At 38.0% G+C, this 59706-nt stretch overlaps 3 protein-coding genes across 3 annotated transcripts; 2 read left to right on the top strand and 1 right to left on the bottom strand.

Annotated features, from left to right (window-relative positions):
• Positions 1–36451: 36451 nt before the first annotated feature.
• LOC122004098 lies at positions 36452–38381 on the bottom strand. The gene is made up of 2 exons (XM_042559030.1): positions 36702–38381; positions 36452–36626 (listed from the first exon to the last, which is right to left on the bottom strand). The coding sequence occupies exon 1, from the start codon at positions 38343–38345 to the stop codon at positions 37716–37718; it is 630 nt and encodes a 209-aa protein (XP_042414964.1). The 5' UTR covers positions 38346–38381; the 3' UTR covers positions 36452–36626; positions 36702–37715.
• Positions 38382–39158: 777 nt separating this feature from the next.
• LOC122004698 (receptor-like protein EIX1) lies at positions 39159–40933 on the top strand. The gene is made up of 2 exons (XM_042559545.1): positions 39159–40672; positions 40867–40933. The coding sequence occupies exons 1-2, from the start codon at positions 39159–39161 to the stop codon at positions 40931–40933; spliced, it is 1581 nt and encodes a 526-aa protein (XP_042415479.1).
• Positions 40934–41069: 136 nt separating this feature from the next.
• On the top strand, positions 41070–42137 carry LOC122004697 (receptor-like protein EIX2). The gene has a single exon (XM_042559544.1). It carries the CDS (start codon positions 41070–41072, stop codon positions 42135–42137), a length of 1068 nt encoding a protein of 355 aa, XP_042415478.1.
• The last annotated feature ends 17569 nt before the right edge of the window (positions 42138–59706 follow it).

The following is a 59706-nucleotide window of genomic DNA, read 5'->3' as shown; positions in this document are numbered from 1 at the left end:
AATAACTTGACCATTATTTTAGGAAATGCAAATAAATAGATTTTGTTATGGCAAAATTAAAATTTAAAATTTAAAATTTAAAAATGAAAATTTTCAAGAAAAAAATTGAAAACTTAAAATTTCTATGATAAAGTAAAATTAGAAAGGAGATTAAGTGAGAGATCAGAAAAATTATAGATAAAAGTAATATTTTTGTCATCAAATTAAAAATTGAAAGTAAGATTTTCAAAAGCATGTCATATAGGATCTATGCATTGTGTAGAAGGTTTTAATGGACAGGACACCCCCGATATTGGGCAAAGATTTGCATATATATCAAAGAAGAAAGGAGGCTATGAACTTCAGAACCTAAAGGATTAATGGAACTAAGCTCTACTATCCAAGATCTTATGGCATATCTCTGACATGTTAGTTATTATCTATAATTTTGGTGGATTTAATTATAAATTGTGCATATAAATACAAACTAAATCCATTAATGTGATCTAACTTAGATTTTTTAGATTTCGATTATTGAATGCAAACATTGTATGTGTAGAACCTATATTCATATCTATTATCATCTATGGATTAATAATAAATATCCACTATATATAGAGACCTATAGCCCCTCATCTATTATTTTCTATGAGCTAATAATGGATGTCCACTGTATATAGGATTGATCTCCAAGATTTATGGAATCATCTTGACCTAGTTTCTTGTTCTCTATTGATAAAAAATTTTATGTCACCGTCATCCCCTAAACCCCTTGGAAGATTTTCTCCGTTTGTTTCCGCTTCTTCTTCCTCAGGATCTTCTAGACAACGCTAAAGGTCAAAGATAGAACTCTTCAATCATGTTCTTTGTCATTATGTTTATATATTTACTTATGTCATGTTTAATTGATGCAATTAGATATTCTTATTCTTGTATTTTCTATATGTGAATTCTTTATGCTTTAAAATTCATGCGACTTAGATTTTTTTACCAGATCTAACATGTGGTATCAGAGTCAAGGTCCTGTTTCATTATTTTCATGGTAGCAAAGGTTGAGTTTTACGTCGATCTTTATTTTTATATGCTACATCAAGTTTTTCTAGTGTAACACAATTTTTTTTTGTTTGATCGTCAAATTTTTTTTTATAGAAAACCTAGGAAAGGTTTGATCCTCCATGTAATTCGTGTATTACATGAAAAACAGTGGTGAACCGCCATCGTTTTGGGAAGAATTATTGCATTTAACCTAATTTTAGGTCAAATAATGATGGTTTAATCGATTGATTTGATGAGAAAATTATATTTTTAGTCCTATAATTTACATTTTTTTCAATTTTAGTCCTGTTACGAGTCAATTTATATTTTTAGTCCTGTAACTTGTAATATTTTCCAATTTCAGTCCTTTTCCCTCTAAAATTGAAATTTTTCAACGGAAAATGATGAGTTGTAAATTGAATTTGGGGATTTTAATTTTTTATGACCCATGTGTTTTTTATATTTCAACAACAAACCAAATATTTTCCCTTGAAAAATTTCAATTTTAGAGGAGACAGGACTGAAATTTAAAAATATTTCAAGTTACAGGACTAAGAACATAAATTAACTCATAACAGGACTAAAATTAAAAAAAATATAAGTTACAGGATTAAAAATGTAATTTTCTCTGATTTAATTGATCAATTGATTATCAAATCTAAAATATCGAACAAAATCAATATGATTTGATTAAAAAAATTTCTTAAATGATTACAAAACTAAACTGGCGACGGGATCATTCATAATCGATTAAGTTTTTCATTTTAATCGATTAAGTTTTTTTTAATCGATTAGTGTAATCTCTTCTTCGTGAAATAGTTTCTATTTCATGAAATAAATTCTGCTTCAAGGTGATAGAGTATTTCATTAAAAAGAAAATTTGTTTCAACGAAACAGTATGTTATTAAATAAAAAAAAACCATTTCAACGAAACAATATTTTATTAAATTTAATAAAATAAATGCATTGCATGCATGCAATGAAAGGCTAAAGAACGTAATGCATGCATTAGAATCAATTAAATGATGAGTTTATAGAGCTTATTTGAAACTTTAGTGTGTCACGTGAGGGTTATATATATATATATATATATATATATATATATATATATATATATATATATATATATATATATATATATATATATATATATATATATATATAATTAATAATTAAGCTTAATTTTATATTATTAAGGCTGATTAAATAATTTTTGTTCGAATTAAGTTTCTATAATTTTATTCTTGGATCTATCTATATAACATGCTACTAAGTTGAACTAATATATCGGCCGAAAGGAAGACACCTTAGGTAAATTTAGTGCATTTTGTGTTGGTAGACGTATATCCATACTAAAACTAATCAGCCCAAAAGAATGTTACTTTTATATCAGATATATGCACGAGTAGCTTACAACTATGGAACAAAATTATTATTTTGTTCAGATCATGTACAAAATATGTCGGTTCAAAGGAAGACATATTATGTGGTTGATTAAGGTGTTGTGAGATATGAACTAAAATATAGCTCATATAAAGTATTATATTATGCGCACAATAAGTCGGCCAAAAGGAAGACACATTGTGTGGTCAATTAAAGTTTGAGTTATATCAAAAAGTGTTACTAACAAATAATATGTCGGTCTAAAAGAAGGCACATTATGTTGTACTTGATATCTCATAAAGAGTCCATTTATGTGCATTTAAAATTTTCTTTTATTTGCATAATCTTATACCTATTCTTGACTTTAATTAAATTGTGAGCTTAAATAAATTTGTTTATTTAATTTCAGTTCAATCTATAACTACTAGTATTAATAACATTTCAACATTAACTAGTTTGAATTTTGCTAAATGGAAAGAATACGTGATCATAGTTTTAGGCTACATGGACTTAGACTATAAATTAAAGAATGATCGCCCAGCATCTCTGACTAGTGCTAACACTATAGAGCAGAGGGTCGGATTTCAACTGTGGAAGAAATCAAATCGCATGTGTCTAAGTATCATGATACTTTTCATATCAGCACCAATAAAGGGTTCAATAACAGAGGGAGGAAATGCTAGGAGTTTCTTTGACCAATTGGTAGACCGATTCACCTCAAATAAAAAGGTCGAAACTACCACATTTCTTACGAAGTTGATAACCATACGGTACAGTGGTAAAGGAAACATAAGGGAGTATATTATAGAGATGCCTAATATAGCGACAAGACTAAAAGTACTAAAACTTGATATGTCTGAGGGTATGTTAGTGCATTTCGTCTTGATGTCTCTGCTTGCATGGTTCACTTCTTTTAAGATATCATATAATACTCAAGAGGAAAAGTAAAAATTGAATGAGCTCATTGCTCAATGCTTGCAAGAGAAGAAGAGACTAATGATTGAGATATCTTAGAGTGCTCACTTAGTATCTGATTTTCAAAGTGCGAGCAAAAAGTAAAAGTGGATCAATAACAAAAGAAACGGAAAACAAATTACAGATTATGGAGGCAATGGGCATAAGGATCATAAGAAGAAGGATAAGGAATCCACTTATTTTTTTTACAAAAAGAAAGGTCATATGAATAAAGAACGTCTTAAGTACACCAACTGGGTGTAAAGAAGGGTAAACTTCTCAAATTTGTTAGTTCGGAAGTCAATTTAACTATTGTACCCACTAGCACTTGGTGGATATATATTGGTGCTACTACTCACATAAGTGCCACTATGCAGGATTATCTCAGGAGTCGACTTCTGTTTGATGGTGAAAGATATATCTATACAGGAAATGAAAAGAAGGCTAAAGTCAAGCATAATAAATCCAGGGATGCTTCGAGAACACAGGATTCAATACATGTAGACCATTTGATTAGAGATGATCCTTCAAATGTGAAAGCATATGATTTTGAGTCCCATCTTCCTATTGAAGAACTTTTCAAGAGAGTTTTTTTTCATTGGAAAATTTTTGTTGAAAGTTTGCAAGGATGCACAGAGAAGTATGATACAATTCTTTGGTATGTTTCTTTAACAAACTAAGCCTAGTGTGATACATCTTTATCTTTCAGGTTTGACTTATGCCTTGTCTTTCTTCTATTTGATGATATTAGCTTGATGAATAAGGATATCACTCTACAGTGCATCTTTATACTGATGTCATGCACATAGTACTATTTAGATTTGTTATTTGCATAACTTGCTAACGTGGAGTATGTTATGATAAGATCATAAAGTGTGAAAGGTTGTTACTTTGGAGTTTGGCTGGTAGAGATGATAGCTGATTCTAACATAGGTTCAAAATCGACCTTCATCTTTCCATCATCCCCTCGTGGTTTCTTTCCAGTACTTAGGTGCAATAAATAGCTTGAGTGGCATGGTTCCTGATGACATCTGCAGTTTGGGTGGAAACAACAGTATCATTGGCCAGTTCAATTCTCTTGGTCCAGGCCTGATCAATCATATGGATGTAATGACTTCCATTTAGTACTCTATAGAATTTGTTCTTCATGAACCAATGCCAAGGTTTGAACATGTGTCAGGCTCGCCTGCATTTGAACAATCCACCTTCATTTCCTTTTCAAAGGGGGTGAATCCACAGTTATACTGATATATCTCAGGTATGGCTTGGAAAAACTGTTTCATCTTCTTAGAAGGTTTTATGGTGTTTATCATCTTAGAAGGGTTCATGAGAGATTCCCTCTTCTATATGGTTATCTGCAAAGTCATTACTGGCACTTATCCCTAAACTATTTCATGTATGTGTATCAACATTGGCCTCAAGAGTTTGTCCGAGGATTATTTTTTTTTCTTCTTTGAAATGGTTTGCATCATTACTTACATTTTTTGACTCTTGTTTTGGTAACTAAATCTTTTGCTTTTTGTTGATACTAGGGGAGTAGGTTTCCTCAGATATTTTCAAGTAAAACATTGCCTGGTTTTTTTCTTGCATCTCTAACTCTATCTCTGGCTATTGGCTCAGTTATTCTTTACTCAAATTTACTATATGAAGCTTTTCAGCCATTACATATGTACAAGAAAAATGATTTTACTCTTGTGTCAAAGTCAGTTGAAGCAAATAAAAGTTCAGATGCTCCCCATGCTTCAGCAAATGATATGTCTTATAATAATGGTCAAGGTATTAATTCTCAATTTTGTTAGCCCTTGTAATCCCAGTTATGTGAGACATGCGAGTGGTTTAACTCTTTTAAATAATTATTGTACATGAAATTAAAGGGATTTCATGTAGTTTGTAAATACTAGAACGTTTGTTTATCATCTAACATGTTTGTGATTATACACTCTCTTTATGTTTGAACATCCATTGTCCATTTACCCCTCCATGTAAACAGAAGTTTAAATCTACCAAAGTGATAATTGACTTATCTTCTGATACATAAAGATAATTGATTATTTGATCATCCTTTTTCTTTTGTTGCATTTTTCATCCATATATTTTATGATAGTTAATGAATGTTGGAGAACAAATTCAACTACTATTTGTTGGAACTCCAAGGTTGATATGATTAACTCTTAGTCAAATTGACCAAGCTTAGATATATTATCAAACATCGAAATCTTAGAGGTCGATTACACCAATATATTCCCTCAAAACTTCTTTATTAAACAGTTACAACGACATACTCCCGTGGGTTCTTCATGAAAAAACTCAACTTACAAGTATCAAAGAGGGTACATCTGGGGTAGAAAAAAGATTCCTCAGATAATTATTACACGACGTCCAGATTGTACTTTTTCCATCTTCTAACAAACTTTAACACACCGAGAACCACATTATGACTACGGAGGTTAAGTGAGGTGATATAAAAAAGGATCCTCTCTGTTGATAAGGTATGCAAACGCAACTCTTTGCATCTAAACCCTATTTTTGCTAATGTTCTTTCTTTACCTTCAAAAGAGATAACTAACTTGACCGTCGGAAGGTCAAGTCAGGGATCTCCACCCCGGATTTTTTGTTGCTAATGCTTTATTGAATCGTCTGAATGTGTATAGAATCGCCGTGAACTTCCCCTATCCATTGAAGGTCTTTCTAGCAAATTTACAAACCGTTTGTCGAAGCCAGCACATCATCTCACGGCTTTCAGATAAGATCAACTACAATCAACCAGGCATCTCACTTCTCGTCTCAGAGCTGATTCTGTGACTCGACACTGAGCATTGGCGACTTGGCTAGTTCTGTGATTCAATTGACTCGTCAACTGAAGCACTCGGTTGACTCTATGACTCGGCACTCAACTGATTCAACAGTTTAGACATTCAGTCAGCTCGACACTCTACAAGTCGACAGTTCAATTATACAAAATAGCTCGGCCATGTAAGACATCATAATCTTTCAAACTGCTTAGTCATCCCTAAGGAGTTCATGTCATCCTTAAGGAGTTCATCTTCCTCTGCTTGACAACTTAGTATTATCCATTTAAATTTTCTCTACTTGACAATTTTAGATTATCCGTTTAAATTATCATGATAAATCTATTCACGTGGGTTAAAAAGAATTAATTTAGATAATAATTATTCAATTATACCAATACTTTATTATCAAAACAAATGAGTTCTGTCGAGATAATATTTGTTTAAACTTGATAAAATAATAAAAAAATTCATCGTTTTCTTATGGACAGAAAAAAAAAAAGAAAGGGAAAAAAAATACTTTTGGTAAAATAGACTCTTTACCAGGCAAGATAATGTTGACTTGGTCTTCTCGTCAATGTTGTTGACTTGGTCCATGCTGTTGGCGTGTCATGAACTAGCGACAGGATAAAGCATCGCAATTTTCATCATCATCCTAATTTCCACACGGCAAGACGATTGATTTCCACCCATCCAAATAGCGTGACAACTGAATTATTACGTCTCCTCGGAGCGATGTGATAGTTAAGACATAGGGTATTATCATATGAAGTTTTGGGGTCGAAACTTGACGTGACCGAGCATAACCTCCCTCATGTCTTGGCCATTTGCACTAATGACTAGTAGTCATCCGTGATTTACCTCCTCCGTGTTGGCTTAGGGACGGGTTGACGGGGGCGAGCGAATCACCTTTTATCACGTGACAACTAAATTATTACGATAATGGGCAATCAAGAGACGATCAATCACCTACTAACTAATGTGGATGAATACTAATTTTCACAGATCTAACTAGTGCGCAACTGAATTATTGCAACGTAACAATGAAATAGACGACTTTTACCGGACAAAGTATTGCAATAATGAATCACACTCTCCCACTTTCCATGTGATAGACGAATACGCTTATTTTCAATGTCCCCATCGATCCATCCCAAGATTAACACGCACTTTCCATGGGATAGAGAATCATATGACAAGACTTGATTGATTAATGATAATTTTTTCCTTTTGCTTAACTTTTCTTTCTTCTGCCTAGACTTTCTTTAACAACGAGTTCTAAATTTTTTTACTTTTAATTATTTTTTCCTCCGTCTCTTATTATTAGTAGTATGGATATTTTTAATTTTTTATAATAGTTCTTTTCCTTGGAGAATACTTTATTAAAATATTCATGATAATTTTTTTATCATTATATCTAAAATTTAAGATAAATAATTTATTTTTTAAAATTTAGATAATTATTTTTCACTATGTATTACATCAACTATCCTAAAATTTTCATCATTCTTAATTTTTTATTATTTTATTCACTTTCTTTTTTTTTGTTATTATTATATTTAAAGAATGAGTGGAAATAGAGAGATTAAAGAGAAATATTATTTTATTTTTAGGATAGAGATTTTATTTCTTAAATTTAGAAAATCATTATTTATCAAATATAAATTTAGACAATGGATAGGATAGCGGATATAAAAGTTTTTTATCTATCATATCTAAAATTTAGAATAAAATTTTTAGATAAATAGTTGATGTGGATGTTTTTTCATGATATGATTTTTTAAAATGTTGATAATATCCAAATTCATATACTCTTCTTTTACATGTGTCATCCACCACATCACAATTTAAGATTGAATCAATGATAAGCAAAATGATTATCAATATTTTATTTCTATATTATTCATATTCATATTATAACTTATATTAGTCTAATAAATATAAAAATAAATAAGTGAAATATTAATATGATATAATAAAAAATTAATAAACAATTAATTATTTTAATTTACGTAACTTGAGGTAATTTATTGTTCACGAACTCTTTAATACCTTGGTTCCTTTTATTTATTCACACACGTGTAATTCATTTAAAATATTATCAAATTTAGACGTTACATCATGTTATGCATCACCATTAAAGTAAATTTATGTAATTCAATGGTTTATTCAAATTATATATCATGCATATATAAATACTGTAGATTGTTGTTTAGGGTGATACGATGATTAAAATATAAAGTGTTATTATATAAAGTTTGGAGTCGAAATTTGATGTATCCGAGCATGTCTTATCTCATCCTTTACCATTTGTACTAATGACTAATAAACATCTATGATTTATCTCCTCCGTATTGATCTAGAAATAGATCGAAAGAGATACCGAGAATGAATAAATCATCTTTTACCATTATTATTTCCTACCCCTAGATCTTCTTTTAGTAAAATCAATATTCTTCTGTCTACTTGACTTCCTACATCAATATCTTCCTACATCAATATTAAATGTCTTATAGGCGTATAAATCAAAAACGTACCGGCTAAATACTTAATCATGTGCAGGACTTAAGGTAGACTCTCTAGCTAGCTTTGGGTTTAGAAATGTTGAGGCTCTCGGTCCAATTTATTCCGCGCATTAGAAATGTCCATTTAGCCTTATAATTTCTAAAGGACTCCTTCCTTCAAATGTAATATTTACAATTACATCTTCCTCTTAATATGTGGATTATGCTATATATAATTGGCCAATTAGGCACCCATTAAGCTAGTTGGACATATCATAAAGCATTTTAAGTTCTTATGGCTGAACCGCGCGCGAGAGCATTAAGTCAGTATTACCTATCTTAAGTACCTAAATTTTAAATTTTTAAAAACACATAGCATTTTCCCGTTATACCTCTCTCTTCTTTCCGTGTTTAAATTTTTTCTTTCTCTGCTCAATTTTTTTTTAACCTGTTGAAAAATAAAATTCACTGTTGTTAATTTATACTATTAAATTCAGATTTAAGAGCATAGATATATTAAGGAGATATATAGAAATATATTGATTTTGATTTGAAATTATTTATAATTCTCTAGATTCATTGGTCAGTTTCAAAAAAAATAGACTAACATCCATTCAAAAATTCAAAAGTTTAACATTTTTTGAATCATATTAGCCCTACAAACTCATTAGTAGTGTTGGTTGGTCATTATCATTGTCCTACACCTTGTAGTGAACTTATGATAAATTTTATCAAGTCTTAGCTAAGTTTAAAAATTTATTGTTCTCAATTTAGGCTATGGAAATCATATGTAGGGGCATGGATACATTAAGGAAGTTACTAGGAATATATTGGTTTTGATTTGAAATAATTTAGAGTTCTCTAGATCCATCAGCCCAGGGTCAGCTCAAGGTATAGGCTATTAAGGCATATGCCTAGGGCCCTATTATATTGGGGCGTCCAAATTATATATGTGTGTGTGTTGCACAAAGAGGAAGTAACACCTCTCAACCTCAAATATGGAAGAAGAGGAAGAGAGAAAGAGATCGCACGAGCAATGAGACAAATATGCATAAGAAAAAGCAAACAAGAGGAAGAAGAAGAAAGAGAATAGTTATTGTGGTTCGACGGCGTGCCTACTCCATAAAACTGTCAAAGATTTATTAGAATTCTCTCTACACAAAAGAGTGCTCATCATAATAATGATGATACCAATAGGATTACAATGATCCCTATAAATGGTATCCAAATTTCAACATGCCAAAAAAAACCCAAAAAATCATAATAGAATTCTGTTACTAAAAATCATAAAAGAAATCTGTTATTAAAAATCGTAACAATTTTTTTCATCCGTGACATCCCTCGCATTGGCCTTCACTCAGATATAAGTCACTCATCAATAATCTCCACCTTGATAAATATTCACCCCTTTTAAGAATACAAATATCTGAGCAAAACTCCACCTGTAACTCTGGGTTTGAGCTTCATTCCTCTAGCATCTAGAGACATGGATCAAGTTCAAGCAATGCATGAATTTCTTGTTGGATCGAAAGTGCTAGAGGGAGGGGGGGGGTGAATAGCGCTCGTGGCTTTCACTCGTTTCGGTTTCGTAAAGACGACAAGTAACGCAGCGGAAATAATAAAGCAAAACAGCACGCGAACACAAGTGATTTACTTGGTTCGGAGCCTTGAGCGACTCCTACTCCAAGACCCGCGATCGTTGATCGCTTTCTGTGGGCAACAACTATATCTCGCAAAATTATTACAATCTAAGTACAATCAAAAGTAGTAAAGATTATACCGACAACAAGAAATGCTAAATCTGAATCTCCGGGTTGTCGGGATGTTGCTACAGCAGTTCTGGAACATTTCTTGAGCAGCACACGGAAGAAGGATCGCTTGTTAGTTGATTATTCAAGAAGCTGCTCGAACTCCTCTTTTATACAGTGCTGGAGGCGCCTCCAACACCATCTAAGGCGCCTCCAAGCCCTCCGAGTCAGCCGCGTAGATCAGCATCGAACTGGTCGCCCCTCATCCTCTTGAAGGCGCCTTCAAGCCACTCCAAGGCGCCTTCAAGCTGTGGTCCAAGGCGCCTTCAGTTCCCATGAAGGTGCCTCCAGCTCCTTTGGACAGCTGGCTTCGGCTTGCACCCGAGGCGCCACCAAGTTCCACGGAGGCGCCTCGGACACTGTTTATCTGAGGCTTAACTTGTTCCTTTTGTACCTGCAAGATATGTTAGTCCCAAAACAACATCGTACCCTGCAAGACAAAGTTAGAACAGATATAAACATGATAAATTAAATGTTTGACAGTCATCAGACTGTCTGGGTCTGACTTCGAATTTTCGTCCGGAAACCCTAGGTCGACCCAATGCCTAATGTTCCCTCTACGGGGAACGCGTCCTCACCTACTCCCCTCAGGAGAGATTACCTGGTGTCAGTCCGGTACTTCAGACCGACTGGACTTTCTGCCTAGGGTTACCACCCCCTAGGACCTAGGGTTACCGCCGCCTAGGATTTTTCTCCACCTAGGGTTACCACCCCCTAGGACCTAAGGTTACCGCCCCTTAGGATTTTCCTTCACCTAGGGTTACCACCCCCTAAAACCTAAGGTTACCGCCCCTTAGGTTTTTCTACCTGCCTAACCACAGTTAGGACTTTCCTGAAATCTCATTTAAGCACATTAGATCACAAGGAATCTTAACTTTGAATCCCTTTGCCATTATCAAAACTTAGGTTCGATCGTCTGATGCTTCCCACACCAATAATCTCCTCCTTTTTGATTATGGTAACAAAAATTCAAAGTTAAGTAAAACAAGGTGCACAAAATAAAGATAAGCACGCTATAAATAGTGCAGGCATGATTTAAACTAAAATATAGTGTGTAAGGCTCCCCCTTAATGAGAGCTCTGTGTTTCTTATCACTTGAATTAGTATTTTGAATTTGTCCTACTTAAATTTGTCCTACTCTCCCCCTTTGCCATATATCAAAAACCCTTGTAGGAAAAAAAGAGACAAGATGAAAAGTCTAAGTTTGTAAAGCCAATAAATTATGTTTTCAACCAAAAAGTCGTACTTTAAAACAACATTTCTTGTAGGTTTTACTTTAAAATTACTTTAGTGTTGAAGAACTCTTTTTACTTAGCCAGAATTTGTGAAAGGCAAGTTTTGAAAATAGTAGGCTATGTTTTGCAAAAGAGAGACTTTGAAAGGCTTTGTTGAAAAAATATTTCGTTAAATTCTTAAAGCCTTTTAATTAGTTTAAAAGCTTCTAAAAGGTTGGGTTGACTTGAGACCTTAATTTTTGAAATAAAATTCAAAAAGTCTTTTGATATGACTTAGTTAATTTTTGATCAAGGCTATAGAAGTCAAAAAGAAATTTTTGAGAACTTTGAAAATCCTTAAAGGCAACGAAGGAGCAATAAGCTTAATATCCTAATGTCCAAGCATGAGTTGAGTTAAGTAGATTATAAATTAATCAATTTCCTTTAGCAAGGTATCAGAGCCCTAAAGAGCAAGCTGAGTCAATTTGAAATTTTAATGCCCTTAACCAACTGTCTAACCTTTAACTACTGGCTGAATACCTAGAGGGCAACAGTTTTCACTTGGTTAGTCAAGTTAAGTTAGTAATTAATCTAGTTAGATTTGACTAGGGTTAGATCATTTAACTTGATTAATGTAAAGTTAGGTTTTAACGCCCGGACTCACTATGATGCACAAAGATAAGCATTCTGGAGTCCAGGCTGTACCCTATGCATCTCACGCCGTTCTAAGTTTGTTTCAAACACAAACAAGTTATGTCTAGTTTGTTTGTGAGATGCTCTGGCTGAAGCTAGGGGAACATGATATCTAAGGGGAAGATTCAAGGCTAAGTCCAAATTTTGAAAGACTAATAAGATTGGGATTTTGAAAACATTATTTTTCCTAGAATTTTAAAAGATAATTTTAAAATTAAGCAATTTTGAAGAGGAAAAAGATTTAAAATTAGATGTAGGAAATTTATTTGAAAATCAAGATATATTCTAGCCAACACATTCCTATTTGTCTTCTAAGTGTACTGAACTCGAGTTCAGGTAAGGGTTTTGTGAAAATGTCAGCTAGGTTTGATTTGGACTCAACATGATTAAGTACAATTTCACCTCTAGCTACATGATCCCTTACAAAGTGGTGTTTTACCTCTATGTGTTTAGTTCTAGAGTGGTGAATTGGATTTTTGGTTAGATTAATTGAACTTATATTATCAATAAAATTTTTTGTATTTTTATAGTCTAGTTGATAGTCTTTTAGTATATGCATCATCCACAAAAGTTGAGAGGCACATTCTCCTAGGGCTGTGTATTCAGTTTCAATAGTGGATAGAGCAACGCAGTGTTACTTTCTACTTGACCAACTTACTAGGCACTAACCTAAAATTTGGCAGCTACCACTTGTGCTTTTTCTATCTAGTTTACACCTGGCATAGTCTGAATCACAATAACCAAAAAGGTCAAAGGTGCAAGTTCTAGGGTACCAGAGTCCTACATTTAGGATGCCCTTAATGTACCTAAGTATTCTTTTAGCACATGTTAGATGTGACTTTTTTGCACAGGATTGGTATCTTGCGCACATACCTACTGCAAATAGTATGTCGGGTCGACTTGCAGTTAGGTAGAGTAAGTGCCTATTACGCTTCTATAGTGTTTTGGATCTACTGGATTTCCTTCTGGGTCAGCATCAATGTTTATATTAGTTGTCATTGGTGTATTTATAATTTTTGAATTTTCCATACCAAATTTTTTAATTAATTCCTTGGCATATTTGGTTTGGTATATGTAAATTCCATCCTTTGTTTGCTTAATTTGTAGACTTAAGAAAAAGTTAAGTTCCCCTACTAAACTCATTTCAAACTCACTTTCCATTAAGTTTGTAAATTTTTTTAAAAATTTTGAGTTTGTTGATCCAAATATTATATCATCTACATAAATTTGGGGTATGAAAATGTCTTTTTCTAAGGTTTTCATAAAGAAAAATCCAGGGGACCTTGATGGACCCTTTTTCTAAAAGATAATTAGACAGTCATTCATACCAAGCCCTAGGTGCTTGTTTTAGTCCATATAGGGCCTTTTTTAGTCTAAGGACATGGTTTGGATGCTCTAAATCTTCAAATCCAGGGGGTTGGCTAACATACACTTCTTCTTTAATAAGTCCGTTTAGGAAGGCAGATTTTACATTCATTTGATAGAGCTTGAATCCTTTGTGTGCTGCATAGGCCAGCAGCATCCTGATAGATTCAAGTCTAGCTACAGGAGCGTAGGTCTCATCATAGTCTAACCCTTCTACTTGATTAAACCCTTTAGCTACTAATCTTGCTTTGTTTCTAACTATTTCACCTTGATCATTTAGTTTGTTTCTAAAAACCCATTTAGTATCAATTATAGTTTTATCAGTGGGTTTCGGTACTAAATTCCAGACCTGGTTTCTTTCAAATTGGGCTAATTCTTCCTGCATTGCTAGTGTCCAGTCTAGATCGGGTAGAGCTTCGTCTACAGTTTTGGGTTTAATTTCAAATATCAAGGCTATTTGGCTACTGTTTCTGTAGGATGACCTAGTTCTAACTCCTAGAGATGGATCACCCAAAATTTGGTCAGATGGGTGATTTGTGTTTGTTCTTGTTGGTCTTAAGTTTGGGTTAGTGATTGGTTCTTCAGATTCATTGGGTTCAGGTTGAATTTCTTCATCTTCTGTATTTAGTGGGTTAATATTTTCTATATTATTTTCATTTGTTATAGTGGTTGTTTTATTATCTTCATCAAATATTATATTTATTGTTTCTTCAACTTTTAGGGTATCTTTGTTATACACTCTATATGCCCTATTAGTTATTGAATACCATAAAAATATTCATGTGGTTGTTTTTGATGAAAATTTTCCTAAATAGTCTTTAGTGTTTAAGATATATACTTTACATCTAAAAACTTTTAGATATTTTAAATTAGGGATTTTATTATAATATATTTCATAGGGTGTTTTGTCATGAGATTTGTTAATTAAAATTCTATTTTGTATATAACATGTTGTATTTATTGCTTTAACCCAGAATTGGTTGGATAGCTTGTATTCGTTTAACATAGTCCTAGCTGCTTTTTGTAGGGTTCGATTTTTACGTTCTACTAGGCCATTTTGTTGGGGGGTCCTAGGGCAAGAGTATTCATGTTTATACCCATTAATTTCATAAAATTCAGTAAAGTTGTGATTTTCAAATCCGGTCACTTCTAATTTTTTTTTATTTGAGTGTCTTTTTCATTTTCTATTAGTTTACAGAAGATTTTAAATACTTCAAAGGTTTCATCTTTAGTTTTTATAAATTTTACCCAAGTAAATCTTGAGTAATCATCGATTATTTCTAAGCAATATTGATTTTTTACTTAGTGACTTGGCTCCATGCGAATCAAACAAGTCTAGGTGAAGGAGCTCAAGTATTGAGGTAGTTCTATCTAGGTTGGTTAATTTATGGTTTGACTTGATTTGTTTACCTTGTTGACAAACATTACAGGTTGAGTTTTCAATAATTTTTAATTTGGGCAAACCTCTAACTAGACCATTTTGACTCATTTTTGAAATGAGTCTAGTGTGACCCAGTCTCCTGCGCCATAACTCAGTTTCCTCTTGTTGTGTTAGAAAACACTTTATTGATGATGTTGGTAAGTTAATGGTGTAGACGTTATCTTTCCCAGTGTCCTTAAGTATGATTTCAGGATTATGAGTACTTTTAACTATACATTCAGATTTGGTAAAGTTAACTGAATAACCACTGTCACATAATTGACTTATACTGAGTAGATTAAAGTTAAAATTTTCAACTAATAATACTTTTCGAATAATAAATCCGAAATTGAGTTCGATGTTACCTCTTCCGATTACTTTAAGTTTGTCGTCATTGCCGAATGCAACAGATCCTAGATTCTTTAATTTGAGCTTTGTGAACTTCAATTTATCTCCAGTCATATGTCTGGAGCATCCACTATCCAACATCCATTGATCCAATTCTTTATGTTCCTACACATAAAGTGATTGAATTGGAATTTATTTGATGAAAAGATAGTGAAGTTATTAATTTAGCTAATCTAGTTATTAGTAGGATGATTAGGTATTAAGTTAATTAAATTTTAAAAAATATTTAAGTTAATTTCATTTTGAAAAGATATTTAGTTAATTATATTTTGAAAAGATATTTAGTTAACTATATTTTGAAAAAATCTTTAAGTTAATTTCATTTTGAAAAAAATGTTTAGTTAATTATATTTTGAAAAGTTAATTAAATTTTCAAAAAAATATTAAGTTAATTAAATTTTCAAAAAAATATTAAGTTAATTAAATTTAAAAAAGTATTAAGTTAATTAAATTTTAAAAATATTTAAGTTAATTTTAAGTAAATTAACCGATTTTCAATTGAATTAATTTAATTTCAATTTAATTTAATTTAATCGAATTTCTATTTAATTTCAATTCTAATTCTTAATCATCTCACCCGACCTAAGTTTTTTAATCAGGGGATCCTATAATTTTGTGAGATGAATTAGGTTCAATTGTAGGGTTTGTTTTAACTTTATGTTAGATTCAGGTTTAGTTTTGGGCTCAACAAATAGAAATTCTTTGGATAAACTTCTGAGCTATGGTGAGTCACTTGGATATCATTAAAGTAACCATGCCTTAGAGGTTTTTCAAATAGTCCTATCCACTGAACTTAGTACAAAATCTTGGTCTAACTAGTTAGAATCCATAAAGGGTAACTTCGGTCAGTTCTACTTAGCCAAATGCACCAGGTCGAAGCCATATCTTCCTAGACATGCATAGACTAAGCTTCCCTAACGTACTATCATCCAATACTTCACCAGTACCGTGGGTCAAGTTAAACTTAGCCCTTTTTTATTCTAAGCCTAATTACCCTGCCGGGTAGGTTGCGTTTGGTTACCCTTTCGGGTAGATTCCTTTTGGAGGTGCCAGTTATTCCGGATCCTCCATTATTGATTTTTCCTTTTAACTTGTTTTTAAAGTTTTAATTATATTCCTTTTAATTTTATTTGTTAAGATAATTTTTATTTATTAATTTGTTAAGATAATTTAGATCAAGATAATTTTTCTTTATTTATTAATTATTTATTAGTTAAGATAATTTATCTTTTTGCTCCCCTTGGATCATATCCTCGATAAGGTCTATCAAGGTAATGTACTTGATCCTTGGGAACCCAATACTTACCAAGTCCAACTTGATTGACCAAGTTGGACTTGGGTACCCATGCTTGGACTAGTTTTCTATTTTGTCTGTTGACTAAGGATAGATAGGATCGATATTTGTTCTTGGTTTTGTAACCTATTCCTGTTCTATTGTAAATGGCTCTTTGAGTCCCAAGAATTAGGTCAAGGTTCTTGGACCCCATAGAAAACCGTTCTAGGGTCTTTTCCAAATCCTTGACCTGAGTTTTCAGACTAGAATTTTCTTCCTCAAGCCTTTGGACTTGAGTTGAATTTCTAGTCTGAACTGGGCCAGGCAAGGTTATGAAGTTAGTCACTTCTTTAAGGAGTGTTACCTCCTTTAGAAGCGACTTGATTCGAACTTTGGACTTAGTTACTTTATGCATTAAATAATTGATTAAACTGTATAAACGACATTTACTTACAGAGGGGTTTGGCCCTTCGGAAACGGATGTGGATCTGTGGCTTCTCTCGGACTCGGCTTCCGATTCGTCCTCGCTTCTAGTGTAGTCCCGGGCTGTCAATGCGAGGAAGCTTGCCTGCTCGACTTCTTCGTCGTCGGATTCCTCGGAAGAAGATTCGTCCCAAGTTGCCTTCAGAGCCTTCTTCCTTCTTGGTTTCTTTAAATCCTTTTGGTTCGGGAAGTTCGCCTTGATGTGCCCTTTTTGATTGCACCCGTAGCAAGTCACCTCGAATTTCACCTTTGAGCTTGATTGGGCTTCTTTGGTCTGGATGGCCTTTTTGACATCCTTTTTGTTGAAGCCCTTCTTTTTGTAGAGTTTCTTCATCAGGTTGATGATTTCGGTTGTGAGCTCGTCGTCGTCTTCCAAATCTTGTTCCTCTTCTGATTCTTGTTCGGTTCTACGTTTTGATTTTGACTCGCGTGCTCTTCCTGTACCTGCAATCTAAGCAAACCCTTTCTCGGTTGAACGTGAGTTAGTCTGTTCATGAAGCTCAAACTCAGAAAACAACTCATCTAATTTAATAGTCGAGAGGTCCTTAGAAACCTTGTAGGCATCTACCATGGATGCCCACAAGGTGTTCCTTGGAATGGCATTTAAGGAATACCTGATGATGTCCCGGTTATCTACCTTTTGTCCGATTGCATGGAGTCCGTTAAGTAGTTCTTGAATTTGGGTGTGGAGCTGGCTAGCCGTTTCACCTTCCTGTATTTTTAAGTTATACAATTTATTGAATAACAAATCTCGCTTACCTACTTTGGTATCGGAGGTCCCTTCATGAAGCTCGATCAGCTTCTCCCATAGCTCCTTGGAACTCGAGAATGGTCCAACTCTGTTGAGCTCCTCCTTGGTAAGGCCACACTGGAGGGTGCAGGTCGCTTTGACATTGACTTCCACCTTCTTGATTAGAGTTGGTTCCCAGTTCTCGCAGGATGTAGGCTTGCCATCTTCGTTGGTTGGTAGTTGTAATCCATTCTTGATGATCATCCACGTCTCGAACTGGATTTTTAAAAAGTTCTCCATTCATCCTTTCCAGTATCCGAAATCTTCTCCGATGAAGAGCGGGGGACGAACGGTGTTGTAACCCTCTTGTTGGGCCATTGATACCTTGCACGACAAAAACAATAAAATCTATTCCAAGACTTGGTCTTGGATTAGTAGTGCGAGAATATGTAAAAAAAAATGAACTCGAGTGGTGTTGCACCAGCTTCGAGCAAAATCGATTCAAATGAGAAATAGATCCGAATATAGTAATTATACTAATTCCGGTCGACTCCGAAATACTGAAAATAGCATAAAAAAATTGCTTGATTTGGTGGTTGCACCAGATCGAAGCGACCCCGCTCTGATACCAATTGTTGGACCGAAAGCGCTAGAGGGGGGGTGAGTAGCGCTCGTGGCTTTCACTCGTTTCGGTTTCATAAAGACGACAAGTAACGCAGCGAAAATAATAAAGCAAAACAACACGCGAACACAAGTGATTTACTTGGTTCGGAGCCTTGAGTGACTCCTACTCCAAGCCCGCGATCGTTGATCGCTTTCTGTGGGCAACAACTATATCTCGCAAAATTATTACAATCTAAGTACAATCAAAAGCAGTAAAGATTATACCGACAACAAGAAATGCTAAATCTGAAGCTCCGGGTTGTCGGGATGTTGCTACAGCAATTCTGGAACATTTCTTGAGCAACACACGGAAGAAGGATCACTTGTTAGTTGATTATTCAAAGAGCTGCTCGAACTCCTCTTTTATACAGTGCTGGAGGTACCTCCAACACCATCCAAGGCGCCTCTAAGCCCTCCGAATCAGCCGCATGGATCAGCATAGAACTGGTCGCACCTCATCTTCTTGAAGGCGCCTTCAAGCCACTCCAAGGCGCCTTCAAGCCGTGATCCAAGGCGCCTTCAGTTCCCATGAAGGCGCCTCCAGCTCCTCTGGACAACTGGCTTCGGCTTGCACCCGAGGCGCCTCCAAGCTCCATGGAGGCGCCTCGGACACTGTTTATCCGAGGCTTAACTTGTTTCTGTTGTACCTGCAAGATATGTTAGTCCCAAAATAACATCGTACCCTGTAAGACAATGTTAGAACAGATATAAACATGATAAATTAAATGCTTGACAGTCATCGGACTGTCCGGGTCTGACTTCGGATTTCCGTCCGAAAACCTTAGGTCGACCCGACGCCTACTGTTCCCTCTACGGGGAACCCGTCCTCACCTACTCCCCTCAGGAGAGATAAAATGGTGCCACTCTGGTCCTCCAGACTGACTGGACTTTCTGCCTAGGGTTACCACCCCCTAGGACCTAGGGTTACCGCTCCGTAGGATTTTTCTCCACCTAGGTTACCACCCCCTAGGATCTAAGGTTACCGCCCCTTAGGATTTTCCTTCACCTAGGGTTACCACCCCCTAGGACCTAAGGTTACTGCCCCTTAGGATTTTTCCTTCACCTAGGATTACCACCCCCTAGGACCTAAGGTTACCGCCCCTTAGGTTTTTCCACCTGCCTAACCACAGTTAGGACTTTCCTGAAATCTCATTTAAGCACATTAGATCACAAGGAATCTTAACTTTGAATCCCTTTTCCATTATCAAAACTTAGGTTCGATCGTCGGATGCTTCCCGCACCAACATTTCTCTGCGGTCATTGCTTTGTCAACATATCTACAACATTGTCTATAGTGTGAACCTTCTCAAGTTGAATTTCCTTGAAAATAATTAATTCTTTGATCTTGTGAAACCTCACATCAATGTGCTTGGTCCTCACATGATACACCCGATCTTCATCAAATAGATATTACTTTACCTATCACACAACAGCTTGACTCTACCTTCCTAAACACTTAGTTCTCTGACCAACTCTATAAGCCATAAAACTTTCTTCACTACTTCATTCTTCTTGAATATCCACTTGCACCCTATAGCAAGTTTTCCTTCAGAAAGTTTCACTAGATCCCACGTTTGGTTCTTATGCAACGACTCCATCTCCTTCGCCATACCACTTGTCCTTCTTAAAGTTGTGTATCACCTCCTGGAAAGATGTAGGGTCTCCGCCACTAGTGATAAACGTATAAGATATCAAGTCTTCAAAATCATATATGGTGGGTGGCTTTATAACCCGTCTTGTCCTGCATCTAGCTATAGTGTGATGTTTTATGTGCCCTGGGTTATCATTATCAGAGTCATGAGTCTCTATCTCCACCTACACAACGTCCTTCTATTTGTTGCTCTGTGATATTTCATTTTCATCTTCTTGAGTACTCTGTAATATGATCTTCTTGTTAAACACCACATCTCTGTTGATCACCACCTTGTTTGTCTTAGAATCTCAAAGCTTGAAGCCTTTAACTATCTAGCTTTAATCTTTCCTCACTATATTTGTGTATATAGGCTGGACTTATAAAAACTCGAAGATGATAGTAATCTACTGAATTTCCTATCCATACTTCCTCTGATACTTTATCTTCTAGTGTTGCTTTTTATGATCTATTAATGAGATAACATATCATGTTAACCGCTTCCGCCCAGAAATTCTTTGCTAGCTTTGCATTCCACCTGAGACATCTTACATTCTCAATGATTGTCTTGTTCAACCTTTTCGTCATCCCGTTCTTCTGAGGTACCCTACGAACAGAGAAATACCTCATTATCCCATGACGCTCATAAAATTTTTGAAACTTTGAATCTGTGTACTCAGTCACATTTTCCAACCGAAGACATTTGATCTTCCTTCTGATCTGGTTCTCCGCTTCAGTTTTTCATAGTTTAAACTTTGTAAAAGTTTCTAACTTGTGACATATAAAGTATACCTAGATCTTTCGTGAGTAATCATCAGTAAAACTCACAAAATACAAGTGTTCTCCTCGTGATGCTACATTGGTTAGTCTAGAGGTCTGTATGTATATAGTCCAAAATCTCCTATGTCTTATGTGTTGTCATCTTGAATTACACTTTGCTTTGTTTTTCAAGAATATAGAATTTGCATAATTCAAGTTTACACATCTTGACATTTTTCAACAAATCTATCTTGTGTGTTAGGGTACATAGAAAGCTAGAGGGGGCGAATAACTTTGTTCTCTTATTCGATGATGATTTACAGCGGAAACTTGAAGCGAAGACTGTACAATGCTAACACCTTTGTTTTACTTAGTATCCACCTCCTTAAGATGACTAATCCAAGGATCTACTCCTCACTCTATAGATGCACTATAAAAAACTCCATCCAGGAGGCAGAGAAGTCTCATACAAGCTTAAACATAAGAAATATAAACAAGAAACGTAAACTAGGTTTAAAAAAATTGAAAATGTCTTTACAATATGAACCTTATTTTGCTTGCTCTTTTTTTACTTTGGCTAGCCTCTTGATGCTTGGAAAGTGCAGCAACACTTGTCACTCAAAACTTAAGAACTGGAATGAACCGTTGTTCCTTCAAATCTTTGCAAAGGATTATCTCTACGCCTCTAATCGATTAGGTTTACCCCTAATCGATTGTCACGTCAGACGATTGTTCAAATGCCTATAGAATGGCTCTTTTTCGCAAATCTAATAGATTGGTAAGCTATAACAATTGGGTCAGCAGCTTTTAATCGATTGCCTCAATAGATTCAGAAGTTTTCTGTTTGAGAGATAAAGTAATATAATTGATTACTCAATTGATTCCCAAGCTCTCTGTTCTCTCGTGAAAATGACCTTAAACGATAATTGATTGCCCCAATCAATTACAACCTCTTTTATTCTACACGAAATATAGCCCACCATAATCAATTAACAAGCTTTCTCTTCTCATGACAAAACATCTTCCAATCAATTGAACTGAGCTTAATCGATTCCGAGCCCAACTGTGCTCTTGTGACACTCCCAATCAATTAGGCAATCAAGCTATCTAATCAATTGGACTTAGGCAATTCAATTGAATTTATTGATTGCACAATCTTAAGCTCTGATATTGAGTTTAGGGTTTCTTTGCCAACTTTATAGTTATCCGTGACTTGTGGGGACTTCCCATTGCCTAGTATCTGGGCACCCTTGATCTACTAGGGCTTCTTCACCAAATGTCCGATCAACCCTTGACATAATTAGACTTTCCATGTCGTGACAATTTCTTGCTGGACTTTCAATCACCAAGTGTCAGGTCAACTTTTGACCCACTTGGACTTTTCCTTGCCTAGCCCCATTAGGACTTCCACTACCTAGTTTCCAACCAAGTCTTCACTGCTTAGCCCTTCTAGGAATTCCACTACTTATTTCTCAACTAAGTTTTCACTGTCTAGCCCCGCTAGGACTTCCACTACCTAGTTCCCAACTAGGTCTTTACTGCCTAGCTCGGCTAGGACTTCCACTGCCTAGTTCTCAACTAGGTCTTCACTGCCTAGCCCCTGGTAGGACTTCCACTGCCTAGTTTCCAACTAGGTCTTCATTGTCACCTAACCTCCAGTTAGAACTTTCGGTTATCTAACCTCCAGTTACTTCCCGTTACTTTAACCTCTAGTTAGGACTTCTTAGACAAGTATCCGGTCACTCCTTGACTTACTTGACTTCTCTTTCACATATTGTCAAACATCAAAACTCAAGACCGAGTCAACTCGAGCTTAGTCAAACTAGTCAACATTGACTCAAATATGATTTCACCAACAATCTTCCTCTTTTGATATTTGACAATATGTTTAAGTTATGCTAACTCATATTAGCCCAACTCCCTTTTTTATCTCATGCCAAAGAATAAATGAGGATTTTCTAATTGAACCCTATGTTTTCTCCCCCGACACATATCAAAAACTCTTTCCAAGAGTCAATTCTTTCAAACCAACCCAATAAAAGTCTTATATATTTCATTGTATCTCATGCTCAACCTTGAGCATACATCCATTACAATGAAGATTCCCTAATCTTCCATTGTCTTCAATGCTCAACCTAGAACATTCATCATAATGAAGGTTCCCAACCTTTCATTGTCTCCTCATCTTTTTTATTTTAAAAAAATCTCAAATCATGCCTTTAAGGAAGACCTTCCCCTCAAAATATACTCTAACTTTTATCATTTCACCAATAATGATTTTGAGTCTTAAACCTTTAGGAAACTCAAAACAAGTCATGAGGTTAAAGATTCAATCTTAAATCTAAACTTCCCCCTTAACTCCATATTTTTTCCATTTAACCATTCATTTCTTGTTTTCATCAAGAAAATTACCCTTAAATACTTATCAAAGCATTTCATAGGGTTAGGAATAGTTAAATGACCTAAGTGCAGCTTAATCAGCTAAAGTAAAACTCATTTCAGCCAAAATCAAATATGTTAATCGATTGGTTTCATATACCAATCGATTTTGGCATGGCTTAATCTATTAGTCTAATATGAAATCAATTCCTATGCGTTTGTCTAGTTCTTCTGATTATATCCATGTCCTCAAACATTAATTTGACTAGATATATTGAGAGCAATAATTTTTTGAACCTGAAAATATGTTTGAAAAACTAATTTGTGTTCAAAAAATCATTACTCTTAGTATATTAGGTCAAATTGATATTTGAGGGCATGGATATAATCAAGAGAACTAGACGAACACAATGAACCTGGTTTCACTTTATTCTGAATTCTCTAGGTCCATCAATCAATTTTGACTGAATGAACCTAAAATTAATTGATGGATATAGAGAGCCCGAAATGAAGTGAAACCATGTCCTATAAGTTTTTCTAATTCTTATAATTATATCCATGCTCTTAAACATTAATTTGACCTAATATATTGAGAGTAGTGATTTTTTTAAACATGAATTAGTTTTTCAAACATATTAGTGATCAAAAAATCATTGCTCTCAATATATCGGATCAAATTAATGTTTGAAAGTATTTTTACAATCAGGAGAACTAGACGAATACAATGGAATTGAATTCATGTCATTCCAATGTCTTTATGTCCATCAGTCCGTCCATCAGCCGATTTTGTCCAAAATCGACTAATGGATATGTTTTTCAAAAATCGATTCAACTGAAAATATTCAATTGAATCGATTTCCAAACTGTCTGAAAAATTCATCGGAAATCGATTCAACTAAGTTTTTTTCCAATCGAATTGATTTTCGAAAAATCCATCCATCAGCCAATTTTGGTCAAAACAGGCTGATGGACTCGTTGATGGACCTAGAGACCTTGGAGTGACATGAAATCAATTTTTATGTGTTCATCTAGTTTTCTTGATTATATTCATGCCCTCAAAATCAATTTGACCAAATATATTAAGAGCAATGATTTTTTGAACCTGAATTAGTTTTTTGAACACATGTTTAGATTCAAAAAATTATTGCTCTCAATATATATGGTCAAATTGATGTTTGAGGATATGAATACACTACAACAAAAATGTTAAAAGACAACACCCCTACGACAATGATTTTAGAAGGAAGTGTTGTTAATTTGGTTAAAGACAACAGTTTTTGACAAAACCGTTGTCTTTGAGCTTTCAAAAAAAAACAAAAGACAACAGTTTGTAAAAACTGTTGTCGTTGAGCGACTTTTTGTAAAATCAACAACACATTTTACAACGGTTTTCTAAAACTGTTGTCTTTAAGCACTTTCTTAGGGGGTCAAAGACAACGGTTTATTAAAACCGTTGTCTTTGAATTTTTTCTTTCGCCGTTTTTTCCCTTCACAGTTTTTGTTGTGGAAGTGTTTTGCATTCCCTCCGAAAATTTTTTGGCACCCTATTTTCCCCCTTAACCTTCCCGAACCCTAAACCCCTCTCCTCATACGATCTCTCTCCCCCCCCCCGACCTTCCTACTGAAACCTTCAGAAGGGGTGAGAGGAGGGATTTTAGGGGCTCCCTCCTCCTCTTTCCCCCTCTGCTCATCGCCATCGCCAGATTCCCGTTCGCACTGCCGTTTCGGTGCCCCCGACTTCACCCTCAGCCCCGGCACGCTGTACGACGTGCTCGCCGTTGCCGCTGCCACATCGGGGCTCGAGATCATGGTGGCTTACTAGAGGCTCGCCGGCGCATGCCACCCGAACGCGGTGGTCGCGGCGGACCGACTGACGAGTTCATGTGGATCCACGCGGCCTACGAGACGCTCTCCGACCCGGATAAGCGCACCGAGTATGATCGAGGGGTCCTCATCGCCGATCAGAGATGGAGGTCGTTCCATTCTTCCTGATCATCGTATTCCTTCTACGTCGGCCGACGCTAGCCGCGGATGTGGGAGATGGACCAGTGCTGGTAACTAACAAGATGCATCAAAGGTGTTTGATTATATGCCGATCTCAAATTTTCTACCCCAAATTGCTTTATTGCTGTTCTTTGTACATGTTCACAGATCGAATAATCTTTGATCTCGCCAAACAACCTCTTCCTATTTCAATTTTGTTTTCACTTTTCCTTAGGCAATCGTATTAATCTAAGATTGCAATCAAAACTAAAGAAAACCTTTGACTTCATGTTCTGTTTGCTTTAAAAACAAGAAGTTCTGAGATTTCTTGGATCTCTATTTGATCTATGAATTGATTAGCAACTCTTTGGTTTTTTCAAGAAAGGTTTTTACTCAAGTTGCTACAATTAATTCATAGATGCAAACGGAGGAAGCATTTGATTGTGATGGTTTCGCTTCACCTTCCTTTAGAGGAACAGCTGAACAACTTTGTAACAAATGAATAAGCCTTCTTGTCTCATCTAACCTTAAAAAGTGTACCAGCTTCCTACTTCCTTGAGTTAGGACATGGAGGCAGTGAGGATGGCAGCAATTATGAGTAAGAACATGGAGGCAGTGAGGATGAGCGAAAGGTATGTCTCACCTAGGTTTTATTTGGAAAAGTGATTTTTTTAAAAAAAAATAATTTTATTAAACATATTTAAAATCATTGGGGTAAGTGACAAGGCTTGCAAAGATGAAATGTGAGTTTTTCCAGGTTGTGTTGTTTCATTATTTGTCAGCATTTTGCAATCAATTGGTTTATAAGAATCTTTGAATTTTTGAAGCATATGTAATGAAGCATTATTTTAAGAACTAGGAGAAGCTGCTTTTATATAAATGTGAGTTTGTACAACTTCTGTGTTTCTTCCTTTGGCGATAAGAATTTATTACTTGGAACTGCAGAATTCTCCTTTTTCTCTGCTTATGTTTGGAACTAATCTTGCTTTCTGAAAACCATTAGTGTTTGTATAATGGTGTTGTATCTGCCTCAAGGTTAGAATTGGTCTTGCTTCCTTCCTTTGAGAAATGGAAATGAAAATTCATATACAATTGAAGTAATTGTTTATGATTATTTTCTGTGACAACAGAGAATTCAATTGTGTTACTCTGCTGATTTTCCTTGCTTAAATGTTGGAAACCCAAAAGGACCATCATATGTGCCCCTTGAGGTTTTTGAGCTCATTCTACTTCACTTTTTTTAAATTTTTTTTGAAAGAACCTTTATTTTTATCCTGACAAATTTGGCAACCTATTCAATTCTGCTCCTTAGTTTCACTGTAAAGATATACCAAATCACTGTCAACATTTCAACAAGCTTCCCTAGTGGAAAAGTCAAGGCTGAAGCCTTATGAATGAATAAGTGTTCTCAGTGAGGTATGTGTCGATCTTTAAGATTGGTTTTGTTGGTATGGCATGTATGTTATTTTTTCATGCTTATCCTTGGATGATAGATAGGCTCTGAGATTCAATAATTATGATGCTCACCCACTCCTACATGCATGTAGTGTTAGCATTGCCACTGCTTTTACTCAAATAGAAGGCATAGTATTGCAACCTCCCCGGGTATGGTTTTATGTTTTGTATTTATATTTTTACGTATTATTTGAGGTTATTTATGACAAAAGCAAATGCTGCAGCTCAGAGTTGGCAATGGAGAGGACTTTATTCCATCATGGGGAGATGGAATTTTAACCAAAAGGTGTTTTTTTTTTGCTTTCAATGAGTTTATTATTGTAGTTAAAATATATACCTCTTTCAGAAATTGATGGAGTCGTCTCAAATCACCCGTTGGGTTGTTGTTAATTTTTTAGCTCGACATGATGTTTCAAGCCTCATACATGACATGCGCAAATGCACAAATATGAAGCGCATTGTATGTTTTGACATTACTTTTTTCCCATGGAGTTTTAAATGTAGGGACAATTATTTTTAACCAAATTTGTCATCCAAGGAATTATGACTTCTACATGTGCTCTAATGCTGGCATGATTGTAAGCTCTGTGTTTCAAAAGTTGTACTCTATTTAAAGCCTTTACATTTATAAATTTTTAGCATTCTTGGTCGGTGTGGATTTTATTTGGGTGCTTTCTTTTTTACAAGTACCTGCTTTGTGAATTACTAGGTATATTTTCAAAATTAAATTATCAATGTTCTTGACAGGAACTTGCTTTGTGGATTAAATTCTGCCATTTATCTAAATAAATTCAATATTTCAAGAGCTATAAGTAATTCAAGTTTTTCTTATATTGGTGTTTGTAATTTCATAGGGTACAACCCGACCCACTCATTACCATGTGCTAATGGATGAGAATGGATTTATTACTGATTTCCTGCAGGAGCTTGTTCATTCCCTTTCTCATGTGTAAGTACTTGTTTATATATACGTAACTAATATTTTAGTTCTCCAATGATTAATATTGTAATTGAGATATCCTATTCTATGTCCAAATGTACAAATATAAGAGGAGTACAACTGCGATATCTGTGGGTAAGTTAGGCAGTGCTCTTAAGTTTTTTCGTGATTTGTGCCATACCTTATAAATTGTTAGGACCCCTGTATTGAAAAATCTGGACTGTGGTTTCATTTGAAGGTTTGACTATTCTTTCCAAGTTAAACTTGTGAAAATTTTAGGTTAACTAGAGTCCATCCAATCCTACTAGACAAGATTAGTGACTGGTTGCAGTTTTAAACTGCTGAAGTGAATTGTCCAAGATTTTGAAACTTGTCTCCTTTGATCATAAATAACTTGCATGTTTTTACAAGTTCTAATAAACATTTCTTTTATTTATATGATTGTTTTTACAAGATCTAATGATTTTTTTTCTATAATTGTAGATTGTGCCTTGTCCATTGTTAGCACTTGCAATTTACTTGGAAGTTGTTTCGGTGTTGCCCTACATAAGGTCAACGACTGATGCAAAACATAAAGGTAAAACCTAAATTATCATATCTTTGCATATTCATAAATAAAATATGTTGTCTTTTAACATTTTAGCTTATGTTGTGTTTTTTGTTTTTTTAACTCATGTAGTTCAATGAAATAATGGGTCAAGCTTCCGAATCCAGGTTCGGTCTGGAGAAGGACCATAGTGAGTACTTAACCAAATACCAAAGGTTTCATTGATTCAAATGAAACTTGAGGGACTAAATTTAAGTATTCAAACCTCTATCATGATCATGGATATTGGCTAAGTCTCAACTTATTAGGAGGTAAGAAATGACCCCTCTTTCTTCTTTAGAAATCTAGCACATCATATTAATATTTTTCTTCTTCTTTTCATCCTGAAGGAAAGTAATCTCCAGGACGTTTATTTTCAGAAGAGGGATAAAGTTGGGTTTGCAAGCTAAGTCTATGAAGTTTTGTTTGCAGAAAAAGGACCAGTACGTGAAGATTGTTGCACATCCTGATCACTTGATCTATTCAGAAACGGATAAGTTAATTTGCATGGTTGTGGTTTGATAAACTTAATTTTGTGGTTGTCATGAACTTATGGTCATGTTTGGATAGCTTAGCTTGTAGTAATTGTAGAAGTTTATAAACTTAACTTAAGTGAATGTACATATATGTTGTACCAGTTTTTGGTTGAGACAAGATGTATAAAACGCAACTGAATGTATATATGTTGACAATGGTTTTATGAATGTATATATGTTGTACAGGTTTGTGTGCAAAAAAATTATTTTATCTATTCGTGATGCATTTTCTAATCAACATAGACAACAATTTTTTAACCGTTGTGAAAAGTATGCAAAGACAATGGTTTAAAACTAAATTTGGAAGAAAGACAACAGTGTATTTGTTGTCAAAAGCATATCTGCGATCAAAATTATTGTAAAACTGGCAATTACAACGGTTTTATATGTTGCAAAACTGTTGTCATTGGTATTAAAAGACAACGCTTTAAATCCGTTGCATGACTGTTGTCTAATGTGATCAAAGACAACGGTTTTAAACCGTTGTCTTTTACCGCACATTTAACAACACTGTCAATTACAACGGTTTTAAAGAGCCTACGACAACGGTTTTTAACCGTTGTCTTTTAATATTTTTGTTATAGTGATATAATTAAGAGAACTAGATGAACACATAGAGACCTAGTTTTATATTATTTCGAAGTCTCTAGGTCCATCAATCGTTTTCGGCCAAAATTGTCCAAAATCGTCTGATAGACCTAGAGACCTCGGAATAATATGAAATTAGGTCTCTATGTGTTCATCTAGTTCTCCTGATTATATAAATGCTCTCAAACATCAATTTGATATATATGTTGAGCGCAGTGTTTGTTTCAATATGAATTAATTTTTAAAAAAAAATATTACGATTCATGATGGATTTTTCGAAATCGATTTGACCGAGTTTTCTTTAGTTGAATTGATTTTCAAAAAATCTATTTTGGGAAAAATTGTTTGATGGGAAAACGATATCTGATTGATATGAAATCAATTTATATGTGTTCGTCTAGTTTTCATGATTATATCCATGCTTCAAATATCAATTTGACCTAATATATTGAGAGTAATATTTTTTTGAACACGAAATATTTTTTTGAACCCATTTTTATATTCAAAAAATCATTGCTCTCAATATATCGGGTCAAAATTGATGTTTGAAGGTATGAATATAATCAGGATAACTAGATGAACATATAGAAACTAGTTTCATATAATTCTGAGATTTATATGTCTTGAAATCGACTGATCAACCAATTTTGATTGAAATCGACTGATCAACCGATTTTAGGGGTGTAAATGAACCAAACTGTTCATGAGCTATTCAAAACTCAATTTGATAAAAACTCATTTGAGCTCGTTTAATGAGGCTCATTAAGATAAACAAATTCTATTTTGGGAAAAATTGTTTGATGGGCAAACGATATCAGATTGATATGAAATCAATTTATATGTGTTCGTCTAGTTTTCATGATTATATCCATGCTTCAAATATCAATTTGACCTAATATATTGACAGCAATATTTTTTTGAACCTATTTTTATATTCAAAAAATCATTGCTCTCAATATATCGGGTCAAATTGATGTTTGAAGGTATGAATATAATCAGGATAACTAGATGAACATATAGAAACTAGTTTCATATAATTCTGAGATCTATATGTCTTGAAATCGACTGATCAACCAATTTTGATTGAAATCGACTGATCAACCGATTTTAAGGGTGTATATGAACCAAACTGTTCGCGAGCTATTCAAAACTCAATTTGATAAAAATTCATTTGAGCTCGTTTAATGAGGCTCATTAAGATAAACAAACCAAGCTCAAACTTCACAATATTCAGTTCGTTAGCTGGTGAACATATTCGTTATTAAACTCATGAAACAACTTTTAAATAAAAAAATAATAGTTTTAATATTGAATTTATAGATTTTATACTCTACTTATGAAAAATATAAATAAATATATTAAATTTATTTATTAGAATAAAATTAAAAAATATAAACAAATATATTAAATTTATTTATTAGAATAAAATTATAAATTTTAATAAGAATATTATAATTTTCTCTAAATATATAATTTAATTTTTAATAAATATTTAAATATATAATATATATTTATTAAGCTCGTTTAGGTTCGATAAAAATTAGAATAAGCTCATGAGCCATGAACATATTCGTTAAATAAAACCATGAACATATTCGTTAAATAAAACTCGAGCTCAGCTCGATTTTAAATGAGCCAAACTTAAACATTCAAGAGTGATCCGGTCCGGAAGCTGTGTTGGATGGACCGTCGGGGGAGGTGGCGAGGAATGTTGACGAAGTCGCGACGTCCCGGAGGGGGTGTGTGCTGAGATGCCTCCCGTGTTTACCAAGTCTCCAAAAGTCCTCTGGTCAACGCTACCTGCAGCTAGCGACCGGGTTGACCCGGCCCCCGGTACCTCGATGCTCGAGGCAGATCCAACGAATATATGAGTACAAGACTAAGCCATAAAATAATGAAATGCGTATGAAATATGAACGGAAAACGTACCCTGACCTAGGGGGGCGCCCTCGGATGGGACGCGGCTCGAGTTGTCGCGACCCGGAAGAGTAGATGACTCCAATTAGGCTGGAGAGTTGGATCTGACGACGAGAAGCTGAACGAAGCATGGACCCGGAGAACGAGCTGCAGATCGGGATATAATATCGGCACGTAGACCGGGACACGGCATCGGCACGCAGACTGGGATAAGACACCAGTACGCAGACCGGGACACGAGATCGGTACGCAGACCGGGATAAGACACCAGTACGCAGACCGGGAACTAATATCGGCGCGCAGGCCGGGAACTAATATCGGCACGCAGGCCGAGAACTAACAACAGGAGCGGAATACGATTAAATCAGTGACACTCAACAATAACCAAGGCACAAAGGCTAAAACACCATAACACATGAAGCTGGAACGGCTGGAAGGAGATAACGACACGAAGGTCGACACGCAGCGAAATGAAATCGGAGCCGAGACGAAATCGACGTAAGGACGGTCGGCACGTGGACTGTTGTGCGTGTGGGGGGCTGCTGGTTAGGGAAGGCACAGCACACGGAAGGCACAGCACACGGAGGCGTGAAGAGTCGGAAGCTGCGTTGGCGAGCAGGACCGCAGTGCCCGATGACTGCCGGCGAGAGAAGCTGCTGCGTATGGACCGGGAGAGAGGAGATGGTTCTGTCCCGGCCTCGGCAGCGGCGTGCATGAGAGCGAGAAAAGGGGCGACGGTCTGCCGACGGCGGCGCGGCCAGGAGGAGACAGGAACGCTGCCGACGAGAGGAAGGAGAGAAAGAGAGGGGCGGTTCCGTTGCTGCTCCTGCTCCGGCGAGTCAATCCCGTGGGTTGAGGCGCAAGGGGGAGGGGGAGAGACTTGAGACCGAGAGAGAAGGCGAGGGAGCAGTGGCCGACGGCGGTATCGCAAGGAGGAAGAAGAGGAGAGGCTATCGTCGGCGCTGCGAGGGAGAGTAGAGGAGGAGAAGAGGAATGGCGACTAGAAGCTTCTGCTGGCGAGAGGAGAAGAAGAGATGGGCAGAGGCGAAGGCCGGCGTCGGCGTCGGCGTCCGTTCCGGCGAAGAGGAAGAAGAAAACGGGCGGCGGCACAAACTCCACGAAGAAGCAACAGAAACCCCAAAACGCCGCCCCTCTTTCGCATGCTACAGTACCCTCTTCTTAAAACCCTACCCATGCTTTTACCAAATTACCCCTCACTTTTCCACTAATCTCCTCTCTGCCCTAAACCGTATCCACATCACAAGCCTCCCCCTCAAGTCTAGTCGAAGGAGGCGCAAGTCCGACTGACTAGACTCATCCAAATGAAACAGAGAATCACTACTGAATGCAGAGTCATATCGCGGGTCTGTCATATAACATCGAACGAGTCGCTATGGACGACGAGTACCCAGCATAGCGACGAAAAGAACAAGCCACGACCGAGCGACAAAAGACATATCAAGCGAGTGTCGAAAGAGCGATCTGGCGAATGTTGAGCGATATTGAGCAGACGATCGAGAGAGGCTGAGTAAAACGATTGAGCGACAATAAATACCAGGTGATCGAAAAGTATCGACCTAGTTATCGAGAATGACGAGCGAGTCGAAAGACGATGAGCGAGCGATGTCGAGTGCACGATGGAGAAAAAATGTCAAGCGATAGATCGATCGACATAAAACTAGTAGCCGAGTGGTACCAGTGAATGGTCGAGCAAACGGCCAAGCAACATCGATGAGCCAAATACGCATGGCGAGCGTCAGGCAGAGCGACGAGAGAGGTGAGTATGTCGAGCAGAGCGACAAGTAAGTGATGAGTGCCGACCCAGCCACAGCGGTAAGCGAAGCGCTAAGGATGAGTGCCGAGCCGAGCGGCGAAGCGTGCACGATGAGTGCCGAGCAGAGCGGCGAGTGAAGCGATGAATGCCGACCGAACAACAGCAGTGAGCGGAACGTGAGAGCTGAGTGCTTGGCAGAGCGGCGAGTAAAGCGATGAATGTCGACCGAGCAACAGCAGTGAGTGGAACGTGAGAGCTGAGTGCCAACCGAGCAACAGCAGTGAGCGGAACGTGAGAGCTGAGTGCCGGGCAGAGCGGCGAGTAAAGCGATGAATGCCGACCGAGCAACAGCAGTGAGCGGAACGTGGGAGCTGAGTACCGGACAGAGCGGCGAGTAAAGCGATGAATGCCGACCGAGCAACAGCGGTGAGCAGAACATGGGAGTTGAGTGCCATGCAGAGCGGCGAGTGGGGCGGTGAACGTCGACTGGGCAACAGCGAAACGCGAATGATAAGTGCCGAGCAGAGCGACGAATGAAGCAAGTGGGATGGGTGCCGGGTAGAGCGGCCAATGGAGCGATGAGTATGATGAGTGCCGGGGCAGAGCTGCAAGTGAGTGATGAGCGTCGACCGAGAGGTCGTTGGGCGTGAGAGCATGCTCACTTATAACTCGCACTAAGGCGAGAGTCTGGGACAGCCGATCTGAAAGGTCGTTGGGCGTGGGCACAGGGCTCACTTTTGATTCTCGCATGGGAGCCGACCTAAAAGGTCGTTGGGCGTGAGAACAAAGCTCACTTATAACTCGCACTGAGACGAGAGTCTGGGACAACCGACCTGAAAGGTCGTTGGGCGTGGGCACAGGGCTCACTTTTGATTCTCGCATGGGAGCCGACCTGAAAGGTCGTTGGGCGTGAGAACAGAGCTCACTTATAACTCGCGAGGGGTGAGGGCTACCGACCACGAAGGTCGTTGGGCGTGAGCATAGCTCACTTTTAATTCTCGCATGGGAGCCGACTGAAGGTCGTTGGGCGTGAGCAGGCTCGCTATAACTCACACCGAGGTGAGAGGACAACCAACCTGAAGGTCGTTGGGCGTGAGAACGAGCCCACTTATAACTCGCCGAGGCGAGGGTCTGGGCAAGAAGGTCGTTGGGCGTGGGCACAGGCTCACTTTTGATTCTCGCATGGGAGCCGACTTGAAAGGTTGTTGGGCGTGAGCAGAGCTCACTTATAACTCGCACCGAGGCGAGTGGGACAACCGACCGAAGGTCGTTGGGCGTGGGCACAGGGCTCACTTTGATTCTCGCATGGGAGCCGACCTGAAGGGTCGTTGGGCGTGAGCAGGCTCACTTATAACTCGGGCGAGAGTCTGGGACAACCGACCGAAGGTCGTTGGGCGTGGGCACGGGGCTCACTTTTGATTCTCGCGTGGGAGCCGACCACGAAGGTCGTTGGGCGTGAGCAGAGCTCACTTATAACTCGCGGCGAGGCGAGAGTGACCAGGAAGGTCATTGGGCGTGAGCAGGCTCACTTTTAATTCTCGCATGGGAGCCGGGCACCGAAATGTCGTTGGGCGTGAGGCGGGCTCACTTATAACTCTTGGCGAGGCGAGTGCGGAACAACCGGCACGAAGGTCGTTGGGCGTGAGCAGAGCTCACTTATAACTGCCGAGGCGAGTGCAGGACAACCGACACGAAGGTCGTTGGGCGTGGTAGAGGGCTCACTTTTGATTCTCTCAGGGGAGACCACGAAGGTCGTTGGGCGTGAGCAGGCTCACTTATAACTCACGCGAGGCGTGGACGGCCGACCTGAAAAGTCGTTGGGCGTGGGCACAGGGCTCACTTTTGATTCTCGCATGGGAGCCAGCCTGCAAGGTCGTTGGACGTGAGCAGAGCTCACTTATAACTCGCGAGGGGCGAGAGTAACAGACCACGAAGGTCGTTGGGCGTGAGACAGAGCTCACTTTTGATTCTCGCGTGGGAGCCGACCTAAGGTGTTGGGCGTGAGCAGGCTCACTTATAACTCACCCTTGAGCGAGAGTCCAGGACAATCGACCAGAAGGTCGTTGGGCGTGGGCACAGGGCTCACTTTGATTCTCGCATGGGAGTCGACCACGAAGGTCGTTGGGCGTGAGCAGGCTCACTTATAACTCGCCTGAGGCGAGAGTCTTGGACATCGACCCGAAGGTCGTTGGGCGTGGGCACGGGGCTCACTTTTGATTCTCGCGAGCCGACCACGAAGGTCGTTGGGCGTGAGCAGGCTCACTTATAACTCGAGGCGGGGCGAGTGCAGGACCGAAAAGGTCGTTGGCGTGAGCACGGGGCTCACTTTTGATTCTCGCGTGGGAGCCGACCCGAAGGTCTTTGGGCGTGAGCAGAGCTCACTTATAACTCGCCGTGAGGTGAGCCGACGGAGAAGGTCGTTGGGCGTGAGGGCAGGGCTCACTTTTGATTCTCGCGTGGGAGCCGACCACGAAGGTCGTTGGGCGTGAGCAGGCTCACTTATAACTCATGGAGGCGAGTGCAGGACAACCGGCACAGAAGGTCGTTGGGCGTGAGCAGAGCTCACTTTAATTCTCGCGTGGTGGCCAGGCACGAAGGTCGTTGGTAGCGAGCAGGCTCACTTATAACTGCACCGAGGCGAGTGCAGGACAACCGCACGAAGGTCGTTGGACGTGGGCACGAGGCTCACTTTGATTCTCGCATGGGAGCCGACCGAAGGTCGTTGGGTGTGAGCAGGCTCACTTATAACTGGCACTGGGGAGAGCGACCACGAAGGTCGTTGGGCGTGAGCAGGCTCACTTTAATTCTTGCATGGGTGCCGACCTGAAGGTTGGGCGTGAGAGCGGAGCTCACTTATAACTCGCGAGGCGAGTGCGGAATACTCGGTCAGAGACCGATGGCGATGGTGGTCGAGACCGGTGTGATACTCGGTCCGAGGCCAGGTGGCGATGGCGGTCGGACCGATGTGATACTCGGTCAGGGGCCGGTGGCGATGGCGGTCGGGACCGATAATGATACTCGGTCAGGGGCCAGGTGGCGATGTGGTCGGACCCGATGTGATACTCGGTCCGGGGCCGGTGGCGATCTTTCGACCCGAGCGGGATAAGAAATCAATAACACAGTGCGAGACCGGTGATTATCGCTTCAACCGAGCGGAAATATGAAATCAATAAGTGGTGCGAGACCGGTAAAACCACTCAACCTCGAACGGGGAAGGATAAGCTTTGAAGCTAGTAAAAGTGAAGCATGTAGCAGCATGAGGAAATAAAGCTTATGTCATACCTGACAGCGGTGTGGTGCCAACCGACTGCGGATCTGTCTTGATCCCTCAACTCCCGAATACCCGTGGAGCGAGGGGAGAAGATGATAATATGAGCCCTGACCGTCAAAGAGAATGAAACCCATGGTAATATAGGGGAGCAGATTTCATAAAAGTAGAGGTAAGCAGAGCACCGTGGTTGAAGAAAGCAAAGCCTGATCGGGGAGCTGAATCCCTGGTCCCTGATTGGAGAGTAAGGTCCCTAGCCTGATCGGGGAGCCTTGCCAACCGGCTGTCGGCCAGTTGAAGCTCCGCTCAATTCCTCGACTCCCGAATACCCGTGCAGTGGGGGCCAAAGATGATATATATGTCAGGATCCTCCAGGGCTGTGATAATAGAAGAGAACCTCCCGACGTCGTCCATCTTCACGTTCCAGAACAGGTGGAGAAGATTTCCCACAGACGACGCCAAATTGATCCGGTCCGGAAGCTGCGTCGGACGGACCGTCGGGGGAGGTGGCGAGGAATGTTGACGAAGTCGCGACGTCCCGGAGGGGGTGTGTGCTGAGATGACTCCCATGTTGACCAAGTCTCCAAAAGTCCTCTGGTCAACGCTACCTACAGCCAGCGACCGGGTGACCCGGCCCCAGGTACCCCGATGCTCGAGGCAGATCCAACGAATATATGAGTACAAGACTAAGCCATAAAATAATGAAATGCGTATGAAATATGAACGGAAAACGTACCTTGGCCCAGGGGGCGCCCTCTGATGGGACGCGGCTCGAGCTGTCGCGACCCGGAAGAGTAGATGACTCCAATTAGGCTGGAGAGCTGGATCTGACGACGAGAAGCTGAACGAAGCATGAACCCGGAGGACGAGCTGCAGATCGGGATATAATATCGGCACGTAGACCGGGATACGGCATCAGCACGCAGACCGGGATAAGACACCGGTACGCAGACCGGGACACGAGATCGGTACGTAGACCGGGATAAGACACCAGTACGCAGACCGGGAACTAATATCGGCGCGCAGGCCGGGAACTAATATCGGCACGCAGGCCGAGAACTAACAACAGGAGCGGAATACGATTAAATCAGTGACACTCAACAATAACCAAGGCACAAAGGCTAAAACACCATAACACATGAAGCTGGAATGGCTGGAACGAGATAACGGCACGAAGGTCGACACGCAGCGAAATGAAATCAGAGCCGAGACGAAATCGACGTAAGGACGGCCGGCACGTGGACTGTTGGGCGTGTGGGGGGCTGCTGGTTAGGGAAGGCACAGCACACGGAGGCGTGAAGAGTCGGAAGCTGCGTTGGCGAGCAGGACCGCAGTGCCCGATGACTGCCGGCGAGAGAAGCTGCTGCGTATGGACCGGGAGAGAGGAGATGGTTCTGTCCCGGCCTCGGCAGCGGCGTGCATGAGAGCGAGAAAAGGGGCGGCGGTCTGCCGGCAGCGGCGCAGCCAGGAGGAGACAAGAACGCTACCGACGAGAGGAAGGAGAGAAAGAGAGGGGCGGTTCCGTTGCTGCTCCTGCTCCGGCGAGTCAATCCCGTGGGTTGAGGCGCGAGGGGGAGGGGGAGGGGGAGGGGGAGAGACTTGAGAGCGAAAGAGAAGGCGAGGGAGCAGTGGCCGGCGGCGGTATCGCAAGGAGGAAGAAGAGGAGAGGCTATCGCCGACGCTGCAAGGGAGAGTAGAGGAGGAGAAGAGGAATGGCGACTAGAAGCTTCTGCCGGCGAGAGGAGAAGAAGAGAGGGGCAGAGGCGAAGGCCGGCGTCGGCGTCGGCGTCCGTTCCGGCGAAGAGGAAGAAGAAAACGGGCGGCGGCATAAACTCCACGAAGAAGCAGCAGAAACCCCAAAACGCCGCCCCTCTTTCGCATGCTACAGTACCCTCTTCTTAAAACCCTACTCATGCTTTTACCAAATTACCCCTCACTTTTCCACTAATCTCCTCTCTGCCCTAAACCGTATCCACATCAAAGGGTTTGGATCAACTCAACTCGATTACACCTTTGGCCGATTTTGATTGAAATATATATATACATACCCACCAAGAAAAACTACCAATCCAGCACAAAGATAAGGAACTCAGTAAAATAGAATCCCCTTCTTTCAATCTCGTGGTTGATAAGAAAAATAATTCCGTAAAGTTATTCTACTTGTTATATTATAATTCGTAAACATTCTATGTATTTATTTAAGAAGAAATAAAGATGGATTGAACAACATGTATTAGATCTTTTATTTTAGAATTATTTCTTTTAGTCATGGCTTATTGAGTCATGATGTGGGTATGGAAAAGTGTGATTCAGGAACGGCACTGCATATTAGACTCTTCACCACACACAGTAGTCTTCAACATAAGTAACCAGTGGCACCTGCAATATAACAATCCACTCAAGATAATGACAACGGCAGGATAAGGATTTCTATCATCTGAATTTCCACGGATAGAAGAAGACGACCACTTGGTGATGGATGAATGACACTTTCGACCGAGCGCGACAACTGAATTCTTGCACTAATGACAAGGTCAATCGAGGGAAATAGACTCTTCACCGGACACATCACGCATGGTCTCTAAGATAAATAGCCCTTGCCCTTGCCATTGCTAATGCAACATAACAATCCACTCAAAAGTATGGCAACGGCATGGAGAAGCAGACTCCGTTTCCTTGAGCCGTGGCCACGGCACCACCCCCACCACTGCCACTGTCTTCCTCTTGTCAAGCTCTGTTGGGTCATCATCCTGGCCTTCTTTCTTGTGGAGGTAACTGGAGTAGAGGCCAGAGTGAGCAGCAAGGGATGCTTGCAGAGGGAGAGGGATGCTCTCTTGCTTTTCAAATCCGCCATCAAAGATCCTTCCGCCCGCTTGTCTTCATGGCATGCCCAAGTAGACTGCTGCGCATGGACTGGCGTCGTCTGCCACAACAGAACAGGCAGCATTCGAGTAGCCGAGCTCAACCTTCAAAATCCAAATGCCTACCAACTGAATGAGTCGGACACTGCTTTGAGGGGTGAGCTGCTGCATCCTTCATTATTGTCTTTAACTCATCTGCACACCTTAAATCTAAGCTACAACGACTTCGAGGCCACCCAGATTCCACCGCTCATTGGTTCTCTTCACAAACTCAGGTATCTTGATCTTTCCGAGTCCAACTTCAGTGGAATCCTCCCCCCTCATATTGGAAACTTAACTCATCTTCTTCATCTTGATCTCATGTCATATCATTATCCTTATTCTGCTACACTTGTCCATAGCCTTGACTGGCTCTCCGGCCTTTCTTCTTTGATTTATCTGGACTTGTCCTTTTTGGATCTCAGCGCTGCCTCCCATAATTTGGTATCGACAGTCAACATGTTGCCGTCCCTACAACAATTAAATTTATATGATTGTAGGATTAAAAGTATCCCTCGTTCTCTCGATTTCCATCTCAACCTCACTTCTCTTGCGTCTCTTAATCTTGGTATGAACAACTTCAATTCTTCTTTTCCTAACTGGCTATGGAATCTCACAAGCCTCTTGTCTCTTCAACTTGATGACTCCAACATTCAAGGGCCGTTGCCTAATGAAATTGGCAACTTAATTGGTCTCACATATCTTGATCTTCACTTCAATTTGCTCTCCGGTCCCTTTCCTGATGCGATATGGAAATTGAAGCATCTAACAAATCTCGACGTAAGCTTTAATATTTTTGGAAATTCTTTGCCGATTGGGATCATGAATCTTTCAAGCCTATCCTCACTAAAGCTTGATAACTGTTCATTTACTGGCCTGATACCCACTGAGTTAGGAAATTTGACTACTCTAAATACTATTTCTCTTAGTTACAATTCACTTTCTGGACCAATACCAGTTGAAATAGGGCAACTGGTCGAGCTAAAGTTTCTGGACCTCTCTGTTAACTCCCTCCAGGGTGATATTTCTGAGTTTCATCTTTTCAACCTAACCAAACTAGAGGTCTTGTTCATGTTTGATAACCCCTTTATTACCATAGCAATTGACCACACTTGGACCCCTCTTTTTCAATTGCAAGCACTTAACCTAGGCTCTTGTAAGTTAGGTCCTAAATTTCCTGGTTGGCTTCGTACGCAACAATCCATCACAGATATTGTGTTGTACAATACAAGTATTGAGGACAACTTGCCTGAATGGTTTTGGAACTCTTCTCCCATAGTTACTTTTCTTCATCTCTCTCACAACAAAATTAGTGGTGTTTTACCTCCAACCCTGGAGAATTTAACTAAATTATCTTATCTAAATCTTGGTTCAAATCTACTTAAAGGTCCAATTCCTAATTTTTCACCCAGCCTATTTCTCCTAGACCTATCAATTAATGCCTTTTCAGGACCACTTCCACCAACCTTATTCACACCAAATCTACATCATTTAATTCTGTCAAACAATCTTGTTAATGGAAGCATACCAGACTATGTGTGTGGTTCTCATAGACTTGAACACCTTGACTTATCAAATAACCAAATATTTGGAGAAATTCCTGCATGTTGGCAAGAGAGTTCATTTTTTGGGTATATTCATTTGGGAAACAATATGCTCTTTGGAGAAATTCCAACTTCTCTTGGCAACTTGATGGAACTTGAGTTCTTGCACCTGAATAACAATAGTCTAAAAGGGCATCTTCCATCGTCACTACAAAACTGCAAGCAACTGGTAATGGTCGATCTTGGTTATAACAATTTCTCTGGAAATATACCTTTGTGGATTGGACAAAGTTGGCAGCAGTTGCGTATTCTTCTATTGCGCTCAAATATGTTTAATGGCAATATTGATCCACAACTTGAGCATTTGAAGGATCTACAAATTGTTGACCTTGCAAATAACAAGTTATCAAGGCCAATACCGCATTCATTTGGCAATTTCATGGCAATGATTTCAACATCAGCAACAGAACTGCCATTTTATTTTTTATTCAATACCATAGACATTAGAGGCTCGTATACGGAAAGTGACAAAGCAACTTTAGTTACAAAAGGAGATCAACTTACCTTTTCATCTATTCTTTATCTTGTGAAGAGTATTGACCTTTCCAACAATGAATTGACAAATGAGATTCCTGAAGAATTAGGATATCTTGCTGGACTCCACACTTTGAATTTATCAAGAAACTACTTCAAAGGCAAGATTCCAAATACCATCGGTAGAATGAGTTCATTGGAAACTCTAGATTTGTCATTTAATAATTTATCAGGGGTTATTCCTCAAGCTTTGTCACAATTAAGTTCTCTGAGCCATTTGAACTTATCTCACAACAATCTATCTGAAAACATTCCGTTCGGAAATCAACTTCAAACGCTAGATGATGCATCCATTTATATTCACAATCCTTATCTTTGTGGAGACTTACTAAACAAGAGTTGCTTTCATGGGAATAATATCACAGTGTCAAGTGATGAACATGCAATGTTGTCCTCGATGCTAACAACCTGTCTCATCGGTGCACTTGGATATTTTGTTGGATTGTGGAGTGTGTTTGTTCTTCTATTATTTAAGAAAAAATGGAGGTACTCTTACTTTAAGAAGGTCGATGAAATTTATGATAAAATATACGTGACAATCAAGATAAGAGTGAATAGAATAGTGAGTGATCAGGTTTGTTAGAAAAAAAAAAAGTTAATGATATAAATGTAACAATAATTAGTTTTCATATTAGAATTGTGAGCTTTTATTGTAATCATGGTATTTTTAAGAACGGTATTCTGGTGATATTTTGCAAATAAAAATGTTATAGTGGTACCCGCAATGAAATATATGACATAAATAATGCAGTTATGTTATTTTTCCTTTTATGAAAATTAAATTACTATAAGCCCCTACATTGTGTTAATTCCTAAAAGTAAATGAGAATGAAATTGAAGAAGTGTTGAATCTTTTTTAGTAGATGTGGTTAAGATCATAGATGATATGCTTACACATTGTGCCAATCCCTCACAGTAGTTGATAGAGTTATTGATTATTATCTCAACTCAACAAACTTTAAATGCATAATTTTAAAAGTAAAATAAACTTTTTACTCAAAATTTATATGGTTCTTGTTGATAGTTTACAACTAAAAAAAAAATTTATGGGCATTTGAAAATCTTAAAAATTTATGAGAATCTTTAAAGGCAAGGGAGTAATCAGTGGAGCTAGAGTAAAAACATAATTTTATAAAAAAAACATGAATGTAAAATATAAATTATTAAGTTTGAGAAGTTGAAATTATAAATTTAAAAACTATAAGCTCCCTAAGAAAATCACCGTATTAAAATTTTTTTAAAAAAATGAATTTGTAGGGTTGAAATAAAAAACAACGTGCTTGTATAAATTTACTTTCGCAGCATTATATATATTCAGGATTGTAATAAAAATAAAAAATAATGAACAAATTAGAGTCGAAAATATAGAAAGGGAAAATTTATAGTTAGAAAATGTAGAGAAAGGGAAAAATAGTAATGAGGGAATGAATTGATTGGAAACTCTAGATTTGTTGGGGCTTAAAAAACTGAGAAGGCAAAGTAAAACTTTCTCCCTTAGAAACTGAAACTCCATTTACCAAAAAAAACAACAAAAAAGGAAAATAAATTTATAGCCCTAAAAAAAGTTGGATTGAAATGAAACTAGAAAATAAATTAAATAAACCTAGTGGTGTCAAATGGATCGGATCATGTGCAATATAGCTCAGCTTGACATAGACACAGTGTAGATCACGCTCGACTAAATTTGCAAAAGATCAAGTTGTGTTATGTTGAATCTATTTAGGAGTTTAGGTCATGTTGGATATTAGGGGCTTGACATAACCTAATCTTGGATCATGTTGGCTCATATGCCTAGCACAGTCATTCATGTTGTTGAGAATATAATTAAAGTCTCACATTATAGATATATGAAAAAGATGATAAATTTAAAAGATAAAAAATATCTCTATAAAAATGAGGGTTTTTAAGTAACTAACTCACAAATAAATCTATGAGTACTTAGATCGAAAGTAAATAATATCATATTATTATGGAGATATATAAATTTTTTTAGTCCTGACAAGTGGTATCAGAGTCATGATCCAGACCAACTGGATGTCATGTGGGGTGACCTTGAACGAAGTTGAGGGGATACCCAAAGTAGGTCCAAAGTGACCAGATACTTATGGGGAGACTTGAAGTAGGTTAAGAGTGATCGGATACTTACGGGTAGGTCTGAAGCAGATCAAAAGTGATCGGATGCTTGTGGGGTGGTCCAAAGTAGGATAAAAGTGAGTTTACGGGGAGGTCCAAATTATGAGAGTAACAGTGATCCTTTATTTGATGGGAGAATTGTTGAAAATACCATCTCTCACACGAGAAATACATGAAAAAGATTGAATTTAAAAAATAAAAGATATCTCTATTTGTACAAAGTGTTTTGGATAGAAGATATGTGAATTCTTTTGTCCTCACACATCAATTCCAAATAAGTCATTTCGATAATTTAATCAAAATATAGCTTTTTCTAAAAAAAACCATTATTTAGGGATATTTTGATGAAATTAAGTCTAAAATTATTTAATTTACCTAAAAATCTAAAAATATTCTATAAATATTCCCAATCCCACCTCCTCTCATTGCTCATTTAAACAATTCATTCTTTCATTATCATTCTCGCAACTAATATTCTTTCTAATCTTCTTACTAATCTCTCTAATTTTATTTCTTCATTTATAATAATCTCTTTATAATTCTCATAATTCCATATAGGGCTATTGTTAATGCTGTAAATATATCACCACTCCAACAACACAACACTTTGCATCGAGGTAAGATTTCGATTTTAAATTCTAATAATTGATTTTATTTTTTAAATGTTTTTCCAATTTAGATAATTAATAAATTTTCTAAAAATTATATTAGAATATAATTAAAAAATAGTGACATTTGTGTTGGTGTTAGATGTCTAGACCATTTTATGTGATCTGGGGTTGAAAAATGTTAAACTCTCTTGAATCCCCTAGCCAGTATGAATCTCAATCTACTTTGTGATGTCCAACTGACTCTACCACATGCCCTTCAAATTAATAGCTACAATTATATCCTTTAATCGATATGCGATTATGCTACACATATCAAACAATCTAATTTTCCTTATATATATATATATATATATATATATATACTGAAAAATTAAGAACGATTTAATTTAATATTAGACCACTTGCACTTGCTGAGTTGCTGGTGGAAGAATTAATGGTAATTTCCACAGCTAGCGACACGAATTAACTGGATTAATCTTGCAATATAAAAACCCCGACCCCCATCTATTAGATGATCTATCAATCGATCTATTGAGGTAAATAAATAGACTGATCAGTACTCCTCATCAGACAGTACTCTTCACCATAAGTACACATTGCCATTGCAGATAAATAGCTAGCTGCAGAATCGCAGTCCACCTAATTAATTAAGAGCGAGTATAGCAACGGCCTTCTGGAGAAGCACACTCTGTTTCCCTGAGCCAAGTCCACTACTGTATTGTCATGCTATGGAGTTCTAGCTAGAAAAAAAATTTGACAATATTTTTCCTGTACATGTGACAATCTGAATCATTAATACAACGACGAATATACATCAGCCACACACGGCTGAAAAATATAGATAACCATACAGTTATTTACTCAGCATAATATATTTAGCTAACTACATATGAAATAAATGACTAAATAAAATTCCTAATCTAATTAGAGTAACTCTAATCAAACCATCATTAATTAATCCCTAGTTAATGATTAACATCAATTATTCCCATTTATTGATCAACTTCGGGTTAACTATATGATCACCCCTAATAAATCCAATGATCAAATCTAACCCAATATAAATCAACCCTATTCAATTCATCTCAATAAGAATTTACTAATCTCAATCCATACACCATCACAACCTCTTTAGAACAGGTATCCATAATTCCTCTACAATCAAGTTACATTAAATCTATGCATAAACCATCATCCAAACTTACCCAGACCGGATGCTCCGTTGTAGGATTCACAGCTGGGGAAGCTTGCTACTGGAAATTCATGATCGAAGCTACTACAAAGCTGCTGTCACCTAAACCAAATCTCCAAATCAGTTCTAAGTCTAGATCCAACACACAAATCATATGCTAGACAACAAATTACCTCAAATGTGGCAGCCAATAGCAAGGCACCCTCAAGCGATGATGTCGATGAAATCATCCATGGCCTGCTGTTGGCCAAACATGGCCAGACATCCCTTCCAAAGATCCACAGCAAGGGGTCATCTCCAGCGAAGCCTTGTCACGCGTGGAGGAGAAGAAGACAACGTCAACTAGAGCAAAAGTAAGTCCTGTTGCCCATAAGATCTGGAGAAGAGCTCGACATCAGCTTAGTGCAGAGGAATCCAGTGGTGCTACTAGGCGAAGCTCAGCATTGTGAACGGATGGCGATGCCCTAGTGGTAGAGGTTTAGCCGAAGGGTCTGAGGTCGAGGTCACGGCGTACAGAGGCAGCGACTACAGGTCGACGGCTACCCGCCCTTGGCCGACGACTCCCCTGCGTGAGGTGGCTCGAAAGGAACTAGATGTGCATGGAGGAGGAGAGCAGTAACCCTCAGCCGACAGTGGATCGAGGGTCGGCGACGGCGGATCAGGTGTCAGCGTCGGTGAGAAGTGGTGGAGGTTAGGGCACGGGTGAAGAAGTTGAAGAGGGGGATCGGGGCTATTTGGAGAAGAGGAAGACGATGGCAGAGAGGGGAGGAAATTCGACGGAGGAAGAGGAAGAAATCGGTGTCGGGTGAGGGAGACGGAGAGCTCGGGGAAGAGGTGGCGGCGGCGCGAGCTCGTCGAAGAGGAAGAGGGGAAGAGGAGGAGTTCGGCGTGGAGGAAGAGAAAATAAAAAGAATTAAACTTAGGTTAGATAAGTAAACCTCAGGTTAAATTCCTCAATCAACTTCCATATTTGAGTATTCCAAATAGATTTTTCCTAAGCTTATAATTTCATCCTCTCAAAATACATCATACAAGTTCCGAAAAATTCTCAAAAATTTTTTAAAAATTCTTTTAAGGTTATTCGTCTATTAAATCTTATTATTTAATTATTATTTTATTGTGGTATTTTATATTCTCCCCTACTAATAAAAATGTGATCCCCAAATTTCGTTATTTATCAAGTATGAGCAATAGCTAAACAGTATAAATGTTGAACGGAAACCTAACCCCATATACCTCAAGTAAACAAATGGGGGTATCGAGCTCGAATCGTATCCTCAAGCTCTTAGGTGACCTCCTTGTCAGTATGATACTGTCATTCGACTTTAACCAGCCGGATAATCTGTTCCGCAGCTGACGCCCTTTGTGGTCCAAAATCCGTACTGAAACCTCCTCGTAGGTAACATCAGGCTGAATGGGAATTGAGATATCTGGAAGAACATGTGCTGGGTCGGAAACATATCTCCTTAGCATGGACATATAAAATACATCGTGAACGCCTGCTAGAGACGGTGGTAGCCCCAGATGGTAAGCTACCGGTCCAATCCTCTCCAAGATCTGGAAAGGCCCAATGTACCATGGAGCTAGTTTACCTCGGAGACCAAATCACCCCTTTCGTGGGTAAAACTCTCAGAAATATATGGTCGCCAGTAGAGAACTCCAGGGGTCTCCGTTTTTGGTCAGCATAACTCTTTTGGAGGTTATGCGCTTCTGACATCCTCCATCTAATAGTGTGGACTAATTCTGCCTCTTGTTGAGCTCTATGAGGTCCTAGTAGCTGGGCCTCCCCAACCTCCTCCCAGAGGAAAGGGGTCCGACAAGGCCTACATACAACGCTCAAAACGGTGCCATCTAGATAGTCGAATGATAGCTGTTATTATAAGCGAACTCTACTAATGGCAAGTGGTCCTCCCTGCATAGTGACACTTATGTGAGTAGTAGCATCAGTATTTATCCACCAAGTGTTAGTGGGTATAATAGCTAGATTGACTTTTGAACTAACAAAGTTGAGAAGTTTACCTTTCTTTACACGCCAGTTGGCGTACTTGAGACAGTCTTTCTTCATATGTCTTTCTTCTTGCAAAAGAAACAAGTGGATTCCTTATCCTGCTTCTTGTGCTTCTTATGATCATTGCCTCCAAAATCTGAAGTTTGTTTTCTTTTCCGTTTTTATTGATCCGCTTTCGTTTCTTGCTTGCACTTTGAGAACTAGATGATAAGTGAATACTCTCAGATGCCTCAATCTTTAGTCTCCTTTCCTCTTTTACGCATTGAGCAATAAGCTCATTCAATGTCCACTTTTCCTTTTGAGTATTATACGATATCTTAAAAAGAGTAAACCGTGCAAACAGAGACATCAAGATGAAATGCACTAACATACCCTCAGATATATCGAGTTTTAGTACTTCAGACTTGTCGCTATATTGGACATTTCCATAATATACTCCCTTATGTTCCTTTACCATTGTACTGCATGGTTACCAACTTCGTAAGAAGTGTGGTAGTCTTGACCTTTTCATTTAAGGTGAATCGGTCTGCTAATTGGTTCAATAAACTCCTAGCATCTCCTCCCTCTATTATTGAGCCCTTTATTGGTGCCGGTATGGAAAACTTCATGATAATTAGACACATACGATTTGATTTCTCCCACGGCTGAAATTCAACCCTCTGTTTTATAGTGTTAACACTGGTCAGAGGTACAGGACAATCATTCCTTAATACATAGTATAAGTCCATGCAGTCTAAGAGTATGGTTACGTATTCTTTCTATTTAGTAAAATTCGAACCAGTTAATATTGGGATGCTATTAATGTTGTTAGTTACATATTGCATTGAAATTTAAATAGAGAAATTTATTTAAACTCACAATTTAATCAAAGTCAAGAACATATAAGTAATATAAAATTATGCAAATAAAATAAAATTTTAAATGCCTATAAATGAGTTCTTTATGAGATACCAAGTACAACATAATCTGTCTTCTTTTGGACCGACATATTATTTATTAGTGATACTCTCTAATATAACTCAAATTTTAATTGATCACGCAATGTGTCTTCCTTTAGGCCGACCCATTATGCGCAAATATGATACTTTATATGAGTTATATTTTTTTCTATAGCTCATAACAACCCTAATCAGCTACATAGTATGCATTCCTTTGGGTTGACATATTTTGTGCATGATCTGAATAAAATAATATTTTATTTTATAGTTGTAAGCTACCTTATGCATATATCTAGCATAAAAGTAGTCTTCCTTTAGGTCAATTACTTCTAGTATAGATATACGTCTATCAACGTAAAATGCACTAAACCTACTTAAGGTGTCTTCCTTTAGACCGGCACATTAGTTGAACTTAGTAGCACGTTGTGTAGATAAACCCAAGAAAACTCTAGGAACTTAATTCGAACAGAAATTACTTAATCAACCTTAACAATATAAAATTAGACTTATTAATCAATTGATACATTATGATAATCGATTGGTATAATCCAATCGATTATCCCAATCGATCTAAAAGTCTACTATATACGACTATATAATTATACATATATAAAACCTTTCAGAAAAAGTTAAAACTTCATTCGAGTTCTATAATTAAATAATATTATTTAATAATATTTAATTTCTTAAGCATTAAAAAAATAATGTTTTTTTTATTTCTTTCGTTCACTATTTCACATTGAAACAGTGAACATGATTTTTTTTTTAATGAAACAATAACCTACTGTTTAGAAATAAAATGATTTGTTTTCAATTAAAAGCTAAATGATTAAGAAAAAAATCTTAATCGATAAAAAAAATTAATCGAAACAAAAGTAATCTCAATCCAAAAAAATAATTGTAATCGATGAATAATTAATGTAGTCGTGAGTTTAAGGTTATTAATTAATTGAATTTCAATTATTTCTGTTCAAAATTTTAAACTCGTTAATCGATTGTTCAACCAAAGCAATTGATTAAACCATAATTTTACCTAAAATTAGGCTAAATAGTGATGATTTTCGTCGTTCTTTATATTCTTCGCAGAAACATGAAAACTTGAAAAATAATTCTATCCTAGTTTTCTCTTATATGATTTTTGATGAACAAAAATTTGTATTAACTAGGAAAACTTGATCTAGCATACAAACAATAAATTGACGAAAAACTTAAACTCCAATGAAAACGATGAAACAGAACATGGGCTCTGATACCAATTGATAGTTCTTGTAAAAACTTAAACTGCATGAATTCTAAAATATAAAGAACTTATATATAGGAAACACAAGAATAAGAAGATCTAGTTTCATCAATTAAACATGGCATAAGAAAAATAAATATATAAACAAATATGACAAGGAATCTGATTGAAGAGTCATCCTTATCTTTAGCGTCGTCGACGGCGTCAAAAAACTTTAGATCAATGGGGAATCAAAAGCTCTGTCAAGATTCTTCCCTAAACCCTTTGCGACCAACGCTATATATAGTAGACATCTATTATCAGCCCATAAATAATAATAGATGCGGGACTATAGGTTTTTATATATAGTGATAATAGACGCGGGACTATAAGTTCTACACATTCAAGGTCTACATCCAATAACTAAAACTCAATAAGTCTAAGATAGATCACTTTAATAGGTTTGATTTATATTCATATGCACAACTTATAATTAAGTCCACCAATTAGAGATAATAACCAATATGAACCACATCCCCTTGTTGCCTATATATGGGGCCGTATGGTATGGCAGAAGCATGGTGTTGACGTCGTACACCTGTCACTGCGAGTCACATCTATTATGGTTAGTCTTGTATGTGGTAGTTGCTGGCAGCCTGGCAAACTCATATCGGAGTTGCAATTGTAAGGAATGGTTGGATGTGAAGGTTGGAGGCGTCTACCTCGGCAAGGATACTCCTGGGAAGAGATGTTTTTGTGGCCCAAGCACACCATGTTGAGGACGTTCTGGGTTAAGGATGTTCCTAGTTGGGAATGTTCCCAATTGGAGCGGACGACTATAATCCTGGGTGATCTTTCCAGAGATGTTCCCAAACTAGAATGTTTTAAAGTGGGTGCATGATTGACGTTCTATGTCATATTTTTGAAAATATTCTTGAGTGAAAATGTTTCAAAAGTAAGTGCACGGCTGAAGTTTTGTGTGATATTTCTAGGGATGTTCTCAAAGTGAATGTGCGACTGAAATCTTATATGATCTTTTTAGGGATGTTCTCAAATAGGAATACTCCCAAAGTGGATGCATGGCTAAAGTACATGTGATCTTTTCAGGGATATTTAGGAGCGGCAATGTTTCCAAAATGAGTACACACTGAAGTCATGTGTGATCTTTTCTGAAAATGTTCCTAAAATGAGTGTAGGATTGAAGTCTTGTGTAATCTTTCCGGATATGTTCTCGAGCAGGGATGCTCCCAAAGTGTATGGCTGAAATTCTATGTGAATTTTCCAGAGATATTTCCAAAGTGGATGTACAACTAAAGTCTTGTGTGATTTTTTTGAGATGTTCCCGAGTGGAGATGTTCCCAAAATAAGTACACTAAAGTCATGTGTGATATTTCCAAGACATTTTTGAATGTAGATGTTCCCAAAGTGAGTTGCTTCCACAGCATGGGATGTTACAGCTTGGGAACAACTTCAATAGATACATCCATGAAAAGATTCACGCTTCCACAACTTATAGCAAGCTTCCCAACTTGGGATATTGCAGCTTGGGAACACCTCATTAAGTACATCTCCAAAAGACTCAAGCTTCCACGACTTAAAATGTTGAGGCTTGGGAACAATCGGATACCGTACTTCCCCAGAAAGATTCAAACTTCCAAAGTTTGGGATGTTGCAGCTTGGGAACAACCCTATTGGATACATCCTTGATCAACCAGCAAAACCTAGGACCATCCCCCTTAGGGAATGTCCTCAATCCGTATCCCAGGCTGCGAGGGCCTTTCAACTATCTTAGGCTGCAAAAGTCTCCCTGCTTATGGAGTTGGACCTTAATTATCACATGTTGCAAGAGTCTCCATACCCGTAGAGATCTCTCATAAATCTCAATTATCTAAGACTACAAGAGCCTCCCTGCTAACGGAAGCCCCTCGTTTGATCGAGTGAGAAAAAAAAAACCTAATAACTTTGCATTTTGCATTCTGAATCTTTTAATTTGAAAATTTGTCATAACAATTTCAATTTATTTCGATAAGTTCCTGAATACTTCTAAACATTTTCAATTTTAAGTTTATTAAGTTGTGATAACAATCAATAAATTTGTTATCCATTGCAAGGGATTTAACACCATTTGTAAATCATCAATGATCGTACTCACATCTACTGTAAGAGATTCAACATCTCCACAAGTAATATGTAATCTCATTCTTATATACTTTTAGGATTCAACTGTTGGAAATGGACATAGTGGGGAACGTGGCCCATGTTCCCCACTACACATAATGGAAAAGTCCATTATGCCCCTAGTATATTTCCCTATATAAAGGGAGTCCGTCCAAGGCTCAGTGGGTGAAATCGCGATCGTGCGAAGAGAGTAAGAGGAGAACATCCAAAGCGGCGGGATTTGGTTTGTGGAATTGCGGAGGGCTTTCCGATCTTGTGATCGCTCTTCCGATAACGAGTTTCGTCATTGCCGATTGCGGATCTGCGGGAGATCGCTGTAAGTTTTTACCGCATTTAATTAATTCGTCTATCATGCATTTAGAACATATATACTACATTGGTATCAGAGCCAAGTTAGTTCTAAATGCATGTACGATCTTCTATTTAAAATTGCTGTCATGAACGGAGTTCGTCTCCGTCTAGTTTTGCTGTAGTCAAGTAAGATTGCGTCCATGTCGCGATTTGCTTGAAATTGCTGACGCGATAGGCCTCAAAGAACACCCAAAGAATTTGTCTCCGATATTGGTCGGTAACCGTGTTCATGGCAGCCCCTGCAGAAGGTTTGCGTCTTTAGTGGACACTGGTGACAACGATCTATGACCGGCGACAACATTTATGTTGGCCGGCGGCATGCTGAGGAGGCCTCTTGCAATTTTTGCACATTGTTCGTCGCTATGAGGTTGGCTGCAGAGGGGAGGCGATCTGCCGTGACCAGCATTCGTCACTGTGTGAGCAGCGTGTGTGGCTTGAGCGGCGTGCAACGTCGGCAGTGGCGGAGAAATCGGTAGTGCGTGCGAGAAAAAGTCAAATTAAAAAAAACGTGAATAGTTGGTTAACTCACGTTCCACGTGCAAATATAATGCAAAACAATAGGTGTATCTATAAAATAAAAAAAAAACAAAATAAGGTTTTTTTTTTGCTTGCATGGAGAAGTTTTGCCCTTTTAGAGGAATTAATGTTTATAATAAAAAAAATGTCATGCACAGTTTTTTTTTCGGTAACATTATTTATATATTTGCATGGGGTAATTAATTGAATATTAAGTTCAATTAATTCATCATTTATAATAAATGGTGTAGAATAATTTTAGTCCAATTAGACCAAATTTAGATTGAATCATTAGTTGATTTAATCAAATAAATTTGATCTAAACTTGAATCAATTTGGGTTGATTAATTGGACTTGGACCAAATATGATCAAATGACCAGATTTGTTCTATTAGGTCAGATTTGATCAAAACAATTAGATTTGTTCTAATTGGTCGGACTTAAACCAATGGACATTGGTTTGATCAAACAGACCTGAGTTTGATTAATAAGTCTGAAATTGGTAGAAATGGACTTAGAGAAAAAGTAACAGAATATAGGTACAAAAATCCCTGTCCAATTAGATTAGTTCTAATTAAAGACAATGAACCAAGCTTAGGATCTGGATCCCTAATCAACCGATCCAATGGATCTGACCAATTAGATTAGTTCTAATTGTCGACTTAACTCCTGAAAATCGAGAAGATTTGTTTTTCTTGATTTATTATGTTGGTACTATGCCTGTATAAATTGAAATAAGCCGGTTTTGTACTGGTTAGTCGATTTTGTACTGACTTATTTATTTTCAATTTTTCAGATGGCACGGATGATTACCACATTGACTCGTCGCGAAGTGCGACGAAATCAGCTCAGGGAGGAGATTCAGGAGATAGAGTATAACTCTGCTTATGGAGTCGATGGACACATTAGACGACTCGATGATCTGTTTTGGAAACTTGAGCGAGAAGAGTTTCCAGTCCTGGACAGTTATAGGATTTGGGCTTTGATGCAATCATTGCCAGAAAGTCCTAGGATGATAGCAGACTATATTTGGGGGCGTCATCAAGGACGCGTCACATATTCTGTATTATGTGAGGAGCTGCTTCATCATATGACTGAAGAGGATCCGAAAGAGTTCGAAGAGGACCCGGAAATGATCGAGGAGGAACCAGAAGAGGATCCAATAGAGAACCTTGAAGCTGTCTTGCCTGGGATTATCCCAAATGAGTCCAGGCTGAGAGGGATTATTTTGGCCACTGCACTAGTGTCTGTTCTAGTGGGAGTGGTAGTTGCCTATCTAGTTTATTAGACTTCTGTTATTTTTATTGTCGTTTTGTATGAACAATAGTTAGTCCATTTCATTCATGTCAATTGGTTATATGTTAACAATTTGCAGCATACTTTTATATTAATGATATGTTCATTTATTTATGTTGTTTGCTTGACATGATGCATGATTAGTTCATGATATATTAAATGATTAGTTCATTTAATTAAAAAAAAATAATACATGATATGTTAAATGATTAGTTCATTTAATTAATGAATTCATGATATTATAAATGATTAGTTCATTTGTTGGAATGTATGTAATAGAATTGATTAATATTAATTTGATTGGGCATACGGATGATGAGTGAAAACACAGTTGTCACTTGATTTTGTAAACCAACTCAAAGTAATATTAAGTCAATCATAAATTGCATACATATGATTTACACTGAATACTAAATAATTTGTTTATTTATGATAGATTATGGCAACCAAAAACATAATAGCTGAACTCAACAAAGGTGAAAAACTTAATGGGGATAACTATAAGATCTGGCACCTCAAGATACAATATGTACTTGAGGAACAAGAAGTTCTAGAGGCTGTAAATCAGGTTATGGAAGTACCTGTAGATGGTCCCACTGCACAACACAGACGAGATCTTGATGCCTATAAGACATGGAAGAAAAAGGACACCACTGCAAAGGGTATATTGATTAGTTCAATGGTAGACGACCTAGCTTTTGAGTATGAGTCATATCTTACGGCTCATGAAGTCTGGGTAGCCCTTAAAGAAAAATATAGTGGAGTAAGTCTGAGCAAGCTTCGACAGCTGACAATTAAATTTGACAGCTACAAAAAGCGTCCGAACGTGTCAATGGTTCAACACCTCAGGGAGATGTCGAACATGATTCGGGAGCTTAAAACTGCTGGTCATGAGTTGACTGATGAACAACAGGTTCAAGCAGTTATTCGTTCACTTCCAGATTCTTGGGAGACCATGAAGCAGACCTTAACTCACAGTGAGAGTATCAAGACTTTCACTGATGTCTCACGCCATGTAGAATTGGAGGCGGAGAGAGTTGAATCCGCAAGGATTACTAGACAAGCCTATGTGGCTGTAAGTTCTGCTGGATCATATGGATCCAAGAAAAAGAAATGGTTCAAGAAAGGGAAGGGAAAGAAGAGGGAAGCTGCTGTTGTGGGACAAGGCCCAATCAAGAAGATAGTCAAGAAGACTGGAAAGAAACCTAAAAACAAGTTGACTTGTTTTAATTGTGGCAAAAAGGGTCACTTTGCTCGGGAGTGCAATGAGCCGAAAAAGGTAAATCCAAGTGTGTCTTCTTTTCAAGAGCATTTTGTTGCTAGTTCAGTGTTGTTAGCTGATTTTTATCCTTTGTGGATTATAGATTCGGGAGCAACCAACCATGTAGCTCGGGAACGAGTTACATTTGTTGAGTACCGTCGGGTACCAGCTGGCAACAATTGGATCTATGTGGGAAATAATGCAAGAGTTGAAGTCAAAGGAGTCGGCACTTGCAAACTCAACCTACGTGGTGGTAGAGTTTTATTTCTACATGATGTCCTGTATGCTCCTGAAATTCGACGGAATCTTGTTTCCGTTACGTGTCTTCTTGATTTAGGGCATTGTATTAATTTTTACAGTCGGTCTGTTGAACTTAAGATTGACTCAGTGTCAATCGGATATGATTTTTTAACAAATGGTTTTATGGTTCTTGATGTAGAACCAAATGTCAATTATGCTATTGATGGTTGTTTTTCAAACATTACTTTAACTAGTGATGCAGATATAACTGATGAGGTTTGGCATGCTAGATTAGGACACATAGGACAAGAACGTATGAATCGATTAGCTAAAGAGGGTCTATTGGGCACTCGAGCTAAGATTCAATTGTCTATATGTGAGCATTGTCTTGCTGGAAAAGCAACTAGGAAACCATTTGGTAAGACTATTAGATCTGAATCAACATTGCAGTTAATTCATTCGGACATTTGTGGTCCAATGAATGTGAAGGCTAGACATGGAGCTTCCTATTTCATTACATTTATTGATGATTTCTCTAGGTTCGGTCATGTGTATTTGATTTCTCACAAATCCGAAGCATTAGATTGCTTCATTCGTTATATGAACGAAGTTGAGAATCAAACGGAACGTAAAGTTAAGACTTTACGCACTGACCGTGGTGGGGAGTATTTGTCTGATATGTTCAAGACAATATGTAATGATAGAGGGATTATTAGACAGCTGACAATCCCTGGAACTCCACAGCAAAATGGGGTAGCTGAAAGAAGAAATAAGACTCTTCTTGAAATGGTAAGGTCTATGATGGCGCAAGCTAATTTGCCAATTTCCTATTGGGGAGATGCATTATTAACTGCAGCCTATATACTTAACAAAGTGCCTTCAAAGTCAGTTCCATCTACCCCATATGAAAGTTGGACAGGCAGAAAACCAGATTTGAGTCATCTGAGACCCTGGGGGTCAGCTGCTTATGTTCATGATAGTTCTCACAAGTATGGAAAACTGGGGCCTAGAGGTAAGAAATGTATCTTTATAAGATATCATGAGACCTCCAAAGGTTATGTTTTCATAGGTGAGCAACTAGATGGAACCATCTCCGAAATAGACTCGAGAGATGCGACTTTTCTCGAAACAGAGTTCCCAATCAGAGGTGATGTTGATAAAAATGTTCCTCTATTTGAGGAGGATGAAATATTATCAACAAGAGAGGTGTCAAAAGGGATACCTGAGTCTAGTCAACCGAGTGGGAGTGATATGCCGAGTCATGAGTTGACTTCTCAACAGCCCAACTTACGGAGAAGTGTTCGTAAGATCAAACCTAAGAAGAGGTTTGATATTGAGAATGAGGCATTGGTTACACTTCCAATTGATTACGACGAGCCTCAATCCATTGAGGATGCATTGGGATGTAGAGTTAGAGAAAAATGGAAAGCTGCAATGGTTGAAGAGATGGAGTCCATGATTCAAAATCATGTTTGGGACTTAGTCGATCTTCCTCCGGGCCGAAGGGCTATTGGGAATAAATGGATTCTCAAAATAAAGAGGAAAGCAAATGGATCGATTAACATATACAAAGCTCGTTTAGTTGCAAAAGGATATACCCAAATGGAGGGTATTGACTTTGAAGAGACATTTTCTCCCGTAGTGAAATTTGTATCAATAAGAGTTATTTTGGCCTTTGTGGCACATTATGACTTAGAATTACATCAAATGGATGTAAAAACCGCTTTCCTTAACGGTGATCTTGACGAAGAAATCTATATGGTTCAACCAGAAGGTTTCATTGCTGAAGGCCAAGAGCAAAAAGTATGTAGACTGAGAAAGTCTATATATGGGCTAAAGCAAGCGTCAAGACAATGGAACATAAGATTTAACGAAGTCGTTTTATCTTATGGTTTTGAGATGATCAATGAGGATCATTGTGTTTTCCTAAAAAGGGAAAAAGGAAAATATGTCATTTTATCATTATATGTTGATGATATGCTAATAGCTGGAAATGACATAGGATATGTGAATGAAGTCAAGAAGTGGCTGTCATCACAATTTGATACAACAGATATGGGAGAAGCTGAATACATCTTAGGGGTGAAGATCATGAGAGATCGTCCTAAAAGACTTTTGGGTCTGTCACAAGAGTCTTATATAAAAAAGATGTTACATCATTTCAGCATGTCTAATTGCAACATAGAACATACACCTATTATGAAAGGTATTGTTTTAAGTAAGAGTACGTGTCCCAAAGCTCTTGAAAAAATAGCTGAGATAGATAAAAAATTATATGTCAATGTTATTGGTAGTTTAATGTATACTATATTGTGTACACATCCAGATATCAACTATATTGTTCACTTAGTAAGTTGCTTCTAGTCAAACCTAAGATTGAGACAATACAAGGTGATAAAAGGATATTCAGATATCTGAAGGCGGTAATAGATTATTGTCTTTATTTTCAAGAATCAGATATGTGTCTGAAAGGCTATTCAGATGCAGATTGGGCTAGAGACACGGATGATAAGAAAATCCACATCAGGCTATGCATTCTTGTTGAATGGTGGTGTTAGCTTGTGTAGCTTTGTCGACTATGGAAGCTGAATATGTGGCATGTTCAGCAGCTGTGCAAGAAGCAGTCTGGTTGAGAAGGTTTCTGAAGCATCTGAAAATTGCTGAGGATAGTGGAAGTCCAGTAACTGTCTACTGTGACAGTCAAACTGCAATACCTTTTTCCAAGGATCCCAAATATCATAGCAAAGGCAAGCATATAGAAATTAAATATAATTTTGTAAGGAATATTGTGGCTAAAAGAAAAGTCATTCTTGAGTATGTCCCTACACGTGTTATGCTTGCAGATCCTTTTACTAAGCCAATGACTAAAGAGTCATTTAAAAAACATGTAAAGTCTTTGGGACTTCGTAGAATGTAACAATATTGAAATAACAATCAAACTTTGTGTTATGATTGTGTAATTTGCCATAATTTATTCGGTGTATATGTTGTATTTGTTACATTCATGTAAGATCTCGGTGAGCATGTTGGCAGGTGGAGATTGGTCCACTCACATGGGCAATCATCTCTGTTTGTTAAGTACAAATAGGGGTAAGACCGTTACTTATGAAACAGCTTACATAGCTGAAATTATAAAATTAGAGACAGATTCATAAGTTGAGGTCGCCTTGATAATTGTGTCAAGATGAGATCATTTATGTGTAAATAATGATCGAAGTAAATGAACCCACCATTTACTGAACCTGTTGAAAGCCAGATTAGAATTCATATGTTGAATTCAGGATTAGACGTTAGGTATGTCTAGATCAAAATCTGTACGATGCTAATTTTGAAGACAACATGCACTCTTTTTAGTAAAGAGAATAACATCGTAGCATGTGATTCATACCACATGTGCTATTGCGACAATAAAGGTAGTAGGAGAATGAATCCCCGTTTCTCTACTATGTGAGACCTTTGAGATTATATGTTAATCTCAATTTTTTGCCTTAGTGACTATTTAGCTGTCTACTTGAAGTTTTAATCAGTGTCTGCTACTTTAACGTGTATCCTATGGCTATGTATGATTCGGTCTATGGAGCATAACTAGGAAAGCGACTGATTAAAATGAATTGATTCTAGCTAAAAAGGAAGATTAAATATATTTACATCTTTTGTTGTTATTCATTGGTCGACCCATTTCTGTTATGTACAGAAATGAATGTGAATATTGGATATGGAATATGCTCATGACATAATGGTCATTATAAGGGATTAGAGATGTTCATATCGATGTAAATGAAAATTATTTAATCTGGGTAAATAGCAAGACATGGATATCTTCAAGATAATGGCTGTGTCACTTGAAGATTGGATGGATCCTGGATAATGGCTATGTGCCACCAGGAAAGTGGCTAAGTGCCATAAAGAGTGTGTCTCTAATTTATTTGAGCAGCTAAGCAAAGTGTAATAACTTTATTAGCATTGATTGCTCAACGAGCGGCTAAGTCAAGGTGTAACAATCTTCTTAGCAACTATCGCTCAGTGTGCTTGCTGTCGCACGAACCATTTTCTCTAAGTATGGATTGGATGTTCTCATATGGTCTATGTGACCAAACTCTCTAATAGTCTATGTGACTTATTAAGTCTTTGTGACTTACCTGAATGAACTAGTCTTTGTGACTTACCTGAATGAAATAGTCTTAGTGACTTACCTTGGACGAGTGGGAG

This window comes from Zingiber officinale, chromosome 7B, assembly GCF_018446385.1.
Source record: "Zingiber officinale cultivar Zhangliang chromosome 7B, Zo_v1.1, whole genome shotgun sequence".
Classification (NCBI taxonomy): domain Eukaryota; kingdom Viridiplantae; phylum Streptophyta; class Magnoliopsida; order Zingiberales; family Zingiberaceae; genus Zingiber; species Zingiber officinale.
Note: the sequence above shows the minus strand (reverse complement) of the source record. Positions and strands in the feature narration are given on the sequence as shown.

Coding starts and splice junctions, on each gene's coding strand:
- LOC122004098 (XM_042559030.1), bottom strand. CDS start 38,345: ATGCCGCCGCCCGTTTTCTTCTTCCTCTTCGCCGGAACGGACGCCGAC.
- LOC122004698 (XM_042559545.1), top strand. CDS start 39,159: ATGGCAACGGCATGGAGAAGCAGACTCCGTTTCCTTGAGCCGTGGCCA. Junction 40,673..40,866: donor GAGGACAACTTGCCTGAATG/GTTTTGGAACTC, acceptor ATGCCTTTTCAG/GACCACTTCCACCAACCTTA.
- LOC122004697 (XM_042559544.1), top strand. CDS start 41,070: ATGCTCTTTGGAGAAATTCCAACTTCTCTTGGCAACTTGATGGAACTT.